Source organism: Colius striatus, chromosome 4 (genome assembly GCF_028858725.1).
Source record: "Colius striatus isolate bColStr4 chromosome 4, bColStr4.1.hap1, whole genome shotgun sequence".
Lineage (NCBI taxonomy): Eukaryota > Metazoa > Chordata > Aves > Coliiformes > Coliidae > Colius > Colius striatus.
Window position 1 is genome coordinate 34,614,938 of NC_084762.1, and position 72,089 is coordinate 34,687,026.

At 38.4% G+C, this 72,089-nt stretch overlaps 1 protein-coding gene across 1 annotated transcript; it reads right to left on the minus strand.

Annotated features, from left to right (window-relative positions):
* Positions 1-9,438: 9,438 nt before the first annotated feature.
* On the minus strand, positions 9,439-20,620 carry GALR1 (galanin receptor 1). The gene is made up of 4 exons (XM_061995866.1): positions 20,512-20,620; positions 18,903-20,200; positions 13,160-13,225; positions 9,439-9,756 (listed from the first exon to the last, which is right to left on the minus strand). Exons 1-4 carry the CDS (start codon positions 20,618-20,620, stop codon positions 9,439-9,441), a joined length of 1,791 nt encoding a protein of 596 aa, XP_061851850.1.
* Between the last annotated feature and the right edge of the window lie 51,469 nt (positions 20,621-72,089).

Consider the following 72,089-nt stretch of genomic DNA (forward strand, 5'->3'; position numbering starts at 1 on the left):
TTAATTTACCTGAATAACTACAACAAGATTATTTTCAACTAAGGAGATAGGTGGCAGAAGATGAGGAGGAGGAAGAAAAGACATTCTCTGTGAGCACTGTGATACTGCAGAATCACAGATTTCAGGGTTAAAAGTACAAAAGTGGTTTCCTTGATGCTCATGATCCCAGTTAGGCTGCTTACTTTTGAAGAACAAAACCATCTCTTCTTTCTTGTAGCTTTGAGAGTGAGGGGATAACAAAAGAAAACTCAAAACCTTGCTCTGTATATACTTTAGTAGGGAGTACCCAGAAGTCTTGAAAACAACAGAGCCCTTATTCACATCAAGCTTCTCATCTTACAGCCCCATAGGAAGCCTTACATGGCAGGTAGGTGAGCTGGGAAAGACTATATCAGTGGGATGAGATGCTGGCCTGACAATGTATCACTCTCAGCAAAGCCCAACTGCTGATAGCACTCCAAAGTGACACAATGCAACAATCAGAGCACTGTACAAGTCTTGCAAGTGAGCAGACTTCAGAGTAGGAGCAATTTTGAAGATTTTATTCCTAAAACTCACAAAGGACATCCAGAATTAGTCAGGTTTATCTACTACATGACTCGTATAAATCTACCCAACATGTTGACTGCCCTATCAGAAACATGGTGGACAGATCGCATGTGTTCAGTATAGCATTACTTTTTCCAAGGTTTCATTCAAGCTGATCTGGAGTGAAAACATTATTGTGAGAGCATCTAGCTTGTAAAGACTTCCAATACAATTTCACAGCAGGTTCATAAAATCTTCTACCTTGACTTATGGAGCAAAACGCAATTACCACCAGGTGATTCAGATGTGCCAGCAACCATCAGCTCATAGTTATCACGAAACTGAGAAATTGCTATGCAAAGGTATTGCAGAGTAGTTGCATTTAGAGTAATTATGGCAAAAAGTAATTAAGTAAAATGAGAAGAGCACACAGCATCATTTTCTTTCTCTAACAATGGCAATCCATATGCCAGAGATTTCAATCAAATGTCTTAATCATCGTAAGACCTTTTCAGGATGAGCCCACTTGTGGAGTTTTTCTAGAAATATCTTCAGATAGTAATTTATAGACTGGATAATAGTTCAGTTTTATGATGTTTTTTCTTCGTATCTGTGTAGGTCTCATACTATTAGTTACAAAAATAAGAGTAAGCAATGCTAACAGACTAAGGCCAGAAGGGATCACTGTGATCAGCAGATCTAAATACTCTGTAACATGAGCTGCATTTTTTCCCCATAGCAGTGCTACAACCTTGTCTTTATTTTGAGATTTGAATTAAAAAAAAAATAGAAATACAAGACAAATATATCACATTCGTTCAGTAAACATTCTAAGATTATTTATACCCATAGCTTAAGGAGAAGATTTCCATTTAATTTACAAATTTAACCATTGAAACTTAATTTCACTGTACTGGATCTTGATAATTTATCCACACATTTAAGAGCATCAGACCATTTCTGTGTCTGTATGTGATATAGTTTGTCCACTTTTTAACTGTATTCCTCTGTACTGAGTTTACTGAGTGGGACTACAGGGATGGCTTCTGTGAGAAGGTGCTAGAAGCTTCCCCCATGCCTGATAGAGCCAATGCCAGATGGCTCCAAGATGGACCCACCACTGGCCAAGATGGGTCCATCAGCAATGGTAGTAGCACTTCTGGGATAATAGGCACAACTGCAACTGGAGACTGAGAATATGTGAGAGCAACAATCCTGCAGACACCAAAGTCAGTAAAGAAGGAGGGAGAAGAGGTTCTCCAGGTGCCAGAGCAGATACTCCCCTGCAGCCTATGGTGAGGCAGGCCCTGCCCTTGCAGCCATGGAGGCCATGGGGGAACTGAGATCCATGCAAGGAGGCTGTGACCTGTGGGAAGCCCATGCTGGGAGCAGGCTCCTGGCAGGACCTGTGGACATATAGAGACTGGAGCCCACACTGAAGCAGGTTTTCTGGCAGGATTTGTGGCCCTGTGGGGAGTCCACACTGGAGCAGTCTGTTATGGAGAGCTAATCTGGTGTAGGTTAACCTGCTTTAGCAGGTGGATTGGACTAGATGATCTCTAGAGGTCACTTCTAATCCCTAATATTCTGTGATTCTGTAACTGCATCTTGGGGAAGAGGCCCATATTGGAGAAATTTGTGGAGAACTGCAGTTCATGGGAGGGACCCATGAGCTTTTAACTTTTTCTTTCCTCGGTCCAGCTGAGGAGGGCGCATGACAGAGTGGTTGTGTTGGGTACCTGGTGTCCAGCCAGGGACAACCCACTACACCTTCTATGCTAAATTGCTAACAGTTTTCAGTTTAGGTGTTTGGTGTTTTTAAGGACTTCTAGGAAATGTCTTTGTGAAAGCCCCTCTGTTTGCCATGCTGCTTCAGGCAACACAACTCCAGGTATCATCACATTCTGAATTCCCAATTTCAGAGGTTATGCAAGTCATTTTGGTTACACAGAGTTGGTAGTTAACTGAATTTCACAATCATTTCCCAGTACAATAGAAAATTCTTGAATTTTCCCACATATTCTTTGATCCTAAATGTATTAATCTTACTATATTGAAACTACTAATTTGCTTGTGCTAAATTATGAGATTTGATGTAAAAGAACACTGTCATACCCTCACCTCATCTATAAATGTCATATCTACAAGTCATCAGTAAGAATTCTGCATTTTCTTTCAGAATCTTAACATTAAACTTAGCCAAGATGATAAATTCTCTAGAGGTATTACTAGAAAAATCTATGCAGTTGCTGAGATGATTTATGACTGAAGGAGAGATATTATTTTTCCCACTGAATTTTCAATATGGTTAGATGTTTACAAGGAAATGGAGTAACTGCAATGGAAATGTCCCCTCATGGCTAAGAAAGCCAATCGCATCCTGGGATGCATCAAGAAGAGTGTGGCCAGCAGGTCGAGGGAGGTTCTTCTCCTCCTCTACTCTGCCCTGGTGAGGCCTCATCTGGAGTCCTTGTGTCCAGTTCTGGGCTCCTCAGCTCAAGAGGGACAGGGAAGTGCTGGAGAGAGTCCAGCGCAGGGCCACCAAGATGATCAGGGTTATGGAACATCTTTCATATGAAAAAAGGCTGCAGGAACTGAGGCTGTTTAGTCTGGAGAAGAGGAGACGGAGGGGAGATCTTATTAACATTTACAAATATCTAAATGCTGGGTGTCAGGAGGTTGGGGCATCCCTTTTTTCTATAGTAGCTAGCAACAGGACAAAGGGTAATGGATGAAGCTGGAACACAAAAAGTTCCACTTGAATGTAAGAAAAAACTATTTCACTGTGAGGGTGAGGGAGCCCTGGCACAGGCTGCCCAGGGAGGGTGTGGAGTCTCCTTCCTTGGAGGTCTTCAAGACCTGCCTGGACATGTTCCTATGCGACCTGATCTAGGTGAACCTGCTTCTGCAGGGGGTTAGGACTAGATCTCTAAAGGTCCCTTCCAACCCCTACCATTCTATCATTCTATGATGAAATGCCACAAAGTTTTCCAAAGAGAGAATGCTGCACTGGCTATCTGGCCAAGGTGCACCAATGTATCTTCAAATGTCAAGTACATACAAACATTTATATAAGAACTGCACAGTAAAACAGATAGATTAAAGCACACAATTTTAAATCCAAGCCATAGCTTTTACTTTTGCTATTGAAAGTACATTTCCTTAATGATAGAACTGGTTGTATTCTGGTTTCATGCTCACTTAGCTATTTAAATTGTATTAAAATAGCCACTGCTCATTGGTAATACAAATCTATGCATAAATATACACTGATTTGTCTGTCTTCTTCCAAAAGTGGACCCACATACAGGCTTTTGCATAATAGATTTCGATTTCACGTAATTGGAGAAGTTCGCTTCTTTTCATATTCAAATACATGGATTTGGCTCAGCTTACATTTCTCTTAAGCAACATATAAATTACAGACATTTAAATAGCATTAGAATACAAAATACCAATGAATGCCATCAATTTCAAGTGACTTTTACCAGCCTATGTAAAAGGAGGACCACGCCTCCTGCACTTAAGTATTTGAAAATGTCTTTTATAGCAGTGAAATTTTCAAAACGGTATTTCCAACCCATAATGACATTTAGTCATGAAAATCTATTGAGTCATGTGTATAGTCTTTTTCTCTGGAAGTTTTCCTGAGGACACTGCTTGGTTTTAAGTATCATATAAAATTTTTTTCAGAAAAGCAGTTTGCATTTCATATTACAGAGACAAACAGAAATGGTACAAACCTACTGAAAAAACCTTGAAAATTCATGCAAAGAACAGTATAGCTTAAAACAACTGCACATTACATTCATTATACATTGAAACAAACACAGAATTTTAATTTTGTAATCCTCAACATTTTAATGTGTACTGAATACATAACACTAACACAAGCTCTCTAAGCTAGAAGCTGTTCCCTCTGCTCTCAACCTTTCCCAAAATACCACAAATCAGGTTCAATGTGATACATTGTATTGTGAAGCAACCCTGAATATAACTATGTCTAAAATAATGCATTCACCACATTATTTTATACAAATGTTTCCTCACTTTCCCTACAATGCATTTCAAGTAAAATTTGACTGCAATATTAAATATACAAAACTTAATGTTCAATTCTTGGAGACAGTGACAGTATTTTTTTAAAAATGGGGATATAGTAAGTCATGAATAATAAAGTTAAGGTTTTAAGAAAGAGATGCTTGAATGAAAAGTGAAAATGAATACAAATATCAAAGGACCATCACTTAAAACGTCATTAAAACGTACTACTTTGACAAAAATTAACTATTTTTGAAAATGTCTTTTTATTATTTGAATGTAGAAAAAATGACTTCAGAAGAATTTATAAATAGTCAAACAATCAATTAATTTCATTATACAAAATATTGACAGAATATTAAGATTAGAGATGGGAACACCCAACTACGAAATTAAAGTTTTCTCCTTATACAGTGATATAATTTATGTGGAATTTCATTCAGTTTTGTCATATCTTTGTAATCTATTCTAGTTTGATTTAGTTATGTACCCTAGATATATGAAAAATATTAATAAATTCTACATTTTTTGATACAAGATACAAATTTGAGTCAATTCTGGATTTTTACTTTATTACAAATCATAAATACATACTTCTGACTGAAAACTGTGTCACTTAATGACTTGGAAGCAGCTAAAATGATTATTTCTTCAAAATTAGTTAAATGAGGGACACAATTAGCTGAGAATTTAGCACAGCTGAACATACAGGTTACCAAGTCCCATTGTTTTTCAAGGTGCTTGCCTGTTAACAATATGTTGCTAAAGTGTCATTAACTTTTTTTTTCATTTTGGCTACAGGTGTTAAATATTATTTCTGTTCTGTGGTGCACAGTGTGCATCTGGGATAAAACATGTTGGAAATGTATTTTAGGCTATATTAGTTGAAGAAGATTGCTGTCAGAATCTTCTGTATCATAACTCAAACACTCAAAAGCAGGCAGAGTCAACATTTCACGAAGAACTCTGATGGAATAATTTCTTGACTTACTTAAACACTAGTCTTTGCAACTTCAAAGTTCCATTGACTCAGTGTTTCAATGAGATTTCTGCATCTTTTTAAGGCAAAAGTGGTAAAATCCAGAAAATGTAACATGTAAAGTGCAAAATTGGCTAGAAAACTGCTGCAACGTCTTAGTATGACCTCAGAAGATGGACACAACAGAACTGAGCTCACATCATGCTGCAGAGAGGCTACCTCTTCATAGGTCTTTCATCCACTCTGCAAAGAAAACCATGAATTGGAAAGACTTCTGTGTTTCTCTACCAAGACATGGTTTTAAGATCGGCTGAACAACTCCTACTGCTTGAGCTGTTATGATACCTAATTTCTGTCTTCAGTGTTGAATAATGCATGGTATGTTTTAAACTTAAGGACACACTTGTGAAGCAGCGCAAAGAGGTATAATTTTGGTGGTATACATACAACTAAATTTTAGAGAGTTTCTAAAAAAAATACATGAGTAACTATTACTGTTGGGCTTCTCCAATTCTATCCATTTCTGAAAAATATTATTTAAAAGAAATTTAAGAGGAATTCAGGTATTTGCTTAAGTACAGACACAGATCTTGCTTTAGTTTAAGAGGAATTTGAGTAATCATTCACATTGTCTTTTTTGTTTTGTACAGAATAATATTTTCAGATTCACACAATAAGGTGGAACTCAGTGGGATTATTTATCTTCCTATAAGTGGAAAATTCAGCCCTAGCCAGAGAAGTCTTTTTTTTCCTTTCTTTCTTCTCTTCCTGTACACTGAACATTTCTAGTTAAAAAGATGTAAAAAACCCACATTAGGCAAGCAAGGGGTAACTTTAGCTTTGCCCTCCACCAGAAATCCTATTCCTTGTTAGCGAGCTCAGAACTTGAAAACAGATATTGTAAGGGGTCATTAGTGGCCATTCCCCAATTTTCTGCCCAAACTAGAACCTTTTGTAGCCCAAAAACTTCCAACTGTCCAGCTGCTCAAGGGTTTAACACAGTTCCCAGCACACTTTAACACTGCTTTTCCATTCACAACCTCCATGTCACAGTTGACTATGTCAGTCGCACTACAGACACTGATCAACAAAAGTGAGCTTTAGGCAGGGAACTGAGTCTTGGAGCACCAGCTGCTTCTTAAAGTTCCTCCAAAAAGTGAGGTGAAAGTTTTACTGATACTCACCAGGACGGAGGTGGAGCCTCTTCTAACTAGTTTTTACTGCAGTTCATCCTTAAAATTTCAAATAAATTCAACTCCATTACTGTCAAGCACCCGAATCTAAAATCATGTACTACACCAAAGGAAAAAAAACCTTTTTCCAAATGAAACAATAAACTCAGCATATTAACTTCATGTAATTGTATATTCACATTGGGGTTTTTTTGTTCAAGGGAATAAAATCATGAGTAATTTTCAAAAGGAAAAAACACACATTTTTCAAAGCTGTATCTCCTAATACATTATAAATTCAGCTGAAGTCTGATAGTGTTGTAATAATTTGTGTGAGCAGTAGCTGCTAAAGATCTAAAAACTCAAAGGAACTTCAGCATTGTTCTAGCTGTGTTTCCTAACCTCCTACTTAACTCAGAAAATAGGTTCATGCACAGATAAACTCTTCTTCTCCAACAGATTTTTTTAATGTATTTTGTGTTCCTAGCAATATCATCAAACTGTATCTCCATATGAAAGAATGGACACAAGCATCATGCATGCAACACATCTCCAATGTTATTTTACTGATTCCAAGCAGACAATACTGACACAGAAACATACACATTTGCATGTGAAGTAACTATAGTTGATGTGGTTCCACCACTCTGAACTTTTTTTTCAAAGTAGGTTTGTGGAGAAAAAGGAATCTGACAGGGCATCTGGCAAACATTATTTAGCATCTCCAAACACCCAGACTAGGGTGCAGGACTCTCTCAGCAAGCTAATACATAATACCAAACCTGAGGGACTTGTGGATATGCTGGAGAGCAGGGCTAGCTTTCAGGGGGCCCTTGATAAGCCAAAATAATGGAAGTAACAGCTATTAAATGCATAAAGTTTAAAAAAAAAAAGGCCAAAAGTCCTGAAACTTGGACTGGAACTCAGTGCAATTCGGCAGAAAAGGACACGAGTGCTTCTAAAGCAGAAATTAAACATGAGTCAGCAGTGTACCCTTGCAGCAAAAAATTACTGCAGTACTGGGCTATATTAGCAAGAATTAGCCAATGGGTCAAGGGAAGCTATTAGTCTGCTCAATGCTTTCAAGGCCATATCTGGAACACATTGTTCAGTGATGAACACCTCAGCTAATGAGACGGATGGATATAGTGGAGGAAGGAGTGTGGAAGGCAACTAATCTGGACAGGGAGCTGGAGCACAACAAATGAGGAGACTGACAGTGAAACATCACTTCAGAAGAGAAGGCTGGGAGGGAAATTCAATTACTATCTTAAATTACATAGCAGTTAATTAGAGAGAAGACTCAAGTACACAGCAAAAGGACAGAAAGCACCAGTCACAAGGTACATCAAGAGAAATTCCAAGTGGTGAAACAAAAATTTTGTAGTGAAGTTGATTAGGCACTGGCACAGTTGCCCCAAAAAAATTGGTGAATTGCTATCCTTAGAAACTTTCAAAACTTGCCTAGCCAAGGAAGTAATCCAAACCTGAGAGCAGCACTGCCTTGAGAGGGTGTCCACAGGTTCCTCCAACTTAACTTACTCTATGAGTCTATGGGTTGTTAATAAAAATGTAAAAGCAAATCTTATTCCAGCTAACAATGATGTTCTCAAAGGACTGAATGCCCTTCTGCTACTTCTTTAATGGTTTGCCACTTAAGGACATATTAAGCATATTTATAAAACTGCTGGAACTACTCATCTTAAGAATTCACAGCACTGGACCATCTAACTTATATACTTTGTATTGACTTAAATGCACCTTTCTCAATTTTTCCAATTTAGAGTTACACAATATCAAGTCCTTCCTACAACTTCTAAGGGAACGCTCTTTATAAATTCTTAAGCATTGTCCAGAGTTGCTTTATCGAACATAATATATTAAAACATATGTATATATTGCACATTTAAAACTGTACCTCCACCTCAAAGCCTACAAAGTTAACAAAACATACAACACACACACATGCAACACATGAGGAAAAGCTTCCCTCAGATTGACACAAATCCTCATTTTGGTACAACTACATATAGGCCATAAACAAAACCTTCTATAGCATACTAAAAAACTCTGTGTATATGGTAAGGCAGGTATGAAGTGGAAAAAAGTCCATCATTACTCAGTATGTTAGATTAAAAAGACAGTTAAACAGACAAAATTAGCATTTCTTCTCTAAAGCAGATACCTCAAGTTGTACAAGAGTGATTTCAACTCCAAATCAGAGCTCACCTTTACTTTAAAAAGATAAAAGGCATTGTCAAAACAATCTGAAGAGACAACAAAAGTTTTCCTCTCTGAAATCATAGTACTATAGTCTTTATTGTCCGTTAAGACAGAAAATTCAGCCATCTTGTCACTCTGATGGAGTAAGATGTCAAAAAATCAAGTGTCCATATCAACATTTCCTTCTTTTACACTTGAAAGTTAACACATGGTATGCTTAATAAATAAGAATACAGACATATGACCTTCAACATTTTTTTCTCAAGTATCTTTTAAAGGTCCATGAGCTTAATTTGGCAAAGCAATCCAAGATGCAAATGATCAGTCCGGTTTTCTTTCATATCAGTTTCACAGACTTTTACTATAAACACAACTTCAGTACTTTAAATACCAATTAGCTTTATCAAGATAAACCCAGGATAAAGCTCATTGTGCTTTGTTTTCCAGGTGTTCAGTTCACACAAATGAGAACCAATAAACAAGCAATTTCAAAGTTCACACATGTGTACAGTTGGTAGATGGTGGTGTATCTATCCGACTTTTGTTTTCCTTAGCATCGTTCAGAGGCGATTCATTACTTATCTGGCACTTGAAGACTTGTTTGTAGGCCTTCCTAAAATTTTCAGAGAGAAATGCATATATAATCGGGTTCACAGAAGAATTGCTGTAAGCCAGGCAGTGTGCAGTTACTCTGAAGAGAAAGGAGGCTTGAGTCAGTGGGAAAACTCCAAATTCGGCCCACAGATGAATCACGTGATGAGGCAGCCAAGAGATGCCGAAAACCACTACCACCACCAACACTGTCTGTGCTGTCTGAGACAAGGAAAAGAAAACACAGATGTCTGATGAGCAGTTGAAGAATCAGCTTTAAACCTACCTAAAAGAAAAGGGGGGTGTGGGGGGGGGAAGTTATACTGAGACAGAACACACTTGGGAATATTTATAGTGATAGTAATCCATTACCTACATGGGATTTATTTTGCACAGTCAATTACTGCAAGGACAATCTTAGCCAGAGTAAAAGGAAAACGTAGAACCTTACTCAAAGCTAAAAATGAAGCTCCTGATTCACTACACAAAAGCCTAGCCTTTTCTGAGGTGGACATAAACTCGATGTAAAATAATAACGTGGGTCTTTGGGAAATTTTGTCCAGATCTAATGATCCATGTTTTAGCACGATGCACAAGGATTTCTAAAATTTATAGCTCTGTTATACATGAAGGCAGCTAGTGAAAGAGCTTAGAGCAGTCTTTCAAACAATTTACTCAGTGTCTATCAAAGGAGTGGGGGCTTTTTTGAAAGATTCTCCTTTCAACATAAAATTTCCACAGGAAGAGGCCTTATAACAAAATTCTGGGACATATCTAGGGAAAAAAAAAGATTATGTTGCTTGAAATGTCTGGTGATCACACATTGTCAAAACCAACCTAGAAATTAAAGCTCAGCACCAAACATTGTTCCAAAAAAAGGAACACAAAATATCCTCAGTGCCGCCTCCGAACTCCACTTTTGTTATTTATGAGAGGAAGTGCTGTCAAGTTCATTATATCCATCCAGACAGCTACTGTATCAGTCAGTACTGAGCTTTCAGGTGATGCAGGTATTCTGCTAGGGTACAGTGGAGTTTGACTACCAATGTTTTCCTTACCTTTCACTTCAGAAACAGCACTTAGTGCTTTGCAGCTGCTCAACTAATTAATATCTATTCCTCTAACAAGTACCTCTTTCAACTAAATTACTCTCCTAATAAAATCCTAATATTAATTCCAAAGTGTATGATGTTATAGACCACTATAATCAATACATTAATACTTCACAACATAGTTCTTCAGATAACTTAGGCTCTTCATCACAGGCAAAACTAAGTCAATGGCCACAGAGCAATAAATACTGCAGCACAGAGAATATCTAGACTTTTTTGATAGTTTATTGAACTTGGTCTGTACTTCTTGAATTGATTAATGCTCTGTAATTCAGACTGACATATCTAATCGCAACACAACTTAACTTACAGAAACTCAAAGGAAAACAAGTTTGATTTATGTGGCAACAGGAAAAAATAGCTTATGACAGGTAATGTTGTTAAGCAAAATCTCACAAGAGAAACTAAGGGACATTATATCTGTAGTAAACATAATTTGGTTAGTCTCAAGGATTCATGTTTTCACAAGCTGCTCCTCTTCTTAGCCCACTGGAGTTTAAGTCAAGTTGCCACTAAGGAACAACCACAAAAATATTTTCACTTTCAGGTCTCACTAGGAGGGTATGAGCTGACAAAGAAGTATGAATTAAGAGCAGTTCATTCTCCGATTCCTTCAAAGGATTAATATTCCAACTGAAAACAGATTGTTTGGATACCATATGAACAATTAGTTCAAAAGCAGCATATTACTTCAGTTAGTTCAAAAACCTAAATCACGAAAATTGCTGACTTTCAGTAGACCATATAGATACATCTGAAAGAAGAGGCTGACCACGTCTTTCGTGACTATTTTATTTCAGGTACTCATATCTGCAGAATAAGTAATCTTCCAGAAGGAAATCTCCCAACACTTGTTATAGCCCATTATTCTTCCTAAGCCTAACTTCAGTGCTTACCTTTCCAAACTGATCGCTTTTTTCTTGAAACCAAGGTAACACTAAAGGGCAGTCCTTGTTTACTTAATGGGAGCACCCTTAGGGTTTCTCATTAGTGAATAAAAACTACCTGAAATGCATGATGTTAATATCAATGCTTTGTGACAAAAAAAAAAAAAAAAAGGCATGAAAATAGCATTTAGGTACATTTGTATTTTTCATTAACTTGTTTTTCCACACAGGTAGGAAACTAATGTTTAGATTCTACGACTGTTTTTTTTTAACAAAGGTTTGAATAGAGCTACAAATGTATAATTAAGCCTGAAACCCATTCTTAACAAAACAGTAGAATGGAAAGAAGAAGGATACAATAACCAGAGGTAAAGAGCACACTAGCAAAAACAGTTGCTTTGAAAAACGTGAGGTAGGCCTTGGTAAGGATCAGCAACATATTTTCTAAGGCAAAAAAGTTTCCGGCTGCATTTTTTTTATCTTTTTGGTTACTGAACCCTGATATGTCCAAGTAGTTTTGGGCAGATCTGTAATGCTTTTCCCTGAAGCTATGAAAGCTAGTTCCTAGCCAGAAACAAATTGTTTAGAGTAAATGCACAGATATTTCCATTTTGAGAATAACTTAGATGAGACTAGAAATACAGTGTATTGAATGCCTTTGAAAACGACACCTTCAGCCTTGAAGGCATTAGGTACAAAAGTATATGTTAAGCATATTATAGAATCAGGGCCATAGTGCTTTTAATCCTGAGAATCAAAATCTATTGACAAGGATATTTTTCAAAGAAGTAGAGAATGCATAAATAACAGATTACTTATTCCCTGATGAGACCATGTATATCTCATTTACATTGCAAATAGTCTGCATGCCCATATGGTAATAGTGGTCAGATCAAATGAAGAGCTATAGCCTAAGGGGTTTTTCTGACTCCACATTTCTAAACGGAGTAGCTAGTCAAATGATTACTGTGGTCAAATTTGCTCAAAAATCAGAATCATATTATATTAACTGTCAGATACAATATATAAATACATCTTTTAAATATTGTTCTAAATCACAAAGATTATTCCGCTTTAAAGACCTTTCATGATTCTACTTGCAACCAGTATACAACTTAAGTCTTGAACATAAGAGAAAAAAACCTTTTGCAGAAAAGCAATAGAAGAATTGCAGAAAACTAAGTCTCTTGTGTCACTTATCAAGAAGCACAATAAACCTAACTTTAAAGTCTCATCAATTAACCTAGGAATTCCTCATAAAACATTAAAAAAATCACCAAGTAAAAAAAAAAAAAAAAAATCAAGTTAGGAAATTATGACTATGAGGCAAAACCCCTCCTTTAATATTAGAGACAGGTTGTCTCTCCATGTCTGAATTGCAGATGCTCTAAAGTTCAAACTAGAGGGATCTCAGCTAATGGCTTAATGCATTGTGATGGAAAAGTTGGATCAAAAAAATCATTCCCATCCTGCCAAGTTCAGAGAGACACTGAATATGTCATTAAACATTTAATTACAATTCCTTCACTCCATTATATCTTTGGCAAGAAGCAAGACAATATCAAATTATCTTGGTCATAAAACTAAAATATAAACAAATAGATATTGATAACAAAAGAAATCTACCTTTTTCTTGGATGCTTCTGACTTCTTTGACATATTTCTCAACTTCTTATGCAGATGATTAAGAACCTGAAAAGATTAATTTGCATTTTGTATTTCACCATTCTCTAAAATTCAAATCCATATATTTCAGAATATGCTCTCTAGTACTGTATGAGTTGCTTACAGACATCACTAATCTAATTTACACATTCCAGAAGCACAGAGTATAAAATCCAAAGGAATTCCGTACCTACATCTCTGCAAATCAATAAATATTAAGCAGACCACAACTGAATTCTTATTAAAAAATTCAGATGTATTACATAACAAATACATAGTACAAATGAACAAGGCAACTAATGGAAATCCATCATGCACTTTTTTCTTCAATAAAAATGTCAATGCTTGTTAATTTAGAATGACCTTTACTGTATGTAATATAAAAAGTGTATGTTTTGAGTCAGAGTTTTTCTGAGTCACCTGCATAATTTACTTTCTTCAGATAGTTGTTTGGTTAATATAATCAGGATGTTGGCACTATTTGATCACTGAAAGAATCTTAGGCTTTCAAAAATAATTTATACTAAAATGTATCTCACGAGGAATGACCTTTATAAACAATTTCATGATACTTGTCATGTACCTTTCACAAATACTTTAAAAAGTACATTTCAGAAAGCCTCATTATTTAAAAGCATAATGATTTATATGTAAGATTTTGGACAGTGGACGCATAGTACTGCATTCCCTACTTTATCAACAATCATTATTAATGGAATCTAACAGATTTGAAGGTGGGTGGGGGGGCAGAGGAAATACTCTTCAGCTGAATGTGTTTAACAAGTTGCAAACCATATAGAATTTTAAAAAAGGAGTTGCTTCATTAAACTTGAGAGTTTAATTAAAATATGGTAAGTGGAATTTCTAGAAAGTGTCAGAATGTAGAACTCAGATGACAATGTTAGGTTGCACTTCACATAGCTCTAAGGTGAACTGAGAACAATATGGGTAAGACCACCTGTCATTCAGAAGATTTTTTTTCAATAAATGTATCACTAAATTGTAGGTCTTATAAGGAGACTTTTGAGGTGGGGAAAAGGCTATAAATTCAAATAGTCTTATATCATCTGAGGATGTTTTCTTCATTTTCTTTGGGATGAACTATCAAGACAGACATCAGACAAGATGACTTTATGGAGTTGATTGCACTCTGGCATTTCAGTTTTAGAGACATAAATAATGAAAATAAATAGGACAGTATTTGTGAATAACCATAGCATAGCAGATTCCACCTTTTATGTATCTACTCTTAGCTACCAGTGAACCACAAACAACAATAAAAATTACTTGCAACCACTTAACATTGGAAGTGCAGTTCATTTGTGCTTATCTATGCACTAATATGTTTGTGCATGGAAGACATAGCCCTGCAAACAATTCCTATTCTGAATCACTATCCAGGCTGCTACCAATACTGACACAAGCTCAGGAAAAGCAGGAGGAAAATAAATGAGCTCTCTGAGAATGTCCTGTTTTGGCTTCAGCCCTTCTTTCCTCACCAGGATGAAGCAGAGCCAGAAGGAAAGCACACAAGAGCCCCTAAGGTCCAGCAAAAGACCAGGGAGATGACCTTCTGGCTCACACACTCTTTATCCACTTGACATTACTGCGTACAAAACAGTGCTTACTCAGTGCTCAACCCCAAAGAGCATGGGAGAAATACAGTGAAGTTCACTTCCCATCACTGCTGCTTCACATATCCTACTCCACTCATATAACTTACCATAGTGGGCTGTTTCAACTCAACCTTCCTGAAGGTTGCCACTGTACTGTGATTTTATGGTTGAGGGTAGAGTGAGTGGGGGTGTGTTAAGAGGTTTGTTTAAAATTTAGATTATAATCTTCCAATGAAACTTTCTTGACTTTCAGATAACATACATATTTCATAAAATAAACCTCTGCAGTGAAAACATGCTGGCTGTACATTGTAGTGTAGCAGATGGCACACAAACCAGCAGCAAGAGAAATAGGCAGAATTTAATTACCTATCAACAGCAGTGGAACAGCACTCAGAGACCAACACAGAACACTGTGGAGGGATATTCAGAGCCATGTTTATGCACAAACACTGCAAGGCAAAACAAAGGCACCTCTCTTCACTGCCCTGTTCAAATTATCTCTTTTCCGAGCTGATAAATAATCAATCGTTCCTCTGACAGCCACTGTCACTTTGCCTGAATGAATAATAATTCTACATGTGATTCTATGATTCCTCGTAATTTGTCTCAGGTTATTTCTCTAAAATAAGTCTCTCAAAATATCTACTAACACATTTGGATATGTAACGTAATCTCATATGGTGCTGCATTTTAAAAAATTCAGCTCTGTGGAAAAATTAATTCCTTACATGAAACTTTTCTAACTCCAGCTTTTATGTACTTGATCAGAGATGTTGTTTCACCCTCTGGGGAGAAATAGCTTTCCTGTGTTCTGGACATGAGGATTAGGTACTGTACTATGTTGTGAAAGAGAGTGTAAGAATCATAGAACTATAAGAATTTCCAGTCAGGTTCAGGCTATACTACCATAATTACCACTGATGGCATTCTGGAAGGCCTGGACTGTGCCTACAGACTATCCGTTGCGGTTTTTGGTTGTTGGGGTTTTTTTCCCAAGTTATTTCGGGGACTACATTCAAGATGGTTTGAGAGTCCAAGCTGAGAAACCATGAGCAAATCAAGTTGAAAGAGGGATTTTTCCAATAAGGGATAGAGAAATAAATGGCTTACACTATCTGTGCGTATTTACATAGGTCTACCAGATGTTGTAAAAGGTTGAAGTCTACGTTGTTGAAAAGCACGTTTCTTGTCCGGCTGTACATAGTCATTCCTGTGACTATATCTTTGTTATCAGCCATTTAAAAAAATCTCACAGCAGGAAAGCCTGACCAAATATCTTAATAAGAGTTAACTGCTCAAAAGAGCCATAACGCAAGCATTACATTCTGAACCAAATTTTATAGTATGAACTATATTTCAGTGTGAGTGCCATTGCCATATTTTAAAGTAATGCTGCTACTTCTATCATCACAACAATGTCCTTCATCCTTTCACTTAATAGTGTGTTGTTAATGACATACCCTTTATTTTTTCTTTTGAGTGTAGTTTAATAAAGTTTTCCCTCACTGTCCGTCAAAATTTAAGATATCTTAAGCCAAGAACAATATAAGCTTGCATTTCATGTGAGGCTCTTACTTTTTATGGCTTATTTTCAACCCGGTCTATAAATCACAAATGACTTCCATGAATTCAGAATGTTCAGGGTGACAGACAAGAATGAAAACACTCTTCAGACAAAAAATACTGTTTTTAAAAAAGCTTTTAACATTATGCATCTATAAAAGGAAAGTTTGCTAATGATTTTAGGTGTTCAACCTAAGGTTTGATTGAAAGATGCCTGGCTTTCAAGGACTGAATTCTCATGATTAGATACTCAAAAGCAGAGGCACCCAAAAGCAGTTGGCACATTGCACTACCCTGGCAAGATGTTCAGATTGTCAGAAGCTCACTGAGACTCATTCATCACTCTGCTGTTTAAGAAGGTATTAGTGAGCAAATACTGTAGCAGTGTTACAAAACACATGCAAAACCTAGCATTAAAAAAAATGCAGCAAGAAATATAAACAATTTTAAAAGAAAGAACATAGAATGTCTACAAGTTTGCAGTACTGTAACTCAACTCATAATACACAATTACTGCTCCTTTGACTGGAGTAGTAAGCTCCATTCAAGAGTAATTCCGTGAGCCAACAAAAGCTGATTTCCTACAGATTTGTGAATTCTTTACTGTGTGTTCCAAAAAAGATGTGTCTCCTCCATGAGCAGATGCTACATAAAACTTCTTTCCTCTATAGCTTGTCTGATGTTTAACAGCTGAATGCAAACAGACTCTCCTCAAGTGAGAGTGAATGACAGAGATTCTCCGCCTTCTTCATTGACTCCTGTTTCTGAAAAACTAGGGAAATAACATTCCATCTGATATTTCCACTTCTCTGTCACACTTGGTTGAAAATGAACCAAAGTTATTTGTGGGAGAGAGGAAATGGGCAGCTGTACACACAGTTCACAGAGCACAATCTTGTAGGTCTCTGCCTTAAAAATATATCACATGAGATTTCCAGTTCTGATTTTGTGGGAGGACGCTGTTTCCAAATACCTAGCACTATTTCAGCACTCCTGTAGGTTGTAACAATATTGCTATCCACTGGGGGAAATACAAATCTCTCCTAATATAATTTAAGAGAGAGAGAAAGAGCTCAGGTCCCTATTAGACTGCCTAAAAAATGAGACTTTCAAAACTGAAAGTTCGTTTGCAATTTGCTTATCAAAGAAACAGAATTGCCTTAAAGGAGTCTGGAAAAGACAATATATTCACATAGAGAAATGAGTCTCTTTTGTCTTAATCTACTGTATCAGAAGATTGTGTTATTTAGCTGATCTGCAGTTCATGAAAAACAGTGAAGTTGATAAGAAATGAATTCACTTATATTTGTAACCTTTCTGAGGCCATTACATAACAGCAATCCTCTTCCCCTGCGTGCATTCAGAAGCCAGAATACATGTTGTACTTCATAGTACTTTAGCAATACAAATAAAAGGTCACAGTGACCACTTTGCTTGAGATCTGTGAGGGTAGCAATGACTTTGGCAGATCTAAAACTTCAGATTTTTTAAACTGTAATCCTCAATTTCTCCCTCACTCTGCCCCATGTGCCAAAATAATGCAGTTGGAGTTTTGCCAGGGGCTCCTAATGAGAGCAGGAATGGATGGCAAACTACCTACAATAGCCTTGTACAAGTCATGGCATTTTTCAGTTTCGTTGACAATGATGGGAACCATATATCTACTAGGTATATCCTAAAACACATCCCTCCAGTCTGACACCATGGCGAGAAGGATCATACAATCTAGAGCAGACCTACTGAATTTAAATTACTGTCTAAGGAGAAATCCTGCTATTGAAGGTTGCTGACACAGAAACACCAGGACCTCTGCCTGAGCCGGTAGAAGTCAGTCCTCCAGATCCTGTCCACCAGCAAGCAGTGGATCTTATGCTGAACAGTGCAATATAATATTCACAGAAAAATGTGACATTTTGCCAGAGCAGAAACACCCTAAATATCCTCACTCAGGCAGCCTTACTTATTGTTTATCCTACCTGGGTCCTCAAGCACTACTCCTTAGCACCACCTGCACTTGGTGGAGCCAATTTCCCATCCATTTCAACTTCTGACTGTTAACTGGGTCAAATCAAACTGGTGGATTTGTGTCACTTTTAAGTGCAATGCATTTTAAAGAACTGTAATGCTTAGTCTGAAGCTTGAATAACTTGTTGCTTTGTTGTACTTTTTTGAGTCACACAGCACTGCAAGAAAATAGAAAAGCTGTGTTGACAAGAGAAAGCAGCAGAGCACTGGGGCTTCTTATCACTTTGCTACAAGGAAATCTATCAGAGACTCCAGTAACCGTCAGAACAACCCCTGCTCACTGCTCCATGCAAGCCTTGTTCTGACCTGCCCGTGACATGCACACGTGTCCTCCCCAGTCATCCATCAGCTATAAAAGCTACCCTCTCCCTCTGTGCAACAAACTCACCCCTACCCTGTTGACTACTGATAGTGCCAGGTGGGCCCAGAGATGGCCCCACACCTGCCACTTTTGTCTCCCTTTCACATACCCTTCACAGTTACTCACTTTGCCTCACCTTGGCATAGCAGAAGGAGATGAGCAGCAACGGGAGCAGATATCCGAAGACAAACGTGCAAACAACGTACACCTTCTTGTGGCGTGGGTTGGGCCAGTGCTCCCAGCAAAAGGTCTGGTTGATGTCCTCCCGGTGGAAGAGGCGCTGGTGGTGAGCCACAGGTGATGCCATGGCGAAGGAGAGCACCCAGATGAGCCCCACACCCAGCAGCGCATTGCGGGAAATGCGCAAGGCCGAGGAGCGTCGAGAGTGCACGATGGCCACATAGCGGTCCACGGACATGGCCGAGAGCGTGAAGATGCTCACCAGCATGGAGACAGTGAAAAAGTAGTGGATGAACTTACAGATGAAGGCACCCAGCACCCAGGTGGGGAGCACGTAGACTGTGGACTGGAAAGGGATGCAGAAGAGCAGGTAGGCCAGGTCGGCGATGCTGAGGTTGAGGATGAAGATGTTGGTGGTGCTGCGGCGCTTCCCTGGCTTGCTCTTTGCCAGCACCGTTATCACCAGCGAGTTGCCCAACACACCCAGGGTGAAGATCAAGCCGAAGAGGATCAAGGTGATAAAGTTCTCGATGCCGATGCCAAAGAGGGGCTTCGCCTCCGGCAGCCCGGAGAGGTTGAACTCGCCACGGGGCGACTCTGCCCCAGCTCGGGACTGGTTGAGGGGTGCCGCAGCCAGGCCTCCCCCCGCCTCCATCCTCCTCCTCGCGCAACGGCCAAAGTTACAGCGCGCGAAAAGCGGAGCCGCCGCTCCCAGGCACCGCGGACCGCTGCGAGAGAGAGACAGGGGCGCTCGCCCCGCCAGCGCCGAGAGGGGCGGCGGGAGGAAGGGAGGAACGGGTGGCTCGGCGGTAACGCCGCGCAGGGACTCGCCGCTCGCAGGACGCGCCGCCAGCCGATCCCGGGCAGCAGCGGGACCAGCCGGGCTGAGCGCGGAGCCCCGCGCCCCCACCGCTTCCTCCGCCGGGGCAGCCGCTCCGGCCGCGGCGCCCACCCCTCTCCGCCACGCCCGGGCCGCCCAGCCGAGCTGCGGAACCTCCGCGCCTCCCCGCGCCGGCCGCTGCCGGCTGCTCCGGCAGACCAAGCTCCCCGGGGATGTCTCCCTGGGGAAAGGCGGGGTGGGGAACTTCCCTCCTCGTCTCGGTTTAGCTGTCAGTCGCCTCCGCTGGGCTGCCCGGCGGGGCGGACAGCACGGTAGCAGCAGCCGGAGCGTCAGGCGGTCCGCGGGCAGAAAGCGGAGCCGACCGGCCCCGGTCCATACCTCAGAAAACTTCTTTTTGCTTTTTGCCTTCGCTTCTAGGCAGGCTTAGAAGTCGTGTCTCACAGCATAGCTAGAGTGAAGCTCGGCACCTCCGGCTTGGCTTAAATGAACTCTCTTGGAACGACAGAAGTAGTTAAGCGCCTGCGTAAACCCACCTCAACAGGTAGCCGGAGGCAAGAGTCGGTTCGGACTAACCCACGTCTGTGCGCACTGTTTTCGCGGCGCTCACAAGTGTCCATTAATTGTTCCGCAGGATGCAGTAACTCGCAGGGCAGAAGGTGGCAGACGTTGTTAGTGCTTCAAAAAAAAAAAAAATGAAGGAAAAGAAAGTCTCGCTGATTTTCACGCCCAGATCCACGGAGCCCCTGTTTCAAAACGCCGTGGCTGCGGGGCCAAAGGCTGGTGGGCTGGGGTCGTAGCTGCGGAGGGTCCTTAAAACTGCGAAAGGAGAGCATTTGCAAAGTCTGTCTTCTCAGAGCTGTATGGAACGTAAAACTTCCTTCAGATGGGAGTTCATGTAAATAAATACGTAGGCATGGATACCTTGTGAATGAAACAGATGTGACTGAGGGTTCTCAAACATCTGCTTTCAAATCTCCAGGCAGTGAGCGACAGCTGATTATGTTTGGTTTGATCTGATTATGTTGTATTTGATCTCTTCTCCCGGGACGGTGACTGCAAGTTGTTGAAACTCCCCCACTGGCAGACGGGCAGAAGCAGTGGCTGGGAGGGCCAGGGTTTTGCCAGGAGTGGCCTGACTCCTTAGGAGTTTAGTGCTGCTTGGTGGTCACCCTCCTGGGGAATGGACGGGGCTGCCCCATTGTGCTACTGGCTGCGACGGGCTTTTGTTGGCTGATTTTGCAGTCTGTAATTGGACAGGTTTAATTACCATTCAATGGCCTTGTCCTTTTGTTGATGTGTTTGGTTACTGTGCAAACCTACTCATCTCTACTACAAACCTACTCATCTCTACATCTACAAGGGATTTGAGAATGGGTATCGTTAAACATTTCTGGAACATATCAAATATTGCAGGCCATTTTTGGAAGTGTTCTGAAGATATTGTGAAAATGAATAGAAGGCTCTATAAATTTCCTTAGTTTTGCTGATACCTATGTTTGCCACTTTGGATTGGTGAGACACAGGAAATACTTTTGACTACCACTAACACTTTGCTTCTGAATCACATCTTCTTGCCAGATTTCCTGGACTCTTTTCTAGGGTGTCAGGAGTGCAACCCTAACCTTGTCAAAGTGAATGCTAACGGTCTGTTGATTCCAGCTCTCCATCTCAAATGTTGTGTTAGTCCTCATCACTCACATTTCCATTTTAAGAAATATTATCTTTTGAATAGTGTAGCCTGAAAGGTGACTGTAGAATATTAGACTGTTTTACAGAGAAGTAGGCAGGAAAATTTAGTACAGAAACAAAATCAGTTTTAAGGGAAAGCAACCTGAAGTCACATCAGTGATCTGGATGTGAGTGTTGCCTCATTTTCCTTAGATGTTTAATTGACAGTTTTGCAGTTCAAGCTTTGCTTTGCTGTTACATATATATTCTAAAGTATATGATTCTTACAAGACTGCCCCTGGGCATTAGGGAAAAAAAAAAACCCACGCCAGAGAGCACAATTATATTGTAGTTTTTCTGTCAGACCTACAGGCTTCAGCATTTACATCAGTGAAGGAAAGTTCCCATGTTGACAGCACTCATGATTCCTGTAAAGATTGCCATAAACAAACAGATGTTACATTTTAGTCTACTGCTCTTGTTATCTAGAGCAAGTAAAATTTTCAGGCAATAGAAAGTTCCAATGAAAAAGTTGTTATAAATTCAGTACACATCATTCTATAATTAAATATACAAAACCTTGAAAAAGTAGAAGAAAAAATTTGCATCATGCTCTAGAAAAATCTCTTCAACATATTTCAAAATATTTCTTACGAAATAGCCTATGAACTTCAGAAAAGCATGACATTAAATGCAATCTATTTCTGTCTGTAGCCAGGATCCACAATCATCTTTATCAGATGTTATTACCTCCAACAAAGTATTTTGGCTCCATAATTTTCCATAGCAATCAATGGGGAAAAGTCTAGACCTATGTGTTTACTCCTCAGTGGATTAATCCAGAAGCTATTACTGAGAAAAAACATCACAGGGATGTCCTTCCTTTCATTCTCTCCAGGGGCTGGGTACCTTATACAGCTGTGGTTCCAATAATAAAAATATTTAACTTACATTGGTACATTTTTGCTTCAGGAAAGAGAAATCATTTACCAATCCAATAGCTTGATTTAAAATATTCCTTACTACTAAAGTCTTTGTTTCTATGTAATATGTATGTAACAAATATATAATTAAAATTATGTCAGTAAAATGTATTTATATTTGAAAATAAACATTTACTTAGCACCTCAGAAGCAAAAAACAATGCATTTGTTAATGCACATTTCCCACACTTTCTGGCTATAGTCCCACTTTTCATTTTTACAATACATTGAATATGTGAAGCACAAAAATCAGAGGCTGATTATACAAACATATACATAGGTATATGTCTATACATATCATTCTACAGGAAAGAGATGTGTATAATAGACCTGCAACTTCTTCAGAAAAGTGTTTCAGTGATATTCTGTATGCATTCTTTCAGATTTGGGGTTCTTTTTTGGCAGTGAAGATGAAACTGGAGTTGAGGTTCAAGTCTCTAAACTGCACCCCAGTGTCAGTACAGAGAAACTATTTAATGTGTACTTAGATTAAAACAGAAAAGGACCCTTGAAAATTCTGGAAATCTTTTGGTAACTCAGCCCTTATCTGATTGACCAGTTTTTTTTCCTGAAAAAATATTTTCCAATTTTGGCTAGGTTTTATTTACAAAACACAAAGCTGAAAAAAAATCTTATTTTGAAGACTGACTCTTTTTATTTATTTGAGACTCAAGATCAGGCACAGTAGTCCCATGAACTGTACCCCTTTATTTTTCTTTATGACCAGATCCTTGAGCAGAAATTTACATTTTAAAGGCTGATGTGAACTTTAAATATCATTCAAAAGCTAAACTAAAAAGTTCATAATTCATAACCCACTTTTGATTCACCTTCCATAAAGTTATTATTATGGAAAAGTCAAGTACCTATAAGCATTAACTCCCCTTTATCTATACTCTTGGCAATAATGTAACGCTGAGGTCACAGTTGTCACTACATTCAGACTTCTGTAGTGGAGTGGTATCACTAATGAACTGAAGTTTATTATTTCTTGCTGACATTTAGAAAGAAGTAAACATCTGCTTCTGTTCGTTCAAGAGCCATTGTCATTCCAGAGTTTGTACTGTTTGGGGGTTTTTTCCTCCTGGTTCTGTATTCCAGGTCTGAAAAAATCGTGCTAAAGTAGCCTTTAAAATGCAGGCAATCAAAAACAGAGAACTAAATTTGAAGCTATAGCTTTTTGAATTACAATTACTGCTTTAAATTAGTATTCTAAACTCACAATAAAAACATGTACCCATACTTTATTTAATACCCAGCAATTTTCTCTGTAAAAATACAAAAGCTAATCACCACAGTCTAGCAACATGCTCTTGCTTTATAGTTGTTGAAAAGAGTTGCTTGTTTTGATTTCCTTGATTTGTGATAATTGCTTTTTAATGTTGACTACAGAAGCCACTTGTCTGTGCATAAAAAACTCAACTATGTTTTATTTAAAACAGACACCAATAACAGTTGATTTTCCTTGATGTGACAGAAACAAGAGTATTTTGTATGAATCTTTTTTATGAATGTAATACAATACAGCACAATAGAGCAAGTCTTACAAAACTTCTGAGTGCAGCAGGACCTCAGGTTGTGGGCACAGCAACTGCAGAAGTCATTTAAATGGACACTTAGTCTACCTTCAAGCTGCTTTATAAAGTGAGCATCTGACTGGTTCAAGGTAATAAGGGAAAACCAGAAAGGGTTAGGTTCTGTAGCATGAACTTCATGTTTCTATACAGGAAAAATAGAAGTACAAGCTAGGCAAGATATCTCAGCTGTGTGTTAAACATCAAAGCTTTCTATACTGAAAGACATCACATTGGACAGAAGTAACTTGGAATTCACAACTGCAGCTGAAATGGGTGCATCCTGCTGGCAAAGCAACCAGGAGGTTGCAGGTTGCGTTATCTGGAGTCTGTTCCAGACACAGGCCAAGAAAACAGTTAGTAAAGGCAACAGTAAGGATGATATGAGTAGAAAGGGCACCAGTGCCTAACTCTGGAGACCTTGGTGACCAGGGCAGTTCTTTTGTTAAAGAGAGAAAATGTGTGGGTAGGAAGATAGCCAGCAGTGGAGAGCAGATGACACACATTTCCTGACAGTGGCTGAAGCTGCTACCCTCACCTCCGTCCTGGTGGCAGCAGGAGCAGGCACCTTGACTTTCTCAGACTCCCCAAGGCTGCTCAGACAGGCTTGGTGTGTCAGTAACATCCTGGCCTTTGCTTGACCTCAGTCTTCCCTGTTCAAGGAATGCAAAAGCCAATTCTCCCACATTGCTGAGCAGCCTGGGGATGGCTCAAAATATAAGTAGGCAAGAAAAAAAAAGGAAGTAATTGCCATTTTCCTGTAGGTATCATGTCCAAGAAGTGTGAAAATCATTTGATTTTGATTGCTCATGGAATATTAAGAAATTTTTATATGGATGCCTATATAAGCAGAGATTTACAATTTCTAGGAAAACTATACAACTGTATTTCTATAGCAGTGCAGACTTGTGCAGATACAGTACAGAAAAACAGTTTTTTTGTAGACAAAACCTGATAGTTCACTATTTGTGATAATTTTATATGGCAGACTGTCATCATATAAATTGTGAGGCAGGAAGAGAAAACCCTAAGGCAGATCTAATAGTCTTCATTAGCATTACTATTAGAATTACCAACAGATCCTGGCTGCTTATTACAACATGCTTCCTATCTTCTACTTATATAGCCTGACAAAATTCATTTCAGTTATGAAGTTCTGAGGATGACTAGAAGGATATTTTCTTTTGCAGGTTTGTCTGCTGCCTACTGTTGTGGCTGTGGCTGCATCACAATTTCAGGAAAGGACATTAAAATATAGAGATCAAAATGACAAATTCAATAACAGAAAAATCATTCCATAGTTGCCATAGATCTTAAGGTCTTGCAGAAGCCAGTTTTCAGTGCTGCTGTCAGCTCTCCGGGTTTTGGTGAATCCTTTTTCCAGCTCTCCAGTTTCTGATAGAAGACAGAGCAGTTTGACTTTCAGGTAATAAGTGAAACTTTTTTGTTGCAGTGGATAGCAATCGCTTAAGCTTGATTTTGTTTGAGCCAGACTTTTCTTCTTTATTGATTTTGGTAACTACCTGAGTTGGTGCTTATTGATTCAGATGCAGCTGTACAGTGTTTTAATTTGCTCTGTGACAGCTTTGCTGAGAATCCAGATCATCAGACTGATTCTATTTTTCATTTTTATGACAGTTCATGGAATATGTTACTACTTAGGTTTTACTTGATGTTTACTGAAAATATAGTCTCCCAAGACTCACTGGGTATGTAGAGAGCACCATGAAAGAGGATTCTGCTGGAGGAGTTTCTCGTCTAACTGCCTTGTATCTCAGAAGGCAGGCAGAAATCTATAAGAATGATAGTTGTATGTAACCAGTCTTCACAAATACCTATTTACCCTTTAAAAATGCCACTGTTGGAAACCCCATACCTTTGTAGATGTTCTGTTTTAGTGATCAGCTGTTGTTTAAAATCAGAAAACTATTAGCTGTTGTTTAGCTTACATGTCTAGTTCAACAATTTAAGCATGCTCCTTTCTGCTGCATGGATGTGGAAAACAGTGTATTTTCAGGGGGATTGCACTAGATGATCTTTTGAGCTCTCTTCCAGCCCTTGAGATTCTTCCAGCCCTTGAGATTCTGTGAGATTCTGTGAGATTCTCTCTTTTTGCAGACAGTTTTTAATATTTGAAGTCTTGCAGCCCTTGTTGGAGGCAGTTGAGATTCCCAGCTGTTCACCTGGTGGAGGGATTTGAAGGAAAAATGTTAATCCAAAATAAAAAGTTTACTTATGCTTGCCATTCTGGAAAGAAAACAGCAATGTGCCTTGATGTACAGTTATCATTTTTAGTGAATTCGGAGGATTATACAAGCTGTCCTAAAGAAGCAATCAAAGAAGATGCAATTGGGAGTATGCATATTGTATATCTTTAGCTGTCCCATTTTTTTTTTTTCAGTCCTGCATACTTTTTTGTCACCAGTCTTAACATGGAGCAAGAGAAGCTGTTGCTGCTTTCAGTCGTTAGAACCCTGATGACATGTTCTGTGATATTTCGCTCTTCTATCAGGTAGTAAAGACCACTATCTTATCAGTTGTATCTATCAATTGAGCTCCAGACATAGAATTAACTCTCCTGATTTTTTTAAATGTAGAAAAAATTAAACAAAAAATAACCATATTTCTTCTGAGATGCAGAGAATCCAAAGTAGCCTTGTTTAAATCCTCAGCAGAGATTATCTAAATTGATATTAATGAAGCTAAAATACTTAAGGGATTTTGTTCCTTGAGATTACTGCATTTTTCCTGTTATTTTATATCCTGATCTTCTCTAAGAGCAAAATGTTTGCAATTGTACAAGTTCTTTGCTGAGCTGTATAAAAATGTATGGCTCAAAGAGAAGTGTAATAGCAATGATTGAAGAGAATCAATTTGTGCTCTACTGTGTTAGGAGTAATCTGTGCTAGGCTCTTATAATATTCATTTCCTTGTAAAAATTCTGAGGGAGAATTTCCATGCTTGAAATTTTGCTGTATTACATTATTGAATAGAAATCAGCAAATCCACATTTGTCTCAGCTGTTTAACAACAATTAATCACATTTAAGAAAATGTATGCAACCTAATATAGACTGACTCAAATCAAATGATAACAAACTACCTTGTGACTGCTTAAATTGACTTAACAGTCATACAAGTAATTTATTTTTGTATCTGTTAGTCATCTCTAAATTAGAAAGATTATATCAAAATTTGTGTAATACATTACATATTTCTGCAACAGTTTATCATATGGAAAGCAGAGAAAAATGTACTATTGTTCAGAACTTAAAATAAAGCAGAAAATTTCTGAGAGTATTCTATATAGTCATTAAGTCAGAGAAATTACATTCATACATTTCTTTCAGTAAAGCAAAGTTTTGTGTCCATACATACAGCTTTAACTAACCATTGTAAACATCAGAATGTGGAACTGTACATCAACAAATCTTATACCTGCACAGTGATGCACTGTTAGCAGTGATATATTGAGTTCCCCGTGGGTTACACAGGCTTCTTCCAACAAAGTTGTAATTTACCTGACAACGTTTGTTTGGTTTTTTTTCTGGATACCTCATAGAGCATGTAGCTTCCACTGTGAGATATGTGAGGATGGCTTTAAAAGAATGTAAATACTTTAAGAAATCACTTCTGCTATAGACTGTGGAGAACACTGAACATTTTAATGATACCTGCTTTTTTACTAAAAAAAATAGATAGCTTCTTTTTCCTTTGCCTTTAGAGGTGACTTTTCATGATATTGCTTATGGAAACAATAACAAAATCTTAAAAAAATAAATAATAATGTTAAAATTGTCTGGCTATCAGCTCAAAAGAGAGCCATATCGACTGAGTTTTCAGACAGAAATTCTCCCATGTTTGTTTTCAATAACCCTGCAACCAAGAGAAAATCCATGTCCATTTTTAAGGTGGGAAAAGAGATTGTCAGCTGAAAGTATGACGTCTAGAGTATCAGAGAACTTTGCCTCAGTAAAGAGAATTATTAAAAGTCATTTAACTGAAATGTTGGGTTTAGGTGTTCCGTTTGGATCACTAACATGGATATTATAGGATAGTAACCTATTGGTTTAGTTGTGTCATCTATTTCTTACGTTCCAAACTCTGAAATAATTTTCACAGAATCACAGAATGGTAGGGGTTGGAAGGGACCTTTAGAGATCATCTAGTCCAACCCCCCTACAGAAACAGATGTGCCTAGATGGGGTCACACAGGTACATGTCCAGGCTTATTTTGAAAACCTCCAGAGAAGGAGACTCCACACCCTCCCTGGGAAGACTGTGCCAAGGCTCTCTCACTCTCACAGTAAATAATTTTTCCTTATGTTTAAGTGGAACTTTTTGTGTTCCAGCTTTTATCCCATAACCCTAGTCCTGTCACTGGACACTACAAAAAAAAGTGTTGCCCCATCCTCTTGACATTCTGTCCCGGTTTGGGCTAGGATAGGGTTAACTTTGATGAGGAAGTAGGAAGGGGTACAGCATGGGCAGCTGACCTGGGCTGGCCAACAGGTATTTGATAACATACTGACGTCATGCCCAGTACATATAGGCAGGGAGCTAGTCGGGGGCTGCGCTGTGGAACTGCAGGTTCAGCTGCCGGTCGGGAGCAGTTGTATAGAGTCCCAGGTGGTGAGCATCTAGAGCACACACCATTCCTTCTGTATATCCCCTCATTTATTATTATAACTGTTTTTTTCCTGAATTTGTTTCTTCTTATTGTTGTTCTATTAAACTGTTCTTATTTCAACCTACACGGGTTTTTCCCCTTTTTCTCTGGTTCCCCTCCCCACTCCACCAGGAGGAGGAGGAGTGAGCGAGCACCCTCGTGGCTTTTTGTCTCCAGACGGATAAAATCACAACTCCTTCTAAATACTTGTAAGTCTTAATGAGATCCCCCCTCAATCTCCTTTTCTACAGGCTGAACAGCCCCAGATCTCACAGCCTTTCTGCATGAGAAAGATGTTCCAGTCCAATGATCATCTTGGTGGCCCTGCGCTGGACTCTCTCCAGAAGTTCTTTGTGCCACTTGAGCTGAGTAGCCCAGAACTGGACACAGGACTCCAGATGAGGCCTCACCAGGGCAGAGTAGAGGGGAGCAGTACCTCCCCTGACTTGCTGCCAACACTCTTCTTGATGCATCCCAGGATGCCATTGGCCTTCTTGGCCACGAGGGCACATTGCTGGCTCATGGTTAGTTTATTTTCCACCAGGACTCCCAGGTCTCTCTCTGCAGAGCTGCTCTTCAGCAGGTCAATCCCCAGCCTGTACTGTTGTGTGGGGTTATTCATCTTCAGATGCAGGACTCTGCACTTGTCCTTGTTGAACCTCATGAGGTTCCTCTCTGCCCGACTCTCAAGCCAGTTGAGATCCTCCTGAATGGCAGCACGGCCTTCTGGGGAATCAGCCAGTCCTCCCAGTTTGGTGCCATCAGTGAACTTACTGAGGGTACACTCTGCCCCCTCATCCAGGTCATTGATGAAGATGTTGAACAAGACTGGCCCCAGAACCGATCCCTGTGGAACTCCACTGGCCACAGCCCTCCAACTTGACTCGGCTACACTGGTCCGCACCCTCTGAGTTCTATCATTCAGCCAGCTCTTGATCCACCTCACAGTCCTCATCTAACTCGCACTGCCTGAGCTTTCTGGTGAGGATGTTGTGGGAGACAATATCAAAAGCCTTGCTGAAGTCAAAATAGATGACATTCACTGCTGTCCCTTTATCTAGCCAGCCAGTTATGCCCTCATAGATATCAGGTTGATCAGTCAGGATTTCCCCTTGGTGAATCCATGTCGACTCCCCCGCTAACCATATTTTCCTTTATGTGTTTTGAGATGGCATCCAGGATGAGTTGTTTCATCACCTTTCCAGGGATGGAGGTGAGGCTGACCGACCTGCAGTTTCCTGGGTCCTCCTTCTTGCCTTTTTTGAAGTCTGGAGTGACATTGGCCTTCCACTGGTGCTCAGGCACCTCAACAATCCTTCACAATTTTTCAAAAATGATGGAGAGTGACTTAGCAATAATGTCAGCCAGGTCTCTCAATGCTCATTGATCCATCCTGGCAGGTCCCAAGCATTTATGGGTGTTAAGCATAACCAACAGGTCTCTAACTCCATCCTCATCCACCAAGGTAAAGTCTTCTATTCTCCAGAGTATCCTACTATCCTCCAGGGACTGAGCTTCTTGAAGGCTGGCCTTGGCAGTGAAGACTGAAGTAAAGAAGGCATTCAGTAGTTCTGACTTCTCTGCATCCTCCATCACCAGGCCACCCTCTTGGTTGATCAATGGGCTCACATTCTCTCTGATCTTCCTTTTGCTGCTGCTGAATTTGAAAAAGCCCTTCTTATTTATTTTCCTTTAAAAAAAATCCTAATGGTGTTTTCAAATGTTTTTAGCTCAAAAAGCATATTATGATTCAGATTACACAACAGTATACACTATAAATTTATAGTTAATAAATTTATAGTTTCATAATTTTTCTTAATTATTATTAGACCAAGAAATGCTAATGAAATCAGTCTTTAATTTCAGGGTTTGTGTGTGGCCCTAAGCAAAGTAATGTTTTTGTTAAATAACCACCAGAGGGAGCCTGGTCAGTCTGTAGAGAGAAAAGGGTGTAGAAAAGTGAAAAAGCAAAAATTGTGGTATAAAAAAATACAAATAGGAAAGTTAATCTTGTCTTTTTGTTCCTAGTCAAGAAGCTTTTAAACAAACTGAGGTTTCTATTGATTCCAGCGAGGAAATTTGTATGATGGGACTGTTTCCTGAGTAAAATCCTACAACAGGGCAACAAAGATTAAGTGATGCAACCTCATTTCTTTACAGATTTTGTTATTGTTATCATTAAATAGTGATGCTTTGTTTACACAGTAGCTAATGTTCATCCTCGTAAAAAATTATAAATTACCCTAACTTCTTATAAGGGCTCTCTTTAATTCAACATATATAACAAAATAAAAAGTGTTAGATTTGAAAACTCAAAAATGTGATTTCCTCTTTTGGTACTCTTAATATACCTTTGATATTAGAACATTTCCTGGAGAAGCTAAGGTACCATAGCTGTAGAAATGAAATTACAACTTACAAAGATGAAAACTTCTTTCTGAACATAGTTTTCCAGTTTAACAGTAGTTCAATGTCAAAACCAGATAGCTGCAGAAAGTTTTAGTTCAACCATGCCTTTTTCAGTAATTACAGCAATTCTCTGGATTGTAGAATACAACTACATTCAGTAAATTTGTAGGCACCACCATTGTCAACACACTCAAGAACTCAAAATAAAAAGGATCTGAGAAAGCTGAGCACCATCACTTCTTTTGTAGCACAATAAGCATCTACACACATCCAGGTGAGAAACAGCAGGTGATACAGTGGTGCTGTAGAGAAAGATCTGGAGATCATAGTGGACTTTAGGCTGGACCACGAAAGAACAACATGATGCTACTATGAAAAAGGCAAATACATACTGGAATATACCATTATATCTGTCTCCTTAAAATTTTTAGCTAAACTAAAAAAAATATTATTTTATTTTACTCTGCACTTTGCAAACTGCTGAAAATATGTTAAGAGAAGAGTTAGTGAAAGCCTACTAGTTTAAAAATTTCTGTAGCTGAAGTGTGAAGCACAAGCTGCTTTGTTTACTGCATTTAAAATTAAGTTTGGGGTAACCAATTTTAAATGACCACCAATATTGAAATGTTTACCAGAACCAAGAGGAAAATAATTCAGCTTTTGGAGGTACTAACCAAACACCTGTATTAAACTTGGAAGCTGAAGTTTTTACTAGTGTATGTGAGCATTTGTGTTTTGACAGCAGTTAGGATCTGCCTGGGTAAAATAGGATTTACTTTTCTAAATATAAATGACAATGATCCACCATAATTTTCTTAGTCTTTTTCTCATAGTAACATATGAAATATTGGACTGTAATTGGAATGAATGTTCCTTTTAACAGATGATTGCTGAAGATGACAGTCTGAAGAACTCAGCGAGGTCACCAGGAGTACATCCAGATTCTCCTGTATAAGGCCATGGGTTCACTTTTCAGCAAGTTAAATTTTAACACTGCCTCACAAAATTACTGCTGCCCTTTTCTGTGTCTTTATACAGTGCAAAGTGAATCAAGTTTTTCTACTTCATTGGCCTCAAATACTTCTAAGGACAATGAGAATTCTTTCACTTTCTTACTGTGTTATCATTAATTTTGGAAGTTTTAAAAACGGGGTTTTTTTTGTTTCAATCACTTAGGATTGCAGTTAAATAATCTTTTGATTGCATGCTAGCAATTAAATTGGTATTTAAGATAATTTCTTTAAGAATTTGAATATAATCAGATTAACATCAAGTTAAGTGCTATTTTAACTGTATTTGTAGCTAATCCAGTGAACATACCCATGCATTCAGTAAGTTGTGAGTGAATATGCCAGCATTTTGACTACTCCTCAGATTCTATGATTCCATAGCTGGACTGCAATTTATTAACAGAATTGTATTTGTTTCCTCTCAAAGGTAAAAATTGGCTTTCTATGTGTGGTGGTTTAGCCCTGGCTGTGTGCCAGGTGCTCATGAAGTCTTTCTATCACTCCCTCTCCTAAACTGGACTGAGGAGAGAGAAATATAACAGGAAGTTTGTGAGGTAAGGACAGAGAGATCACTCAGCAATTAGTGTCATGGGCAAAACGGACTCAACTTGGGGAGAAAAGGTTTTTATATATTATTGAACAATCAGAAAAGGGAGATGAGAAACAAAATTGAATTTTAAAACACTTCCCTCTACCCCTCCCTCTTCCTGGGACTCTCTTTCATTCCCCTGCAGTGGCGCAGGGGATGGGAGTTGCGGTCGATTCATTACGGATGGACTTTACCACTGCTTCTTCTCAGGGAGGCCTCCTTACACTTCCCACTGCTACACTGTGGGGTCCCTCCCACAGGAGACAGTCCTTCACAAACTTCTCTGACATGAGTCCTTCCCATGGGGGCAGCTCCTCAAACACTGCCCAGCGTGGGTCATCCATGGGGACAACAGTCCTTTAGGGACAGACTGGTCCAATGTGAGTCCCTCACAACATCAGAAGTCCTGACAGCAAACCTGCTCTGCCATGGGCTCCTCTCTTCCCATGGACTACCAGGTCTTGCCAGGAACTTGCTCCAGTGTGGGCTTCCCATGGAATAACAGTCTCCTTCAGGCATCAATGCGCTCCAGCGTGGGGTTCTCCATGGGCTGCGAGTGGATCTTTGCTTCCCTCTGGTCTTCCATAGACTGCAGGGGAACAGGTGCCTCACCATGGTCCTCACCACATGTCACTGGGGAGTCTTTCTTCCAGGCTCTAAGCACCCTCCTCCCCCTCCTTCTCCACTGACTTGGGGTCTGTTGAGATGTTTTCACATTCTCACTCTCTGTTGCTGCTGCAGTTTAGCAACTCCACAGCAACTTCTTCCCCTTCTCAAATACCTTATTCACAGAGGCGTTACCTCAGTCACTAACTGGCCAGGCCTTGGTCAGCTGCAGGTCCATCTTAGAATTGACTGGCATGGACCCTATCAGCTACAGGGGAAGCTTCTGGCAGATCTTTGTTTAAAGAAGCCACCCCTGTAGCTCCCCTCAATCCCTACCAAAAACCTGGCTCAAGCAAAACCACTAAACTATGTGATACTGTATACTCAGTTCCCAACTTCCAATTGAATATTTATACCTTATCCTCTGGAAAGCACGAAATTATGATATACAGTGTTATGTGTGCCGTAGTGTTTCTTTGGCAGTTTCACTGAGTGATAGTAGGCACTGAATAAAGAGTAATGTACTCTTAAAAATTACAGGAAAGACACAGACCTGTTTTCTAAACCTCCTGCTCTCTGTGTTATGGTACAGCCTCTCTGATTCACAGGTCATTTAATGATGTGACAAAATCCAGTCCTGGAGGATGGAAGATTGGCACAGGAGCAGAAAGGAACTAGTGTTTCTCTGCTGTTGGAGTTTCTGTACTTTTGACAAAAAATAGGAGGAGGCAGTAGGAATTCACTTTGTTTGCAGATGTGGCTCCTGACTAGACTTTCAAACTGGAGAAGAGAAGGAAAAAAGCCAGACTATTTCATATTATTAGCACTATCCACTGTAAGACTCTCATATCCTATATTGTATTGTGTTTTTAAACAGGTCAGGATGAATTGATACTTCAGCTGTTATTAAGTATCTTTGTAAATCAGAAAAATAAACTAGCGACCCCTCGGAAAAGGCTTAAAACTGGGAGACTAGGTATCAGCTCCCTGCTGATGCTTGTGAACTATCATTCCTCTAAAAATAAGAGAGCGCAAAGAACCTTTTCCTCATCTGTTCCCACAGAGTGAAAGTAAGTCAATTAATAATATGGATAGAAACACTGAGCTCCAACTCAGACATGCAGCTGTTTGATCTTCCTAAACAATTGCTTATTATCAGTAGTAATCCTAAAAACTTCTGCATACTAAACCAGGAGAAATCTTTCAACTTTACCTTACTGTGAATATGATTAACGTTTTGCGGATTGGTGAGGTGGATCGAAAGCTGGTTGAATGACACAACCCAGAGGGTGGGATCATCAGAGCAGACTCAAGCTGGAGGGCTGTGGCCAGTGGGGTTTCACGGGGTTTGATTCTGGGGCCAGTCTTATATCTTCATCAATGACCTGGATGAGGGGACAAAGTTTACCCTCAGCCAGTTCACTGATGGCACCAAACTGGGAGGGCTGGCTGATTCCCCAGAAGGCTGTGCTGCCATTCAGTGGGATCTCGACCAGCCTGAGAGTTGGGCAGAGAGGAACCTCATGAGGTTCAACAAGGGCACATGTAGAGCCCTGCATCTGGGCAGGAACAACCTCATGTACCAGGACAGGCTGGGGATTGACCTACTGGAGAGCAGGGACCTGGGAGTTCTGTAAACTAAACATGAGCCAGCAATGTGCCCTCGTGGCCAAGAAGGCAAATGGCATCCTGGGATGCGTCGAGTGTGGCCAGCAGGTCAGGAGAGGTTCTTCTTCCCCTTTACTCTGCCCTGGTGAGGCCTCATCTGGAGTCCTGTGTCCAGTTCTGGGCTCCCCAGCTCAAGTGGGACAGGGAACTTCTGGAGAGAGTCCAGTGCAAGGCCACTAAGATGATCAGGGGACTGGAATATCTTTCTCATGCAGAAAGGCTGTGAGATCAGGGGTTATTCAGCCTGGAGGAGACTGAGGGAGATCTCATTGAGACTTACAAGTATTTAAAAGGTCAAAAGGATGGGGCAGGACAGGACAAAAGGTAATGGACAAAAGCTGGAACACAAGAAGTCCCACTTAAACTTAATGGAAACCTTCTTTCTTATTTAGGGTTAGGAAGCCCTGGCACAGGCTGCCTAGGGACGTTGTGGAGTCTGCATCTCTGGAGGTTTTCAAAACCCATCCAGATGCATTCCTGTGTGGCCTGATCTAGGTGAACCTGGTTTAGCAGAGTGGTGGGACTAGATGGTGTTTAGAGGTCCTTTCCAACTCCTACCGTGCTGTGATTCTGTGATTCTATGATTTTGACAAGTGTCCATGATGAAACAATATCTAACTACTTCATACATATAAAGGAAATACACATGCTCAATTGCTACTTATATAGTCATATGGAAAACATCTGTACATGTAGCTAGATATATATGCCCTGAAATAGGAGTATCATAGGATATCATACTGATTTTTGTATAACTAACAGAATAGCTAATTGTGCTTAAGTGTTTGAAAGACATTGTGTTAAAGCCTTCCCACGTCTAAAGCTAAATAACCAGCTCTTAACTTCAAGAGGTTTTAATTCTTTTTCTTTCTTTCTGGACAGTTAACTATAAATAGCATGCTATTGTTACTGATTTTTTCCCCCCTCCTTTCAATCAGTACATTTTATCACTAATGGCAGTTAAACCACTGGAACTGGAGCTCTTGCCTGCTTGGGGAGATTTTGCCTTTCATGATTGGAAGAGCAAGAACATTACATCCCACTTCACAGATGAAGATTGAGCTGAGGTCAACTCTTACAAGAGTGAACATTAGTTGCCTGTGTTGCATATGACATTACAACCTGCCAGAGACAAAAAAAAAAAAAAGCAAAAAAGCAAAAAAGCAGGGCACAGAAACATGACTAGAAGCAGAAGACCAGAGAACAACTCATTAATGGTGGCTGTGCAGCCACTGCCTGAAAATCTTTCAACACGGGCAAACTTTAGGGTTGATTTGCAAATACAATCCAATGCAAATCCCTTCAATAAGGCAGCCTTGCAACAGTTTATGAAAATCTTCAAATAAAAACATGAAATGACAATAGAATAAACTTCAGTTAAATTTTAATACAAGCATCACAAAAAGAGTAGAAAATACATCTGTAAGGAAAGAAATAGTACCCCAAAAGCAATTTTCAAGGAAAATGGCTACAATTTCATTTAACAAAGCAATCTACATTTTATCAGTTATCCCGAACCTCTATATTGACTGTGTAAATAAGCCATATTGCAAAAAGGAAAGGTAATTTGATTCTGCAGTATTCAAGTCAAAGGCAAAAATTTCCATGAGGTTGCTTGGAAAGGGAATTAAATGCCAAATTTGTCTTATCATGGTTTCCATATTTTCTGGAAAAAAAAAAAAAGCCAAAATAGTAATAGACAGGAATGCTGTTTTGTAGGGCTGGTAAAGCTGATGCATTTATAGTGACTGATTTTGATACCTGAGCTTCCATCTTTATGCTCAAACTCAAGACATTTTGATCAAGAAAGACATGAGATGTTTCCTGAGAAAGTTCTGATTTTAAGGGAACGTTCCTGTAAATATCTGTTCCTGTAGGGATTTATTTTATTTGCATAAATAACACTGCTACTCTGCTTCTCTGGGATAAAGTTTATCTAATCATTGATAATTTAAAACAGATTATGTCTATGTTTGGAAAGGAAACATTCATTATTATTTGAAGGGCAACATTAAATTTGAGGAAAAGGCAGCAAGATCTCTGGAAAGACAAAGGAAGCTGTTTAAAATTATTGATCCTACAATGGTAGTAAATATATTACTGGTATTTATTTAGTGTAATGCAGCAGGCAGGAGTAAGGTCTGTAATAACAGCAGAAGAAATCAGGTTGTGAGCTGCAGTGCTCGAGTCATGAGAAGCTGAGCCGAGAGACATAATAACAGTCATAGCAATGTCCACACTTTGGATTCTTCATGCTAGTTAAAAACATCAAGATTGGGATCAAATCCACATGCTTTCAGAACAAGATGCTTTCCATTTGAAGAATACACCTGCTTCCACATCAGTGACTGACTGAGATATGATAGAAGCTAATGAAAACTAAAATGTGCTTTGCCTGTGGGCTACTTGTGTAGCAATTCATGTCAAAGAGTCAGGAACAGCTCTGGCCCACAGGTTAGTTCATTAGACATCCTTTATTTCAAGAGTAGCATCCTTATGCCTGCATTCTCCCTTAGCATCATGTATCTTATCAAAGCTGCAGAGACGTAAATACAAGGTATAATGGAAATAATGACAATACTGTAGTTAATGCAAAACTTGAAAGTATCTCAATTTTAGGTAATGAGTAAAATTTTACCTTCAAAGCAATGTCAGCCTACAGAATTAAATGCCAAACTGGACTCTAAAATTTGTGTTGGAAGTATTATTACTGTCACAAAATATGCAAAGTTTAAAAAAGATTTTATTCACAAAGATTATTAGAATTAACATCAACAGCCCAAGAAGTAGCCCACAATTAATATGTCTTTGGCCACCTTCTGATTCTGTGGGTTTTCATCTAAAAACATGATTAAATTTCTGGATGAAGCAAAGATAAATGATACTGAACTCTGTTAGTTTCAGGCTAGTACAAAAAATTCTAAAAGGACAAAATGACACTGCTCAATCATCGTTAATAAAGATGGGGAAAAATCTGTTATTTTTCAGCATACATGCAAAGGCAGACAATCACTGAGTGCTTTCTCCTACATTTAAACATATTTCTGAAGCACTAAATGTTGCCTTCTTTTCATGCCAATCATTACCATATAACCATTTTTTACTCTGAGATGTCTAGATTCAAATTGACTGAGTTGTTAAATTTCTCTCACACAAACCAAGAAATAATTCATTTCAACTGTACTAGACCCTAAAGTCATGAAGTTGAGGAGAATTAGCAGTACAGGTCTTACAGAATTGTTAAAATCCCTGCACGACAGTTTGTCTTTGAATTTATTTTAAATGCTAATATTCTCTTGAATGACAAGAAGGAGCTAATATGTTGGAAGGAAGACTAGTGAGTTTAAATGAAATATGAAACTGGACAGAGAGTTATGTGCAAAGGACAACCCCTGTAGCAGTGGAAAGCAAAGTATCCAAATTGCTTTGGAGAAGGTTATTTGCCCTAAAGGTACAGATGCAGTTCAGACACAGACTTAAGCCTGCATAAATTAGGCTCTGGAGGTTTACTCCCAGTAATTCTTTCCTAAATTCCTATTAATGACAGCAGTAAAGGATGTAGAAAATACATAAAGTTAGGCTGAATGCAAGAAAACTCAGGTGTTCACTTAGGTTATAGCTACATTAGTGTATTAATTTTGATCAGGAGTGTGTTTTTTAACTAAATCTCTGGCTGATTCCTGTTCCTGTACCTCAGTTCTCCTCACTCAGGGTGAACCTGGAGGCTGCCTTCCAACTGAGGCTGAGCTGAGGATTGATATATTTAATGTGCTGAGGCAGGGGATGAATATTCATCAACCAAACTGAAGTGTAGTTAGGTTAAAACCACTGGAAATGTGTGTATTGTGGATTTCAGATCTCTGGAGTTAACTATTTGGTTTGACCAACCAGTTCTCCTTGTGCCGTGCTACTTAGTAGCATAACACAGACAAAATGAAACGAACTTACCTGAAGGCAGGACAAAAGTAATCTTTTTGGTTCAGTAATTAGTCTGAATTGTAGGTTAAATAATTTGTTGAATTACTGAATTGTATAATATTTGTTGAATGGGGCCAAAGTTGGATCCCTTGGGATAAACATGGATAGATTTTACGCTAATTAGAATAATTGAAACAGGTTTTGCTGCTCTGCTCATTGTAAACAAGTATTAATTCAGCTGTTTAAAGAGCAGTTGTTTATGGCTGAAGCTTCTTTAGCCATAAACATCATCCCTCCTGAATGGGTTTGCTCAGGGTAATGACTGTTAAACTTGACAGTGGATCTGTTTCTCTTTTACTGACGTTAATCAGAAATAGCAAAATGGAATTTGGAAAATAAAGAAACATTGGCATAATTTGCCACTGGCATCCTTATTCAGTTGATAACACTATTATTTGCCTTGCAAAAAAAAGAATGATCAGTTATCAGCCAATTGTAGTCTCTCATAAACAAAAGCAGTTTCATAATAGTAATCTTAGAGATCTAGAGTGAAGTTTAGAAGGGAATTAATATGAAAAACAGATTTGAACAGTGCTTTCTTGAGCCTCCTTGTTAATCACCCTTAAATTTTCTGCAGAGTCTGTGCTAAAGAAATACATTTCAGTAGGATATAATGATGCTCAGCTTCTTGCATTGCTAGGTTCCCTTAATGAGTTATTAAAACTCAGGGCCTTTCATACTAAACTTTATTAATTACATAAAATATAGTAATAAACCCAGATACTATTTACTTCAACCTTATAATGGCTTACAGTAAGCTTAGCTACTTTCTTAATATTAATAATCAGTTGCAGGTGTGAGTCTGGTTTTAAAAAACTCTATTTTCTCTCTTTCTGACACATGCATCATACAAATATTCTAAAAATGCTTAGAAATAATGAAGATAACTGAAAATTATTTAAATTATTTTCTTTGTCAGCTATATAAAGAAACATGGGTATAGAAAGGACGTTTTAAGTCACTGTATTACAGACAATCACTGTGAAAGAGAAGGTACAGTCCTCTTAATGTCTTGGAGCAGCAGAAATTTCATCATTGTTATTGGAGTACTGGTTCTTTGAAAAAATCTGATTTTATCTGCCTTTTGCCTGGTCATGATTCTCAGAGAATGATGATTTTTTTAAAAAAATCCTGCTTTTAATCTTAGAGAACACTTAAAGAATCTAAATAAGAAGTCTGAAATCAGTTTTGTGATTCTCCAAACTTTGAAGCTTCTGGTTTCATATTGTTATTTTCCGTATTAGCATTTTGGGGATGGAGAGCTGTTTCTCTCTCTCACTCTCTCTCTCTCTCTCTCTCTCTGTGTGTGAGTGTGTGCACTTTTGTTTTTCAGTTCAGGAAATGGAAATGTTTCAAATCACATTAAGCTCAATGGCAGAAAAATGTTAATAAGAGGCTAGACAGTGTAAAATCAAATTAATACTAAAAAAACCCTTTCAAAAATAAATCTAAGGAATCAAAAATGATGGAGGTCTGTCTGCTTTACCAAGACTTCTACCCAGTACTCTATCACCAACTGAATATTTCACAGAGTGCTCACCTTACTTAGCAGCTGCTTACCAAGCTAGGCATCACCTATGTAATTTTCCTATTAATTAATAAAGCACTTCTGTGTTTTTATTACCTTAGTTTTAAAAATTCAATACTTAGGCACCAAAATTTGATCAGTTCAGGCACCCAGACTGGTATTGCAAGCTTCTCTTTCATATGATTCTTCCAAACTCTCATATCATGTTGATTTTCTTTCTTGAGGGATATAAATACTGACCTATTATAGGTCCTCTTTTGGATCTGAAGAAAGGGAAAAATAATCAGGAGAGGATGCTGTTATTTATACATTACGCTGTCACTCATATGAGTCAATCTAACAAGTGAAATGGGTTAGGAAAGCAAACATTTTCAAGACACATATTTAGAAGAGCTTCCCAGTAATTTATATGAATTAGTGCATTCTGATAAAATACATTCACAGGTACAAGACTATGTTCTGTCACTTGTTCTCTTCATTTTATATGAATCAGTCATTAAACATACGGTGACAAGGTAAAGCTGCTTAAAAGCTTGTGCCGTCTTGTTCACCTTGAGAGAAAAACATTAAAAGCAAATTCTGACCAAGATCTGCACTTACTTATGAGATCAATATACACTATTGAAATTTTAATGATACAGCATTTGTTTTTAATGCTTGGAAATGACCAAATTTGTGTGTTTTCACTAGGGAATCTAAGCTTCATAAGTAAACAACAGACAAAAGATGAATTTAAGCACTCTAAAATGGCCTCCAGAAGTTCCGTCTCTCTGCTGACTACCAAGGAAAACTGGACTACTCACCCATTAGAGCTCTAAAGCAAATGACACTATGCACCATACTGAGAAGCAAAAACATAAATAGAAAAAGACATTCTCAAGTTCCCATAGGTTGCAAACACTGTCCAAACCAATTGCTCTCACATACGTCAAAAGTCAGTGACAGTTTCTTGTAAACACACGGTCTGTTGGAAAGATGACACACAAGTTATAATTAGAGTATGTTACATGGATAGATTCCAGACTACTTCCCTACACTGTGTGTTTGTCTCCTGCAATGTGATGTCTGAAAATTAACAAAGCCATGTTACAAATGAGTCTTCTTGATTGCCAGAAAAATTTCCTTCTGGAGGGAAACTACACTATACCAAAACCACATAACGATTCATCTTTATAACTGTGAAAACTCAGTTATGTGCTGTCAATGTATTTATGAAAAGCATAATCTTTTCAGTTTTTCAGTCAGTCCTAGCAGAGTTATACGGAGGTATGTGGAAGACATTTAATTAAGACCTCAGTAAAGTGTTTGATGTATTAAATAAGCAGGTTAGATTTCCCCCATGAAAATTCACATTTAGCTCTTCTTTCTTTTTTCCTTTTTTTCTTTCTTTTTTTTTTTTCCCACATACCCTTTTATTTCTAAGCTATCCCAAGGCATTTTAATTTTTTGCTGATAAATGACTTCTGGTTTATATACAATATTTTCATTTTCACACTGTCCAAAAAAGTGTTCACATAATTTTATACTTCCTAATATATATCAAATTAAATTCAGTTACAGACTTCTAAGTTTCATAAATGTGTACTCCTGCTCTCTTTAATCAGTTTGGCTACACTGTCCCATATCACACAAAAGAGCAATGGGTGAACTGAGGGTACCCTTCTCATCAAGTACATCTTGCAAAGACAACTAAGGAATGACTGAGTGAAAGCTCACCCTGGAGAATGAAGAATTGTACAGGACTTAGGAATCTTTCTGACAGTAAGAGGCAGCCCTGTGTTCAATCCTGGCACAGTCCAGTTAGCAATGCTGAACCACACTGATAATCTTTTGATCCAAACTGAGTGACTGCAGCAACCAAGTTTTTAAGCCATTTCTTAAACAGCTTTAAACTGCTGATTCCAGTACTTTCGGTACAAGACTATACTTGTTCAATTCTTTGAGAGAAAAGGAAAGAGCCCACTGAAGAGTCAACACTTCAGTCTTCAAAGCCAAAGAATTAGTATTTCATCAAATCCATGTGAAAATCAGCACTAGTGTAATTTTACTTTCTGCATCACAGAATCACAGAATCTCAAGGGCTGGAAGGGACCTTGAAAGATCATCTAGTCCAACTCCCCTGCCAGAGCAGGACCACCTAGAGTAGGTCACACAGGAACTTATCCAGGTGAGTTTTGAATGTCCACAGAGAAGGAGACTCAACAACCCATCTGGGCAGCCTGTTCCAGCGCTCTGTCACTCTCACAGTGAAGAAGTTTTTCCTTGTATTTCTTTGGAACCTCTTATGTTCCAACATATACCCATTTCCCCTTGTCCAATCATTGGCCATCATTGAGAAGAGCCTGGCTCCATCCTCCTCATGTCCACCCTTTACTTCTATAATACATTGCATGACTTTTGTTCAGAAACATATTTAAAGAATTGGTAGTCTATCACTTTTGATCTGAACAAAGCAAGCTTCTTGAACTTCACATTAACTTTTTCTTTCCATAGATATCAACATAGTAGCAATGTTTTTCATAAATGCTCGGTAAAGGCCCTGGATACTGAATACTGTGTTCAGTTTTGAGCACCTCACTGCAAGAAGGACATTGAGGTTCTGGAAAATGTCTAGAGATGGGCAACAAAGCTGGTGAAGGATCTGGAGAACAAGCCTTATGAGGAGCAGTGGAAGGAGCTGGGGTTATTTAGCCTGGAGAAGAGGAGACTGAGAGGAGACCTGATCACTCTCTACAACTACCTGAAAGGGAAGCTGTAGTGAGGTGGGAGTTGATCTCTCCAGTAATGAATAACAGGACACAAGGAAATGGTTTCAAGTTGCACCAGAGAAGGTTTAGGTTGGACATTAGAAAGAACTTTTTCACTGAGGATTATTAAGCATTGGAATGGGCTGCCCAGGGAGGTGGTGAAGTCACCATCCCTAGAGATATTCAAAAGATGCATAGATGAGGTGCTGAGGGATATGGTTTAGTTTACTGATGGGTCTGGCAATGTGAGGTTAGTGGTTGAACTTGATGATCTTAAAGGTTTTTTCCAACCAAAATGATTCTGTGATTATATGGCAGAGCTAAAAAGGCGAAAAATGTCTCTATACTACTGATGTACAAGAAATTGTTTTTATTCCTAGCACTAAAAAACTGCTGGAGCCTTCTCTTCTTACAGCTGTGTTCTCAACAAAAACAAGCAAATAAAATAAGTTGTTTCTGAAAAAAATATCTGGCAGAAAGTTCTTTAAATGAAAGAGGAGGTGAATGTGACAAAGGAGACTTCTGTCGGTGTGAGGCTTTTTTCTGCTTTCTGTGCATTCAAATTCAGGGGAGACTGTATTGCCAGTAATTATTTGACTTCCCACTATTCAATGAATCTTGTTCCAAACTTTTGAAAATGTTATATTTGAGAGATGTTGCAAATTTGAGACAAGACTTTCTATTTTCAATTTTATTTTTAATTTTGAGTGGTTCTGTTAAATTTGATAAACATTTTTTCTTGGAAACTATGAAAAGCACTACTCAACAGATTTCAGCACATGACCCTCTTCTACTTGGTTAATAGAATAATTTTTCTATGCTAAATCAGTAGACTTCCTGTGTTCTTTATCCAATTTTATGAGGTACTTTGCAAAATGTTTTGAATTTATAATTGATGTGCACATATTTGTATGCATATATGTAAAGAGATAGAGGGAAGGCTATTTTTTGATGACAACAGATGTAGTTTAAGAAGTTGCTTGCATTTGAAGGCCAGGTTGTCATGAATTACCTTTCATGAAATTCATTTTCCTGTTTATCCTTATACAACCCTAGGTAGTATTTACTTTTTTTTCCTTTCAGACATACATCTAACTGTGCAGGCCAGGGACTCAAATCCAATTAGAATAATATTGACATTTTTAGTAGAATCCTTTATTTCCAAATTCTTATTCTTCAATTTTCTCATTGGGACTAGTTGAAAAACAATCGAGAGCTCTGTGGAGCCCCTGGAGGTTTCTTGGAACTTTCTTGAATATAAAAAAATGATGTGAGAATTTTGTCATCCTACTGCCTTAACCAGGGAGAGTTTTGTGTCTTAAAACCTCTAGAAATCTCTTTATTAGGGAGGATAGATGCTTCATCAGTTATGTCCACTAAATCTGTAATAAATCTGTAATAGCATAAAGACATGTCAAGAGAAATCAAAGTCAATATAACTCAGTGATATTTACTTGGCAAGAGAAACTATGGATAGTCTCAGTTTATTGTCAAAAGTATAAACATCCATTTGTAATGCAAACATGACTTCATAACTTTGAGTGCTGTTTTTAATCTAGCTTTTTTTGCCTAACAACATGTAGTGGTTTTGCTTCTTGTGTATAATGCATAATCATATTTTTTTCAGGTAAAGGTAATGCTGTAGAAAAAAAAATGGAAGGTAAGACTTATGGTTAGTTATAACAACTAATGCTTCAAGAGAAGTTGTGAGATTTCCTCTAGCAGGAAGCATAATTGGAAGACTGCCTCAATTTGTCCCAGTCTTCACCTTGTGGAGAGTAGAAAGCTGTTGAAAAAGTGTTCAGATCTCCCTTGTGTGTTGTTTTACAACTGTTGGCAGTAATGTGAAAATAATTCACCAAGCATTGTTATGCATTTTCTATTTTATTCAAGCAAAACCTTGGTGTGTGTGTAAACATTGCTACATTTCGAGAACTGAAGCCCTGTGGGCAGATGTGTGATTGATGCTCAAGTATTCAGAGGTTTCTATAGCAATTTACAGAAGTCATCGGCCTTATTTTATCTTCATAATGATGCTGCCTTCTGGCACTACCAGACCAGCTCTCCTTCACTTACTGATCTGGGAAAAAAATTGGACCAAAGGTGGTATTTCAATGACATTCTTGCTCACCACATAATCTTCTCAGGTTGCAGAGTTAAGTTTTTTTTAAGACTCATACCTAAATTGTCTCTGCAGCTTCCAATTTAAAGCATTTCTCATGAACATTAATTATATCTGCAGCAGTAGTGGCTGCAAAATACCAATTTCGGCTTGTTCTCATCTTGATAATTAGTTTGCTCTCTCTGTCTTATTTGTTGGGTTATAATAATTGCATTATTAATATGCTTATGCTGATCCCTTATGCTGCTTAGTAGACTGACTTCTCTCCTGAGACAGGATTTATCTTAAAATCAATATATTTCCCTCAGACTGAAAAAGAGGAATCTCTTATTTGAAATTCAAATAAGAAGTTCATGCTAACACACCTAGTGGTTTTTGTCTACTTTGGAAAACTGTAGTAGCAGGAAGTTAATTCCTCAGAGAAGATGCATAAGAAGTTGTTGCCAGCTTTCTCCTAAAGCATCATGTGTACAAGGCAACTTACACGTTCTTCTGAAAGTTTTGTTTTCATTTTTAAACTTAAATAATACTCAGCTCAGAAGAAGGTTGTTGATTTTTTTTTGCAATGCCTAAAATATTATGAATCTATTAAAACTGAAACACTTGTGTCTGCCTTCCTGTTATACCTGTTCTTGATACGCTTATGTGGTAGTGAGTGATCTGAGAACCAAGCAATTGGTAAGGATATTTTCTAAGGTACTTAACTTTCTTTTATAACTCTTTAAGTTGGCACTTGAGAAAAATACATAACTATTGAGAAAACATTAATTGCACCTATTAAAGTCTATGTATGTTAGAATCTTGTCCCTTTAAAGTTCTGCTAACTTCCAAGTAAATGGTGCCACGGAGTATTGTGATGTCTTAGGTCAGAGCTATCTAGGTAATCATCTTCCTCTCTTGGTGTCTTACTGCAGAAATCTGTAGATCTGCTGACACAGAACATCTTATTTTATCAATCAGGAAGCTATTTGCAATACATTATAACTAGGAGTACTTTGACTTGTTGCAGTTATTTTGCCCTGGCTTTCTCAGCCTTTTAATTTGACTTACATGGTAAATTGTAGGGGGGAGCTTGGGACATAGTCATAAGTTTGACTGAGCTTGTTATAAAAAGGTTCTAACAGGGAGAAGGAGGAAGAGGAAAGTGACGAGGAAGGGCAAGGAAGGATAAAAAGCAAGTTTAGAGCGATCAGTCTGCTGCATTTTAGCAGTGCTAGGTTGATAGTTGGGCTTGATGATCGTAAAGGTCTTTTCCAACCTAGAGGATTCTATGACTTCAAGTTGGCCACCATGAGCCCTCTCTTTAATCTCACTCCCAATGGAGAGGACATGACGTGACTTACCTGCAGAAGGACCTGTTCTGTAACCATTTGTTAAGCTAATGCTATTTAAGAAATGCTCATTATGCCAAATGATTTCTGCTCTGGGTCGGATAAGATACTAGAAATGGCCCTTTCAGCCTATGCTTTTCAAAGTGCAACACTTTATACAGTGATCCATTTTATTAAATATCTTTGTATGTTTAAAGAAGGAAGACAAAAAAGCACATCTCTCCTGTTATCACAGTCTTTAGTGTTCTGCACATTTTAGCTGCTAAACAGACATGAAAAAGACATGCTAAAAGTTTTTAGGTTTTTTACTTGATTGAATGTACTTGAATCTATTAAAAAATATGTAGCATTTTTTAAGGAGTTTTGTACAAGTTTTGTACAAGATCATTATCTTTATAGACACCTGAACAAAAGAATTGATATTGAATTGCTTTATTAATTATCCATTTTTTAAAAATCTCCATGGAGCTAGGAAAGGCTTTTGTGTGATTTAGTTTAAAAAGGCCTCTTTGAGCAAATCTCATGCCCTGCTCTGACTAAAAAAATATGTTTGATATATTGATCCAATTTATTTTGAAATATGTCTAGTCTACTAACCTGATGACTGCCTGTGAAGTTCTATTTTACTCATAGGACCACCAGAACAAAGATATTTTCCTGTATTTGACAGTCAAATATCTGGTCTTTCTGGTGCTTGGGCAAGGGAAAGGGAAACGCTAAAGCTGTAGTTAGTGTAACTAGTTTCCCTCACACCTGAATATTGGACCTTTTGTTAACTAACAATATAAATGTTTATCAACCTTGTGCAAAAGAGGGTTATATAGAAAGAGAAAAAATTATGTTTCTTCATAGGTAGAAGTGGCTTAGCTTCTACAAATAGAGAAGCAACTACTATTGATTTTCCTTGTGAATCCTTCTAAAATCTTTTCGGGACCAGCAGAAGCCTTCCTAGTCAGTAGGAGTGAGAAGAGAAAATCCTAGCAGGAACTCTTTTAAAGCATGAGAGTGAAATGGCCTAAATGGAAGTGACAGTGACTTTCAGGACTTTTAGCCAGCTTGCTTTCTAGAACTTCAGGAAAAGAGTCCATTATTGATACTATTTAATTGACTATTGTGAAAGAGCTTTGTTTCAACAAACTACAGTTTTAATGTTCAGGCATTCACACGAAAGCTGTGCTTTTGTCTATGTTGAACCATTTTCCAAGTCTTTGAAACAAAACCCAAAGCATATAATTAAATAGGCCATGTTGGGAGTTTAAATAGGCCATGTTGGGGATTTTATCCTTATTTACTGACAGGAGTAAATAAAGAAGTAGAAATGAAGACTAGAAGGAAATTATATAGAAGTGTGGCAAGTTTATGAGGAAGAACGTTGTGGGAAAGCACAGGTAGTACATATTAACAAGACATTGTATAATAATCCTATAAAAAATGCTTGGAACAAACCTTTAAGATTTGAAGTAGGAACTGTACAAATTTATTTTATGAATCATGTCATTTTACAGTGACTAACACAGTTTCTAGACAAAAGCCTCCTTTACTTGTCTATAAGAGGACTGCAAAATGAATAATACCATTCTCTACTTTGAGACCATATAATTTCCCAGTAAGGGCAAACAGGGTGGATTATGCTGTACATTGCTTCTTAAAAGTGTTCATAGAAAAAACATTTTGTGCAATCTCCCACTCTAGGTTTCTTCCTTATGGAATGACAGGACCTTTGAAAGGGTCCATATTTTCATGGTTTGTTCATGTCTGCCTGTGTGACTAGGAGAAAACATGCCACAATAAATGCAAGATGCCAAAAGTTTCAGCATATACCAACATGTAGCTTACTTATATGTATTTTTTTTACTACTGCTTAAATGGATCAGAGACTTTTCACACATTTGTGTACCTGCACAGCATGCCTCAGTAGAGGATTTTCTGGCTGTTTCCAAGCTTTCACAGATGACCATGTGGCAATTCAGTCTTGGTGCAAAATGGAGCATATAGCAGGAAATTACAAGGCTTTTTACAAGGTAATGGTGATTTTCTCTGTTTTCAGAGTGTAACATCTAAGCCATCTCGCCTTATTATTATAGTGTCACTGTTAGGAATAGTATACACTGGTCTTATTTTGTGCTGTGCTGCTCACTGAAATACCAATTGTGTAACATATGCACAAACCCACTATTAAGTTTTCTGCTGAGACCTTCAGGTGTCAAAATGTGTTAGAATTGCCACTGATGATGCTTCACACTAGCTAGCCTCTAGTGAAACATCATTCTTCTGTTAGAGTGGTTCATAGAGTGGTTAATAAGAATATTTTTTCATAGCCTTACTGAAAAAAATATTTTCATTTTCTGTGTATACTAGTTACACATAATAAGGTAACAAAACAAGAGAGCTAAGTTAAGATCTTGTGCCTACATCCAATTGCCTCCCGTAGTGTACTAGCTAATTGCACACATATTTTCGTTGCCATCATTTCTGGTACGTAACAGCAAAAACAGGGAGCGCTCTGTTAATAAAGAAATAATTAAGAAAACAAGCCAAATAACAGGGAAATGCTCCAGATTCAACACCATTGTGGTGCAGATCAGTCAATGCACCTACAATGCAACTACAAGGAAAAAAAAACAGCAGAAACTCAGAGGAAAGGTGATAGAGACAGCAGCATTTCACATGGCAAATGTTACTATGCATATGTTTTTAGTGAGCTGTGGTCATTACCCTCAGAGGCATCAATGGATGATTTAGACTAGCTTGTACAGTGTCCTTCTGTCAGTGGTAGGCTATAATTCAGCAGCATAGCCTTTGTAGCAGACTGTAGAATGAAAGTGTAATAAACGTTAAGAGGAGAGAATGAAACACCTCAACATACAGTGAAGTGTTGCCAATCACTATCTGTCTGTTCTGAACATGACAAAAATGTGTACTCAGAGACCAGCACTTGCCCTGTCTCCAGATGATTTTCTATTCAAGGGCTCTTATTAATAGTTGTCCTATCCTCACCCTCATCTATCTGCCACTTAGCCATCAGGACATATAAAGAAAGACCATGGCATCTATCCATAAAGTGTTAGGTGCTGGCCTAATATTATCATACTTTACCAAAATTACCAGACATTACAAGAGCCTTGATTGTGTTTTTTTCCCCCAACAGTGTATGGTTTTTTGAGAAACAGCAATTATTACTCTAAACTTCTCAACTTAAGTATCTGTCTCAAGCATAAAGGTTTGGGGGAGGGAGAACTCATCCCAGATGGTTCATCTACTTCTGAGAGGAAAGAAATTCTTGCAGCTTTTCCATGTTAAAAATAAATCTGATCACCCTCTCAGAATGTTGCCATTTTTCTACCTGTTCAGGAGATAAGGGAAGATCTCCAGCCACTGCAAGTCTCTCTGAACTCTAGTTATTTCATGCTTGGAACAGGTGCAGGAGAGGAATTGAAGATTTCATTTCAGATTTTCTTAGCACAAGAGCTGACCCTGGCTCCTCTGCAAGTAGATTGGGTAACTGGCATGAAGGGCCTTTTCTGACATGTAAAATTCACTTACTTCAACTCCTTTGCAAAATAAATTTGGAAATAAGAACAAAATAAGAACAAATAAGTGTTCTATCCTTTGCATTAACAATTAAATAACATTATTCCAACATAAAGTAACGTTACAAGGAAGTAGCAACATGGTGGTGGCACCAACACGTGCCAGGAGATATTACTGGGAGGGCACTGCCTCAGCGCTGAGGTCTGCCATGGATGATGGACAGGCTGCCGGGGGCAGTGAGGAGGAACAGTCCTCCTTCTCCAGCAGATGGAGAGGCTGGAGCTCCACAAGCAGGGGCACAGGCTACAGGGATCCCCATTGGGGCTGGCTTATAGGCAGGTGGAGGGGTGTGGGGCCAGCATTCTTCAAGCCCATGATGGGGACTAACTCCTCCCACAGCATCCCATCCTAGCACAGATGGGTAGGGCTTGAGGTGGGAAACATCCCACAGATATGGAGAGGCAGGAGAATGCCCCAAGCTGCCCCCAGTGACTGAGGGCCAGCCCTCAATGTAGATGTTTTCATGTAGAAATTTGTTGATATGGAATGTTATTGTAGGAGGAGTGGTTTATTTTGTGATGACTTATCTTTGAGGTTGTAGTAGGTTGACCTTGGCTGGACACCAAATGCCCATCAAACTGCTCTCTCACTCCCCTCCTCAGCAGGACAAGAGGGGATAAAATAAGATGGAAAAATAAATTGTGAGTGAGGATAAAGGCAGTTTAATAAAGCAAAAACAAAGGTCACACACAAAAGCAAAGGAAAATAAAACATTTTAATCTCTACTTTCCATCAACAGATGACATCCAGCGACTTCCCAGGAAGCAGGGCTTCAGTTGCTCCAGAAGACAAATGTCATAAATAACAAATAATCTCTTCTTAGCATTTATTGCAGAGCAGACATTATATGGTATGGAATATCCCTCTGGTCAGTTTGGATCAGATGTCCTGGCTATGTCCTCTTTCAGGATCTTTCCCACCTGCAGCCTACTGGTGAAGGTGAGAGGGAACCTTAGAGAGACAGCCTCAATGCTGTGTGAATACTGCTCAACAGTAGACAAACCATTGCTGAGTTATCAACATCCTTCTAGTTACCAATAGAAAACACAGCACTATGAGGACTGCTATAGGGAAAATTAACTCCGTCTCAGCCAGACCTGAGCATGCTTGTGCAGTGCAATGGGATTGCTGTGGAAAGCTACAGAGAGAGTGGTCTTCAGAGAGCAACAAGCTTCCAGGCTTTCCTGGCTACCTCTGCTTCTTTTCTTAAATCAGCCTAAGGAGATCAGTTATGGAATGTTCTCAAGCACAACAACCAAACAAACCTAAACAAGAAGAGATTAAATAAAGATGTGTGGAGGGTCATGAGGAAGTAGTAGTAAGTCTCACTTGTATTAACCTGGGAGAAGAGTGAGGTCTTGGAATCAGTTACACCAGAGCTGGATATCTGGGAAGAAAGGACTGTGTGAAGCACTGTTCCTAGTATGGTTGGACTTTCTTTGAGTGAGGTGAGCTGTGAATTTGAATGAACATAGGAAGAGTGTAAATTTGACTTTACTATCAATTACAGTTGCATTTTTAAGTCCACAGTTAGCCTGGATTCATTGTTGGGGCTTGTCATGATCTGGTGCTGCTGTTAGTACAACAGCTAAACTGAAGTATTTGCCTCAAGATAGAAAACATATCCATCCACCGGTTTCAGAAAAGGAATCATATTGATGCATTGCTGACCTTAGCAAGTGAGGGAGGTCTTTTGTGCTTACCGACTAAGAGACCTATGAATCTGTGTATCACTTTAAAAGCTAAAATAAAAGGAGATTAAAGCAAGAAGCAGATAAATAACTAGTAAAATAATATGCTGTTTCCAGATTTTTGAAGATGAGTAGTATTCTAAGTTTATCTGGAGCTGGAATGCCAGCTTGAAGTAGCATGATGGTATAAATACTGAAAGAGATACAAGGTATTTGAGGCATAAGAAAGCTGACAATACCACAGTCTATTGCAAGGAATTGGTTGTTTGCATGAGGAAGAAAATTATGCTGTGCCTAGAACATACAGGATATTGCTATCCTATTGAAGGTGATACAGAGACACCATAAGTAAGTTTCCATCGGTTTAACAGTACCCAAAGTGAGGAATACTTAATCAGCTTTGAGTGTCAGCACAGGCTTACTAACACTATTTTCCTTCTCTCCTTGCTTGGCGAAGGCATCTCTCTATCCTTGAATTACCTGTCTGCGTCTTTTTTGTTCAGGATCTTTCCGCTTTGTTCAACAGGTGTTTCTTAGTACTACGAAAAGCTATCTTGAGAGGAAATAATTTCTCTTGGAGCTAGAGAAAGTTTCTTTCCCTGGGAAAGGAAGTGACTGCAGCTGTATAATCACTGTACAGCTGTCTTGAATCTGACAATTCCCCCAGCAAAGATAAAAGTCCAACCTGTGTAATGATCTATAAAAAAAACCATTAAAATGTGCCTTGATTTCTTTGGAATTAGGGGACAGTTCTTGGCAGATTAGCAGTATCATAAATAGTCAGATTGTTCAATGAGTAGCAGAGAGCGACTATTGCTGGCCATGATCCTCTCCTAATTTTGTATCAAAAGGTTTTGGGTTTTTTTTGGTCTGTACTTGTACATAGATCAGCTTACATCCTCTGAGTTGAAGGAAATTTGCTCAACCTCTTAGTTTACATTTCTGCTAGGTAAAATTATTTTGTGCTGTTTCTCTGTAAAACTCAGCATCCCTTCTTTTAAACTGAGCTAAGACTGTGATGTTAATATGAGACTCCTTCTGCCCACAGAAGGAAGCTACTGACCACCTCTCCACTAACACTAGGCTTAACAAAGTATAAACAAAACCAGAGCGTTCAACAATCATTCAGCTAACACAAAGCAATTAGAAAATGAAACAGTTAATGAAGTTTTAAAGGTTTCATATGTCTAATTATTTGAAACTGTATCCTGCTCATAGACTGATACTGGAGGAAGTTAAAGTTAATTAGCAGGTATTTTGGCAGTCTGCTCAGTTCAATTCTCTTGCTACATCCTGCTAGCTCAGGGTATCCAGAGCATAACAATAAAAAAGTCTTTGAAAATTCTGTCTTGGCCCTATGGCTGTACATCATGACCAACTGCTCTTACACCCTTGCCACATATATTATTTTATGTTTACCTGAGCAGGTTTTGCAGTTAGAGATGTAAGTGGACACTTACCCACATTGGTAAGGTTGGGAAATATATGGAACATTTTCTTCGTGATTCAGTTACTTAGAGATAACCACAGCCACAGCATTCAGGAGGTATTCTGTTACCTGACTCACCCACAGCCTCTTAAACTGAGAAGCAAAGGGGGTTTGCAATAACAGAATACCAATCAGGAGTTGGCTCTGGTCCTTGGACCAAGATCTATGGTGTAATAATGGCACAGAAATAGTGGCTTAGCAAGTCAGGAGGCTGATTTCTTGAGGAAAAATGAGAGATTACATTTTTTACACTGTACATATACAGTTGTTGGAGCAGATAGCACCTTGGGCAATATGCTGTAAATTCAAAGTATGATCTTTTTGGAATCTTAAATCCATCTTTTTGGAAGCCCAATGCTAGACTTTTGAAGCAGAAGCTCATAGTAGCCTATGCAAGCAGGCTCACATGGTAAAAATCTTGAAGCATCAGATATGTTTGAAGCACATGGTTCATCCATAATTCAGTTTTGGAGAAACACCAGAAGGAAATGGTGTATAGCTGTGCTTTTTCCAACTACCTATATCCATGATAGCTCTCACTCACAGAGAGCAGGTCCTAATGGTCACATAGGTCTCATCAGATCCCTCTCTACTTTTCCACTGCAGCAGGCCAGGAGGCTGCAATCAGTCATTCTGTGCCAGCTGCATACAGCAGTTTCTGTCAATCATGAGTTCTAGTAAAAGCCATGCCATGTGTTCTTAAGGTCCTTCTTTAATCTTACTAGATAAAGTACGACGCTCTTTACTGGGAGTAGGTCAGTAGGGCCGTGCCTTTACAACTCACCCAAAAGCCAAATGCAATTTGCTTTGGTTGGTAGAACATTTCTCACAGCGTCAGCTGCTCAGAGGACAGGAACCTTTCCCCTCATGCAGCAGTTGTTCCTTCTGCTAATCTAACTTGCTTCCACTTCTCACTTGCATCAGCACTGGTTGGCTATTCCAGATGCACAATGAAAATCAAAACATCCTGCAGAAAGCCAAATCATTGGAAAAATCCCTGACTTGTAATCAAACTTCATGCCCTGACAATATTTCAGCAAGTTCCAGCTCTAGCATAGAATGGAACAACCACTTTTTGCAGGGTGAAACACCCAGATTAGGAAACTGTCCAAAGCTCCAGGCTCCAGTTCCTTCAGTCTGACTTTTTCAGTCATACCAACATTTTGTGGCTGATTGTGCATCTGGCAACTCTATGGACTCTAGTAGACCCATGTTCCTTGTTCCAAGGAAATGTCCTTCCACTGTACATTCCTTTGTTTTCTTGTGAGATGGAAGTAACTCCTGTACTGAGGGCAGTAGACTCCATTCCAACCAGAACTTCATAAATCTCACTAAAATCTTCCTCTGGCAATCTGTGTTAATGAATGTTAACATGCAGTGTCAACATAACACTGTGAAGGTAATGTGTAATTACGGAGTAAATGTGAAACGTGTAACACGTTTTTGTGTGTGTATATATACATATATCCACATTTTTCTAATGCTTAAATATATCATAGAGTTCTAATGCATTTGAGCACCTGCATAGTAGCCTTCACTGTGGATTTTACTGACTATTCCCAAGCTTGCAAAAGGCATGTAGCAATAAGAAAAAAGGGCAGGTGGGAGAAAGTCACAAGGTGGTCTTTTACAAGGAAATAGCCTTTTGTTCTTTCCTGTATTCCAAAGCATAACAAACAAACATTTTCATATTCTTACTATTATCTTGTTAATGAATGATCTATACTGCTTTTATTTTCTATAATGCTGTTTTCTCAAACCTCTGTTATTTGCACACATAAGTCTACTGTAAAATGTTATAAGACCAGATCAAAAAACACTCACACTGCTACCAAAGAAGATGGAATCAAGCTGTTCAGATATAAACTTTACTTCAGCAAGTAGAGATATTGATTAGACTCATATTTTTTCCTGGAACTTAATTATTATTCTAAATGCCTTTTGAGTGATTTACTGTATACAGAGAATAAGCATATCTTGGGGCCTGTGATATGTTTTTTAAAAAGTAAATATTACACAGTACAGTGTTCAGATCTGCATAATGTCACCATAAACATCTGACTTGTGTTATGTTTCTATTTTCTGACAGTCCCTCTTTCTTGCCTACTTTAATCGTATGTGCTGGGTTGACCCTGGCTGGACAACAGGTGCCCACTAAAGCTGCTCTGTCACATCTCCTTCTCAGTTGGATGGGGGAAAGAAAATGTAACAAAAGGCTGGTGGATCAAGATAAGAAGAAAGAAAGATCACTCAACAATTACTATCATGAGCAAAAAAGTGTTGACTTGGGGAAAGTTAATTTCACAGAATTATAGAATCATTACAGTTGAAAAAGACCTTTATCATCAAGTCCAGACATTAACCTAATACTAACAGACTCATCAATAAACTCAATCATATCCCTCAACACCTCATCTAGGTGCCTTTTGGATATCTCTAGGGATGGTGACTTCACCACCTCCCTGGGCAGCCCATTCCAATGCTTAATAATCCTCTTGGTGAAAAAGTTGTTCCTAATGTCTAATCTAAACCTCCCTTGGTGCAACTTAAACCCATTTCCTCATGTCCTATCATTAATTACTGGAGAGAAGAGATCAATCCCCATCTCACTACAACTTCCCTTTCAGGTAGCTGTAGAGAGTGATCATATTTCCTCTCAGCCTCCTCTTCTCCAGGCTAAACATCCCCAGCTCCCTCAACCACTCCTTATAAAACTTGTTTTCTAAACCCTTCAACAGCTTCATTGCCTATTTCTGGACACACTCCAGCTTCTCAATGTCCTTATTGTAGTGAGGGGCCCAGACTGGACACAGTATTTGAGGTGCAGCCTCACCAGCACCAAGTACAAGGTGATAATCACTTCCATGTCTCTGCTGGTCACACTATTTCTGATACAAGCCAGGATGCCATTGGCCTTCTTGGACACATGGGCACATTGCTGGGTCATATTCAGCTGGATGTTGATTAATACCCCCAGGTCCTTTTCTGCAGGACAACTTTCCAGATACACATCCCAAAGCCTGTAGTGTGGCATGGAGTTGTTGTGGCCCTAATGCGGGACCTGGCACTTGGCCTTGTTGAACCTCATGGAGTTAGCCTCAGCCTATCCATCCAGCCTGTCCAGGTCCCTCTGAAGAGCCTTCCTGCCCTCAAGCACCCTTCCAGCTTGGTGTCATCAGCAAATTTACTGAGGGTACAATCAATCCCATCATCAAGGTCATTGATAGACATTTTAAACAAACAGGCCCCAGTACTCAGCTCTGGGGAATACCACAGGTAACTGGCCACCAACCAGATTTAACACCATTCACTACGATTCCCTGTGCCTGGCCATCCAGCCATTTTTCCACCCATCTTGGCGTAGGTCCATCCAAGCCATGGGCAGTCAGTTTCTCCAGAAGGATGCTGTGGGAAACTATGTCAAAGGCCCTACTAAAGTCCAGGAAGACAACATCCACAGCCTTTTTCTCATCCACTAAAGGGGTTATCTTGTCATAGAATTTATTATCAATCAAATCAAAGTAGGATAATAAGAAATAAAATCAAGTCTTAAAACACCTTCCTCACACCTATCCCTTCTTCCTGGGCTCCAAATTTTATCTGCCTCCTCCTCCTCCTGCACAGCACAGAGTGACAGAGAATGGGGATTGTGGTCAGTGCATCAGACGTGTCTGCTGCTTGTTCATCCTCAGGAGGAGGACTCCTGACACTTTTTCCTTGTTTCACTGTGGAGTCCCTCCCATAGGCTGCAGTTTCTTCACAAACTGCTCCAATATGGGTCCCTTCCATGGAGTGCAGTCCTTCCCAAACAGACTGCTCTGGTTCAGGTCCCCCACGGGTTCACAAGCACTGCCAGCAAACGTGATCTGATGTGGGCTTCTCTCTCCACAGGTCCACAAGTCTTGCCAAGGGCTTGCTTCAATGTATGACCCACAGGGTCATAACCTCCTTTGGATATCCACCCACATTGACATGTGATCATCCCTGGGCTGCAGGTGGGTCTCTGCTCCCCCATGGCCTCCATGGCTGCAGGGGCAGGGCCTCACCATGGGCTGCATCATGGGCTGCAGGTTAATCTCTGCTCAGTACTTGAAGCACCTCCTCCCCTCCTTCACTGATCTTTGTGTGCAGAGCTATTGCTCCCTCTGGTTATTGCCATTGCACGGACTTTTTTCCCCTTCTTAATTAGGCTATCCCAGAGGCACTACCACCATCACTGGTAGACTTGGACTTGGTCAGCAATGGGTCCATCTTGGTGCCAATTGGCACTGGCTCTGTCAGATACAGGGAAAGCTTCTGGCAGCTTCTTACAGATGCCACCGCTGTAGCTCCTGTTACCAAAGCACTGACACACAAACCCAATACATTGGAAGTGACATGTAATTTCAGACACGATGCAGTGAGATTAACAGTTCCTGCATAATAAGGCTGTTGTATAACAGCAGGCAAACAGAAAGATTGAAGGAGACTGCATTGTTTCAGTTAGTCCAAACTTTGAAAGATTCCTATCTAGTCCCATAACAAGAAGCTTTAAAGTATTTCATGCCAGGCTTGTTCTGTCTGGAGAAACTACATCAGGTTTTATGGCTGAAAGAATGAACAGAAGTTTGGACACATATCTGTTACTTTCCAAAATATTTTAATTCATTTTAACATAAAACATGTTACATGTAGAATACCAAGTCTTACTTTCTTGCCAATATCTCCAGCTATTATTTCAGTCTTGCAGTGCTAGTTCAGAGTTCAATGGTATAGAAGCAGCTGAGTCTTGCCTTTGTCCTTACCTTCACCTTTTGTCCTTGAACCAAATCACTGCATGGCTTCTGAGCACAGGGAAAATTGACTTTTCTTTGGTGCACTATTTGTGACAGTCATTTTGGAAACATAAAAATTGTGGATTTGCTGTCACAGGTTTATTTCAGATGCAATTGTGTGTTGGAAATAGCCATTAGCACTGTCAGAAAGATTATTTAACAAAGTCATAAAACATACTGTGTATCTACCAGGCAGTGAAGGTACCAAGAAAACCTGTAGAGAAGGAAAATATCTGCAATACAAACTGAGTAGATCTACTGCTCTATAAACATATTTTGACTACCCAATCTAAACCTGTCTAAAGATTCAAAAACAGTGAAGAAAAACAGAAGACTTAAGACTATTCCATACAATAATGGCTTTTCAGTGTGACTTTTTGCAACTTGCATTACTTTCAGAAATTTAAATTAGAATAGATATTTTTAGCTTGATTAACTCGGTTTAACTGTTAAGATATTTGTTCATTAAAGGTTGGTTTAACTGAAACTAAGAAGAAACTTTCTCATTGTATTAAGTCTTTATACATTGAAGTCAGGCTTGTAGAAACATATGTGGACAGATTTTAATTTTAACTATTTTAAAGTGGTAGAACTAAATCTATGGGCTGAATCTTATGCAGAAGGTAAAACCCTGTGGTTGTAGTAGTCCCTTTCAGGCTTAGTCTTGAAAATTAGTCTTTAGGTCAATACATAGTGAGACAGATGTACAGTTAGATGTGAAACCATCAAGGCAAGGAAAGAAATTAATTGCACTGAAATTTGAAAATTCACCAACAAACATTTTAAAAATGTAGATTAAATGCATTGAGCAAATCAAAAGGAAAATGAAGTAGCATAAAACTGCTAAGTAAAGCAGTTTCACAGTAAGTAGTTCAAGTTCTCTGTAAGCAGTTAAAATACTGTGACGTTTGGTAGCATAACTGCAACCATCCTCTGCAGTACCAAGAAATGCACTTTATGATACTTTCAGTTCTCTTAAAAGGGTTATCAGTAAATTACTTTATGAGCAAAATGGATGCTGACCAGGTCACTGATTTACAACATTCTAGAGAAAGGAGTATTTTCCACAGCTAAAAGCAAAAGGAATTTCAGAGGTTTATGTTTCACATTTCAGAAGTGAAAGAACTCTTTCTACATTCAATGGGAAGATGAATAATACATGTGGGAAGCCAAACTATTTTCTTCATTTCTTTGTTTATGTTTTTTTAACATATTTATCAGTGAGGATATGATTTTCTAATCAGATGTAATGGTTAGAACTTGAGAATATGAGAAGCAGCTACACTACAACAGTGAAGAACCAGTCTGAACATGCTTCAGTTCATGCTGATTTAAATGAGTTATCTTCTATGCTACCAGCATAAAAAGATTGGTGGAAGAAAATGTTGATTTATTTGAGAGGCAATTATAGAATATACCAGGCCTGGATGTCCGACTAGATTCAATCCACAAATCCTATTTTGTATGTTCACACACACACAATTTAAGGGTAGACAGGTCTTTCTTCAAAATTCGGAGTCTGCTAGGTGCGGACAATACAAAATAGTACGGTACTTGCTTTAAAATGCAAATGTACTACGCTAAGGTAACATCATTTGTCGTGTATGTGTTAGATAGCTGTTCTCTGATTTTTGACACAAGTGAAAATTTATCCTAAGAGCAAAAAGGTCACTGTTACTTTCCGTGTCTGAATAAGTGAATGATATTTGTCTGGTTTTGTATTGTGCTGTACTTAAGGTCCCCAAAATGTTGCAAGATTTGTGTCATAAACCATCCACAATATAGTTCAAACTGTAACTGTCCTAAAAGCAGTTTGTAGCTGCTATCCCTGATGTGCATGACTGCAGTTACAGTAATCTAGTCTCCCATTTCAGCAGTATAAACAGTCTTCTGGAATAAGGAGAATTTTTTTCTTTCATAACAAAGCATTAAGGCAAACTTCCAATTTAGAAGCCTATCAATACACAGGCTATGTACTTACAGTTCTGCTCTACATTGGGGATAAAAGTTGCAATCTAAATTTAACACAGGTTATAGGGTAAGAGGTAGCCTTGTCCCAGTTGGGAGGGCTGCACAGCAATGGCCATACCATGCATACTAACAGCTAACCTACATTTCTGCATCTTCACTATCAAAACCCCTGGCTGGATGACATTCATGTAGCTGATGCTGGAATCACTCTGGCTACCTTACTCCTTATCTTGTTGACAGTTCCTTCTGACATAATCTCAAATCTATGTAAATGGTGAATCCCAAGAATACATTGTTAGGAGGACAGAAAAAAACTTACAAGGGACTGTCTTGCAGAAGAACTGTTTGCTTAAATGTAAATGCTGTAGGACAGAGGGGCTTAAAACTTAATGTGGTAGAACCAAGTATGAAAATGTGTTTGTATCTTCAAACTTAGAAAATCTCCATTAGAAGAATAAGAAAATAATTTTAAGTTCATGCTGTTTTACGCTGTGATGGCACATGTGCAAACTAATGTAATTACTGCAACACCAAAATGCAAACGGAAAAGGCCTGCAACTTGTCCTTTTAGGCCTATCTGCAATCTTTATTATAGCTTTTTCTCACTTTTAGAAATTTAAGATGTCCAGGCTAAAACTTCCCACCCCTTGTTTTCATAACAGGTTATAGTTTTTTCAGAGGGCTTAGTCTGTTAAGCTGTTAAGCTGTCTGAGACTGAGATCATGAAAACGTTGAGCTTTCTTACTAACAGTATCAGAAAAAGCTGCGGAAAATTCTGTGAGGGTAATCTCCAATCATATCTGCCCTGAAGTGAAATGTACAAAAGCAGAATTATACTTTGGTGTGGAGTGACAGAAGAAGCAGTGGTGACCTCAGAGTTTGGGTAGGAAACTGGCACCTGGGCCATGAAATTCTCTCGTAGCTATCACTGCCATTCTTGCAATTTTGACAGAAGGTCATACCAATCTTGACTGCTTTTTTAGGGGGCATACAGTGTGCTAGTTACATAGTATGACAGATTATATTATCACACTATATTTGCTCATTGAAGCATAATTTTACTAAGAGAGGACATCAAACGTTATGGGATAAATTGAATTCTCCTATGTCTCTGCTCTAAAACTACAAGCTACGCCAAGGAGACCTGTACTTTCTACATTCAAAATATGACACTCGAGTATTTATTAGATACTTTGAAACCAAGCAGTAGACATTTCAGAATGGGTATCTAAAGTAACAGAAACATGTCTTTAATTTCTGGCCACATGTTCTTCATGAAAGGGAGAGAATATAATCTCTTTCTATCACGTGAGAGTTAGGAAACACCATAGTGCTACATTTATAAGCAGCATAAAAAAATCATGAGAAAATTAAGCTTTTAGAACAACATTTCTGCAGTATAGAGTTAATACGACAAATAAGACATAAAAAGACATTACCTGTACATAGATCAGAACTGGGGAATAATAGTAAAAAATACTATCACCTGCATTAAGTTCAGATGCACCTTTTAAGATAGGAGGTGTGTAACAGCATTTTAATGTTTAACGATCTGTCAGCATATGTCACCAAATATCATCAAACAGTTTAAACCTTTAGAGAAAGGGTTCAGTGGGTGTTGGATGGAAGACTAGGTCCAGGTAAGGCATGCTGGTACTGGATGTCACAGAGATGATATTTAGTGCAGCACAGAGAGTAGAAGAACTCAGGGACCTAATACTCCAGTAGTGCTTAATAACATTGTGAACTAGTCTTTTTCAAGTCATCTGGCATTGCAGACATTTAACACTGCAGTACTTATGTAGTAGAAGAATATTGCCCATCACTTTTAATCTTAAAAAAAAAAAAAAATCCATGAAACAAATGTACTTCCTTGACAGACCAGAGACTTGTGAGGTTTTCACTTGTGTTTCTCAACCTAAAATGGGCTTTCTCAACCTTTCATAGGAATTATACAAACTCTTTGGAGTTATATCTGCTAATGGAACACAGATGTCTAGGAGAAAACCTACCATTTCCCTTAGGTATAACTCTGATAGAAAACAATTGCTAAAGATTATTGTAGCAAAATGATATTGTCTTCATAATTCATGATTTGAAATCATTCAACTGTTGGGGAAAAGACCAATATGCCTCTGGGCGATTCTGTCCAGAGGGTCCTCTTTTTTGCTATGGTTGTCTTAATTTCCTGCTCTGCAGAAATGACTGACATTAAGGATAATGAATGCACTGACTCACACTTCTGTTAGCAATTAAGTCATATTAAAGATTCTCCCTCCGTGTGGGCGGAGGAAGCTGGGCCTCATTAGGGCTTCAGAAGGAAGATCAATGTATTAATTAATGTACTAGAAAATGACAGCCAGGACCTCTGGATCTGATTTCAGACTGTGCTCTAGCTGCAATATCTCACATGACAGATTTAGTAATAATTTGCTCCATGAGAAGACTCTTTGTATTCACAAATTTGAATAGGATTTTCCATCGCTAAGTATCAACACTAATAGTTCATATTCCTCCTAAGTAACATAACTTGTTTCTATTCATCACTGCATGTCATTGGCATGGCTCTAGTTACCTCAGTGTAAAGTTGAACGTGAAACCCACACAGAACTATCCCCCATGTTCTTGTAGTAACAAAGCCAAAATGCTGAAAAATGGGAGTATTCAATTTACAGAGACTCTTTGTTCAGGAAAGGCTCATTGTCATATTTTTTTGGCCCTCTAAACCTTGGGAATTAAATAGGACAGATAATAACTTTTAGCACTGTAGTTGTAAAAAAGCTGCCTTTATTTTATTACTAATTTTCAAAACCTTAAAATCTAATATGCACAAAGATGTTACTTTTTGAACTGTGAAACTTCCTCACAGATGGTAAATATTATGTGTATGGAAAATTGAGTTTGTATTTTGGATTCAGAAAAGGATTATTTATACAAGCAGCATGAACTCAGAAAGTTAAGCAGCTGCTTAAAAAACTGCTACATTTAGAGTCTGGTGCACCTAAACTACCATGTCAGGTAACTATCAATGTTGCAACAAGACCTTCATCAAGATAGACTATCCCACCTATTGTAAAGTTTGCAATACAATTTGCATTGTATTGTAAAAATGGTTGCAACTTCCACTGAAATATATGCCGGTGGGTAACAGAAAATACAGAAAAATAGCAGCAATGGTAGCTGATCCAGCACATTACTAAGTGCTAAGTTGATTTTCTGGTAATTATTGTGCATTCTGTGAATTTTATGGAGTCACATTACAGCTGTCAGCTAAAAGAAACAACAAAATATTAGAATCTAGCTAGAAACTTTGCTGTGTTTAGCCATGCTTTCATTCATATATACACTTGGATCATTTAAATGTATTTTAATTGGTAATGCCAAAACAAGAATATTTATCAGTTTTACCTGTAGTTTTAACTTGTTTGTGAAATACTTAGTTTAACCTTTTTAATGACTTTTTCCTCATACATTTTTTCTTCACTGTGGTGTAACTGCTCAAGCTGCTGCTTAGGCTTTGAAACCACTAAACTGCAACGCTTTTTCAGATGTTGCTAAAATTCAATCTCATGTTTAATGATTCTCATTAGAAGAAAAATGATATCTTAGATCCATTAATTTAAATGTATTTTGGCAAGACCTTTTTTATGAGAAGGTTATTAATATTCTGGTTTGTATTGCTCATCTCTGAGTGACTGCAACTACCAGCAAGTATTTCAGGACACATATAATTAATGGGAACCAGGAGTGTGTTTGGTTAATGAAAAAAACATTAGAGGGAGAATTAAATGTCCTTTACTGAGCAGTACTCTTTTATCAAAGGAAAGGACAACTTATGAGCCTGGATGGTCTTCACTTTAGCATCATTTAATTTCTTCCATTTGGAAAGGATTTTGCTTTTCTTGTTTGAGACAGGAGGTGCAGAACATTTTGTGCTGCAATGTATCACTCAGGGTCCTTTCTTTCCCTGCTATCCATTACAGCCAGTGCTTTCTCTCCATCCTACCCCTTAAATTGCTGCATCACAAACAAGCAAGGTCTTTAGTGTAGAAAATGAGCAGGTAAAAACTAGAAGAGTAAAGTGTTGTGGATACATTTCTTTTGTGAAGAACTGAGTTTCGGAAAATACATACTCAACCCTCTGTTCAAAAAAAGCAGCTCAAGTTTTCATGCTGTTTTTCTGAGGCCAGGCTGGTGGGGCTCATGGCATTAGACCATGACATTGATGTTAAAAACAAAGGTATTGATTCAGCTTCTTACATACCAAGACAAAAACACTATGGGTGTAAGCAAGACCAAGAAGCTATTTGCATTGCAGAGGATATTCATCTACAGATAATTCCAGTGAAGAGATGGACACATATGCTGCCGAGCAACAGCTGCAGAGCACTGACTGAAACGTGGGACCTGTGGCATGTGGTGGAATAACATTTCCTTTACTGCTCCAGAAGAACCTATTGGAGTGAAAGGGATATATTAAATCATGGATGAATTTCTGGAGGAAGAAGAGAGTTGGCCAGTATGTGACATTCCTGCTGGTACAGGCAATCTTCTTTAAGGTTATTCTTACAACTCACTGTGTGTTAGAGCCAACAGCAGAAAAGTGTAAATAATTGAGACAAGGTGAGCATTCTTGAACTTGGCCTCCTCCATGCTCCATTGTGTGCGTATGTTATATTGATTTGAGTTTCATTAATGAGGTCATTTTTTGGATTTCTGAGGCTGAACTTGTTATCACACATCTAAGAGGAATTCTTAATTTACCAGAGCAGATTGCGACTCTCAGTGTAGTCATCACATGCTTCAAAACAGTGTATTGGAAAAACTTCCTAAAGTGTCAGAGTGATGATTCGTTCCCAAATCTTCTACAGAGGGATTGGCTAGAGCTTTGGTAACCTGCCACAGTCGGATGCCAATGGATGCAATAGTGATAATGTGTTGACTACAGAAAGAAAAACAAATAAGATTAGGATTATGCACGTCCACTTAATCAGTATTGACCAACAACATTTTTTTTCCTATTGATGTGCTTTGAAGACTCAAACAGGTGTTATATATTGCCATATGCCAGATGGTAGAGAGTACATAATTTGTGAGGGGCAAATGTCTTTTTTAAAACAAAACCTGAAATAGAGCTTCTCTATCATTTATTTCTTCACTTTTCCTCTCACTCTCTGTCAGCAGTACTGGAAGTTTAAGAAAGAAATTCCACTGTGTTTCTCAGCAACTGCTCTCCACTAGGAGACTAGAGTTCTTCATCCAAGTAGCACGCAGAAATGCAGTATATCGTATTTTCCAGTTCACAAAGTGTAAAGAATGGAGCAAGCTATTCTATTATTGATGGCATCTCCATGCCTTGTACTTCATCTTTATGGATGTCCATACTACTAAGATGCTAGGTCTTGACTGCTTTTGGTGAAATGCAACTTTACTCTATCCCCACTGCATATTGTTCAAAATTAAGCAGGGAAACATTTTTTTAAACCTTGTTTGATTTCACTATATGCTTTGCTCATATAAAGTTCACAGTTTAATGTGCTATATGTTAAACCCTGTATAGGGGTTTCTCCCTCAGAATTGGGTGTTTCAAACGATGTATATTCAGATAATATTTGGGAAATCTAGCAATTGTCTTGTTTTTGTTTTTTTTTAATATACTTCTGAGGAATGGCTAATGTTCCCTACCCACACAGACTTGCTCAACTTTCTTTTTGCACTTTAGCCACAGTGCACCATGGTGCCTTCCTCCAGATTTGAGGCATCAGCCAACACATCGGGATTCTGCCAAGAATGATGCTTTCTCTTCACCACTGACCATGTCCCTCAGAGACAATCTACTTACAGAGAGTCATTTTATTCACAGATGATGCTGTACAGAATATTACAATTTTTCAAGATCTAGGAACAGATATCACTAGGCTGAAGGGAACTATTGATTAATGGAGAAACAGTCTAATTAAACACATAAAACAGATGAGCTTGGTGTGTTTAATGGCTTTACTTTTTCCCCAAATAGCTTTTGTGTAGTTTTTTATTTGTGGAATTTAGATGGGATTAGCTGTGGTTTTCAGATGTGTGACCAAACATTTCCAAAGCTTGATAGACTTAGATCTGACAGTTTTGCTTCAGTAAAATGTGTTTTCTGTAGACACTGTCACAGATAAGACTTGTAGATTTAAGCAAATAATTTAATCTGTCTTTATACCCATCTATGTATTAATTTGGCTTGTCCACCTAAACTAGTTTTTCCTCAGAACAATTGCTTTCACTGTGTTTTTTGACTCTGCTGTTAGGACAGGCAAATATAGTCTTGGTGGGATCTTGCAAGCAGTATCATAACAATTATAATGATTATAAGAACAATTTATAATAACTAATATATACTAATATATTCTTTTTGTTTCTGAGCATCAGAGATCTATGTTAAAGCTTACCTTTTGAAGCAGAGCAGAAGTAAAGTCAGAATACGACGATGGAAGAATCATTCCAGATTATGGACTCTCATAATGCAGATAAATATGAAGGTTAAATGTCAGCTAAATGCAGCTATTTTCCCTTTTTGTTTTTTAGTGAAACCTCATCTTTCCTCCCTTTACAAAATTTCCTGCCTTTGGAATTCATATCATTCCACTATTCAAAAAGGAAAGAACCCCTGAGGGAAGCATTTTAAAGCTTTTGGAAATATCCTGTTGCATTCAAAGATGATATTGTAGACTTCATAACACATTTATGCCTTATCTCCTATATCGTTTTTGCTCCAGTTACTGAGCAGCTTGTGGTGCATTTTGTTCTATTTTTAAAAATATTCTTTCAGTCTTTAATGCAATGGAAACTAGTAATGATACTGTGACATTTTCCCTGCAAGTCTCACATTTAACCATACTTCTCTCCTCATGTCTGTGGTGCTAGCCCCTCATCTGATGGTTGTGACTGAAATGTAGCCTGTTCTGTTTCTCTCTTGAGTATAGGAGTATGTACTAAGGAGGCAGGATTTTACTGAAGTATATCAGTGTATAGATATTTTTGGGTGAGCAGTATTGTGCTCTTCCAGTTACATTAAAACACACTCATTAATGGTCGTGTACAAATGGAAGCATTTATTCACGACATCTGAAACCAGTACACTTACAAATCATTATAGTAAGATATATACACAGAAGAGAACTAAAACCTTGCCTAGCATACTTAAAGTAAGGTTTTCTCCCTTACTCACATAATATGGTGTTTTGAGAGGTTATCATTTGGGCTTTCAGTCTTTGCCATGTGTCTCAGATATTGCCTCTGCTGAGTAGCTTCCATATGAAATCTTGTCCATTACAAATTCTTTTAGCTTCCAACAGAGAAACACCTTCAGGTAGGCTTACATCTCCACTTACTCACTTTTCTATCCTTTGCTGGAGTGTTAGCTCTCCTCCCTTTCCATTCTTCAAGGACGTCCAGACAGACATATTCTTTTGCTCCAAAACTTATGTTAATCCATGCTTACGCAGAAGACAATCAGGCCATTCTTCTTAATGAAAACCAGAATTATTTTCCCTTCCTCAATATGTATATATTGCTTTGTTAGCCAAGGAGTTGCTGACTATATATAACTAGCTAGTAGACAATACTTTCCTTCAGTGAGTAAAATTCTTCCCTCCTGTCTGTAATGGCTGCTTGCCATGTTTCCATATGAAGTGTAGCTTCCACTGCACTTTGTATTCTGTAGCAGTCTGTACATTAAAACCATAACTGATATATACACATAGGTGTTTTCCTCCATGTCATTATTGGCTAAGTTCTGCTTAGACTGACACAGAGTTTTGGTGATTGGTCTCCAAGTTCCATGCGATTTTATGGTCTTAAGTTTTATTTTAAAATATATTTATAGCTTTATTATGCAAAGAACATGACTATAATGACAGAGATATAAGAATAACTCGTGCTTTTGAAAATGGTAATAATGAAGTGATTTTTTATCGAGTTAAATAAAAATCTTCAAAGCTTAATAAAAAGTTGTATTTAGAAGACTAGACAGACTGACTACCATCAAAACCACATAAAATGAAGGAAATTCAACCTTGTATTTCAGGTCTGGAAATGTTAGGTTTTCTCTGAAATGATACTACTTTTGTTGAAAAACGTCTTAAGATAGGAAAATGGTGTTTGCGAGAATGAGAGAATAACTGGTACTAGGGATTTGGATGATTTTGAAAGTCAAATTAAAGTCATCAAGTAGTTTCCATCCTTCTTTTCAGTTTTTATTTAAATTTACCAAGCAAAACTTCTGCCTAGCTTTTTGATGAGGCAGAAAAGCTAGTCATTGTCTTCACTAATTGAGTATGTAGGCTTAGTGACTAGCTTAAAACACATGATTAAATTCAATTGCTGTAAGCAGGTGTTTTCATGTCTTTCATGAGTAAAAGATGGACAGAAATCTTGTCAATCTGCTTTTCAGATCTTGTACCCTTGTTCTGTTCTCCAAAAGCTAAAATCCCTTCTGGGTGTTTCAGCCCTGAAAGGGTTAGAGTGTTCCAGAAGATGCTTTCTTCTAGACAATCTTTGCTTCTTTGTGAATTTAAGTCCTCCACCTGAAGCGTAATTCCTAGAAGAATAAAGCTCCTGACACTGTAAGCAGCTGAATGCAAATTTTAATTTTCTCCTGTCACTGCTGGGAAATCCACAGTACATGTAAGAGCGTCTCAGTAATGAAGAGAGAGAGGTTTGATCAATGGTTGGGTTTGTTAATTGCCTCTGTGCTAGGGCTCTGACAAGAACTTAGAGCCCTCTTCACTATTTCACTACCCTGAAAGGTCTCTCATCTAATATATATGCTACCTCAAATACACAAATCATCTGCATTTACTTCCCAATGACAGTATTTTTCTCTTCATTTAATTGTGGGGGAAAAAATGGAGGAAAATAGCTGGATTTTTTTCCTCAAGGCTAATTTTTCAAGATAAAAATGTAAGTCATCTTTTTTTTAAAAAAAAACCAAAACATCAATTCCAGAATATGTCAAATGAAAATAAAATATTTTATCTCTTGTGCAGGAGAAGTGTAACATCCACTATTTTTACTTCTTTTCAGAGTTGTCCAATGTGAAGCCTGTTATGACAACTGAAAAGTTAATTATCAGTCTCACCAGAACATAGAGATTGAATTGGGCCATAGAAGGTTAGAACTTAACTCACAAATAGGCTTGAAATGGAATGACTGTGACAGTTTCTGTAGAAAAAGGCAGGTGGCAGTGCATCTATACTAGACACTTTTCCAATGGTGCAGACAGATGTCACTTTCATAGACCTATTAGCACAACACTTCTCTTGAGCAGTACACCCATGTGTCTGAAAGGCTCTTGATAAAACAGATCATTGTACAAAAGGTAAATTAACCTATTGCAGCACCTCATAGAGTAAATAACTTTGCAACTAATGTCATTGTTTTTCAATAGGAGTGCTTGTAAAAAAAAAGAAAAAGCAACAAAAAAATTACTCCACACCACATTAAGAAGCTGTAAAACCTAGTGATAATTGTCCAAGTAATAATGCTGCACTTTGTCACCAATTCTCACTATTACTGGATATGGCAGAAATAAGATATAGCTATAAAGACAGAAATTGACAACACAAAAATAATTTTCTCCCAAATTTAGTCCTTTGCTATGGAAACAACAGAGAATATGAAAACAGTAAATAGCAAAATAGCATTACTCTCTTACTGACGAATCAGAAGACTTCATTAATAGACAGTGATGAGTGAAAGACACCTGAAGAACCCATAAATATTGGTTGATACTTGTTATATTTTGTTTTAACCTAATATTTCACTTAGACAACAGCCTTATGACAGAAGTTATCATTAAAATTCTAAATTTCTCTACTTAGTTTCCAGCTTTTTTGTAACGACTGTTATCATCCTGAATGAAACCTTTGACAGCAGGCTGGATGCTGCACACCACAGAAAATTCAGTTACTCTGCCTGAAGAGCTTGCAGTCTGATTAAATTGACATTAAAATTGACGTAGATCTGTTCATTAACTTGAGGGAAAGGGATTGATTGCACTAGCCCAGATTTAGAGTCAAGGATCACAGTTGCATGCTGCTTTGAATAGACAGCTTCAGTGAATCTAAGTGCAAGATGACATTCAGCAAGCTGTTCTTTGCAAGTGGAACAGTCATTGAAAGCACTTTTTCCCTCACTCAAAGATGCTCTCCACTGAAAAAGTGGCATGCTTTTCCATACCACTCCCAACACTCAGCACAAGCAGAGCAAAACATGGTATTTCCATTGAGGTCAGAGAGACTCTGCTCAGCTTAGTCAGCCTTCAGGTTCAACAAGAGAGGCCTGACCTTGAAAGAGATCTTTTCTTTTACAATTCCACAATGCAAGTTTGGAAATTTATTCTAGAAACTTCTTAGATTTATTGCCAGTTTTTAAAGACATGTATAAGATTTGCAAACTGTGATTTAAGTGATTTCAGTACCATTTGAGGAGAAAAACAGGAGCTAATAGCCATAAACTAAACATGTTTGCTCATTGTTAAAACAGATATTTTTTCCCCATCTGGCTGTAAGTCAGATTGTATTGGAACCCACAGTTTGTGCCAAATCAGCAGGAGATAGGTATTTTTATTGTAAATTTAGATAGTACAGAATTCTTCAAAGATCTTCATGAACTACAATCCCACACCATGAGAAACTGATGTAGTTAAAAGGAAAAAAAGGCACCACAATGAAAGTGTACTATCTGTAATAATGTTTATTAATGTCACAGAGAACCCAAGGCCCTTTTTGTGCTGTTTCCAACATGAAAGTAAAAGTTGGTGACTATTTCAAAGACTTTAAATAATAGACAAGACAGCAGATGGACAAAGGCAGATGGGAAGGACTATAAAGAGGCAAATGCAATCGGTCAGCTTCCCTGGCAGTTGTCTCAGTACGCAAACAGCTTAAGCACAGTCATGTTGCAGGTGGGCGGTTTTATTTGAGGAAAGGGCAAGGTGGTTTTTGCATGTTTGTTTGTTGTTTTTCAACAGACACATTATTGCAACAGAAGGAGGATAAAGAGGTAGCTCTGCAAGTGTTCACAGGGAGACATGATAATCACACAATGCCATCTCTACCATCTCCTCTAAGGATTTGTGTCAGTCAATAAGCAAATAACTGGTTTCAGACCTTTCCACTTCACACTATACAACTACCTTCATCTTGGTGAAGTTCGACTCTCCAAGAATTTTAACTGCAAGAGATTTTGGTAATAAGGGTGAAATATATGCTACATGTAAAACTAAATGTTATAATGTAAAGAAGTGTTCAGTCTAAGGGTTTTGTGGTATTAAATATGTACTTGATTTAACTTGGATTGATGGGTCATTGCTGCCAGTAAAATCACATTTTCTCTTAACAGTTTTTCCACAGTAGAACACTTTAATATTCTTCACTCTATAATATATCCTTTCTGAATACATCATTTTCTCATGCTGTGAGATGCTGACACTTGATGTAAAAATTATGCACCAGCCATATTACTAATAAAAAATACAACTATCTTCTGTTATTCTGGACAGGTTTGTGGTGCCAGTACATGCTAATTTACAGTAAGACTTTCATAAAACTTATCTTTGAATAAAGTTAAAAATAAAACAGTACATCATGTTGATTTCCAAGTGTAGTGAATAAATTTTTGGTTTTGCTTATCACCTTAAAATTTTAGCAATTCCTTATTGCACTTATTAATTTGAATATTGTTTAAAACATATGTAGGAAAAAATGAGTTTGTTTTGTTAGCTTCTAAAGACTTTTTGAAATTTTTCAGGTTTTCAATGAGCCAGATGGAAAATTGTGGAAAAGAAACCTAGCCATGGCCTACAAACTCTTGTACCAA

Coding starts and splice junctions, on each gene's coding strand:
- GALR1 (XM_061995866.1), bottom strand. CDS start 20,620: ATGCTCTCCTTTCGCAGTTTTAAGGACCCTCCGCAGCTACGACCCCAG. Junction 20,201..20,511: donor GGGGCTCCGTGGATCTGGGC/GTGAAAATCAGC, acceptor AAGCCTGCCTAG/AAGCGAAGGCAAAAAGCAAA. Junction 9,757..13,159: donor CAGAAGCATCCAAGAAAAAG/GTAGATTTCTTT, acceptor TCCTTGTCTCAG/ACAGCACAGACAGTGTTGGT.